This window comes from Vitis vinifera, chromosome 9 (genome assembly GCF_030704535.1).
Source record: "Vitis vinifera cultivar Pinot Noir 40024 chromosome 9, ASM3070453v1".
Lineage (NCBI taxonomy): Eukaryota > Viridiplantae > Streptophyta > Magnoliopsida > Vitales > Vitaceae > Vitis > Vitis vinifera.
The window spans coordinates 11,845,244-11,917,332 of record NC_081813.1 but is presented as its reverse complement, the minus strand read 5'-3'; the positions used below and the strand labels follow the sequence as shown (position 1 = coordinate 11,917,332).

The following is a 72,089-nucleotide window of genomic DNA, read 5'->3' as shown; positions in this document are numbered from 1 at the left end:
CTACCCACTTGTTCTTATCTTAAAAGCTCTCATTTCTTTATTAGTGCATTAAATCTTCACTTGCATATCTTTTAGTGCACCATTGTGAGTTATCTTAGCTTTGATTTGTATTTGAGCCATTATTGAGCTAGGTTGAGAGGAGATCATTCTTGTAAATTGAGTGTTAGAGCCTTCAAGTGAGTTGAATCTTGAAGAGATTGTATAAGAGCTCATTGGCGTCAGAATCCAAGTGTAAAGGAGATTAGAAGCTTGTTTGAAGCTCCAAGTTAGTGAAACCCTCACTCGGTTAAGAGATTGAGGAGAGTGGACGTAGACAAGGAAGTGTCGAACCACTATAAAATATGAGTTTGAATTCACTCTATCTCTTTATATTTATTTCTATTGTGCTTGAATTTGTTGTGTTGAAAAAGTTTTTGAAAAACCTAATTCACCCCTCTCTTGGGTGTTTTTCTCATTTAAGATTAGCTTTTATTTTCTCACTAAGGTAGTACTTAAAGGTTACTAAGGTAGTACCTAAAGGTTACTAAAGGTTCCAAAACTCCAACCTACATTTTTCTTTCTTGTCTACTTTCTTAGCAACCAAATGTAGCACTTCATCCTAAGAACACCCAATTAAAAGACAACTTCAATAGGCACAACTGTGATTCTGATTTTGCTATAGCAAAGTGTAACTGAACGAAAAGTTGAAATCCAAAATATTGGTTTCCTTAAAAAAAATATATCGTCTTCCTGTCATTCTGTTGCATTTTTCCCTAACCCCTACCTGAAATTTAAAAGTAATTAATTTTTATTTATTGCAACTAGGCTCCAAACTAATAATTTTTTACTTTTTCCTTGTTACCCTCTTTTAACATTAGCATTAGTAATATCAACATGAACAACAATTAGTAAATTAGTTCAACATCAGTGTTATTATTTGTGATGAAGAAATAAATAAAGTTACAACCCAATAAACTGACCAACATCATAGTAACGTCTTCCAATCTATGCTAACATTGTAAGAAGTTATGACTATGGTATGAATCTGTAAAGTCATTCACATAAAAAAGACAAAAAATTGAATGGAAAATTCATAAGGAATAGAAGCACTATAAGATTGTGAGATCAAGAACATAAGAGTTTTTTGATAGAATAAATGTGGACCGACAATATATTAAACATTGTCCAGGATTAAGCTATCTTTTAACATGCAATTTCTGATTTAATCTTGAGTATGGACCACCTAATGTGTAGAGCCCAATGCCATCACGGGCTTTAGATGATGGGCCTAAGGCCCGTGAGGCCCAATAACCAATGGGTATGGTCCCTAAGGCAGGAGGGTATAAAAGGCTTAGGCTTGTGTCTTTTGGATCTATTACATCCTTTTGAAAGAACAGAACCGCTCTCTCTTCCGCTCCCATTGCCTGAGAGAATCCAGAGAAAGGTGGTGCCCTCCATTAGTCTTAGAAGATCCGTACCGTCTTCAAATTCACACATGGATTCAGGTTGGTACAATTTTTAATAGTAATTATGACATAATTTCTTCATGTGATTCAACATACGATCCTGTATGATCATTGAATAGAATATGAAATCTTACAAATTAGTATCAGAGCCCAATGTTGAATCACTTAGAAATGGTATATTAGGGCAATAAAAATTGTACTGCCTTTGTTTTTCCTTTTGATTGGATTCAGCACCATTGGAAGTGCGTTTCACGCGCATTTGGAGGCACCAGAGAAGGCGTCAGTGCAGGCGCCACTCAGATGCCATTAAAGTGCCTCTTCAGCGCCGTAAAGGCGTTGTTATGCAGCGCCCTTCAGGGCGTCTCTCCGATGGCGTTAAGGTGCCAGTCAAGGCACAATTCAGGCGCCTTTTGGAGGCGTTGTTCACGTGCCTTGGAGGCACGATGCAGGCGCCATTGCAGGCGCACCATTCCAGCGCCTTCAGGAGCCATTTGGGTGCAGATTAGGCAGGCCATTGCAGGTGAGGTTTAAGGCCGCGGTTTAGGTGCGTTTCAAGAACACTACTGGCGCGTTTCAGGCGCGTCATTCCAGCGCCTTCAGGCGCGGTTTAGGGTGCTGCTTTAGGCGTTGTTTCTGACGCCGTTAAGGCACCAACGGTGACGCCGTTCAGGCGCCCTGGGAAGCGTTGTCCAAATGCCGTCTCAGGCAACGTCCAGGCGCCGTCAAAGTGCCATCTCCAACGCCGTTTTGGCGCACTTCGAGCGCCATTTATCTTGGGCCGCTGCAGACAACTTTTGCAGCGCCAATTCAGGTGCGGCTGGTGCGCGCTTCAGGGGCGGCCTCCAACGCCATGAATGGCGTTTTTGATATATAAAAAAAAAAGAAAAAAAGAAAATGGAAAAATGAGTAAGGCCACCAATGGGGCTCGAACCCACAACCACAAGGTTTTCAACCTTGTGCTTGACCAACTAGGCTATGAGACTCTTATGTTTATTTATGAATTTTGTACTATAATAAATTTATGGTTTTGATGAATTTCTGTATTCTTTTTTTTTATAGAATTTATTATTTCTTATTACGTTTATGTTTAACGTTTCAAAATGAATAGGTTATCTATATATTTGTTGCCAAAGTGACTTATATTATATAATTTTATTCATTTTGAAGTATGAAACATGTTATTATTATTATTTAAAATAATCGGCCCAAAGGAAGATTATTTTAATAGATAAAGTAGTCATAAATATGTGACATATAATGTTTATCTTGCATTGATATGTTAGTCCAAAGACAGACATATTGTGTTTGATTTTATTGTCAATATTTATGAATTAATTTTGTATAAGGATACCAATTACAAGTTAATATTTTTGTCCAAAGACTGAATATTAATGTTTGTGCTGGTATCTTGCATGATGTATATTTATTCATGTATGTATGATGCTTATGTGACTGATTGTGAGCTTTATTATTATGAATTCAGCATCTTCTATATCTGCAAATGTTAATAACATTCTTGTGCTTAATGGCACAAACTTCAAGAAATGGAAAGAGCACGTTATAATTGTGCTCGGGTGCATGGATTTAGACTTTGCATTAAGGGAGGATCGCCCTTCAGATCTTACTAGTGCCAACACTGTTGAGCAAAGGTCTACTATGGAAAAATGGGAGCGATCCAATCGCATGAGTCTAATGATTATGAAGCACTCAATTCCAGAAGCAATAAGGGGTGCAATACCTGAGGAAACCCAAGCTAAGGCATTCTTGGACCAGATAGCAAACTGATTCGCTGCAAACGAAAAGGTTGAGACAAGCACTATTCTTAGTAAGCTTGTCTCTATGCGGTATAAAGGGAAAAAGAATATCAGAGAGTACATTATGGAAATGTCTAATCTTGTGACGAGACTCAAGGCACTAAAGTTAGAGTTGTCGAAAGACATACTCGTGCACTTGGTCTTGATCTCTATGCCTACATAATTCAGTCCATTCAAAATCAGTTACAATACATAAAAGGAAAAATGGACTTTGAATGAACTTATTGCTTAATGTGTGCAAGAGGAAGAGAGATTGAAGCAAGAAAAGATAGAAAGTGCTCACTTGGCTTCCACATCTCAGGGATTTGGTACCAACAAGAAAAGAAAGAGGGACAATAAAGGAAAACAAACTGTAGTTTTTGGGACATCAAAGCAAAAGGAGCAAAAGAAACAAGATAAGGAGATCACTTGTTTCTTTTGTAAGAAGGCTGATCATATGAAGAAGACATGTACCAAATACGCTGAGTGGCATGAAAAGAAAGGTACACTTCTCAATTTTGTTTGTTCAAAAATTAATTTAGCTGTAGTGCCTACTGACACTTGGTTGATAGATACGGGTACAACTACTCACATTAGTGTCACTATGCAGGGTTGCCTAAGGAGCCGAATGCCAACTGATGGTGAAAGATACATCTATGTGGGAAATGGCAACAAGGCTGCAGTCAAGGCTATTGGTCTTTTCAGATTACAGTTAGACTCTAGATGTACATTGGATTTGGAAGAGATTTTTGTAGTACCGTCGTTTAGACGGAATTTAATTTATGTTTCATGTTTGGACAAATTTGGATATTGTTGTTCATTTGGAAATGGAATGGTTAGTCTTTATCTAAATTCAAATATTATTGGTACAGGTAGTCTAACAAACAAACTATATAAATTGAACATAAAGGCCACTAATGGAAATGAAACCTTGCATTCAAGTAATTATGCATTAAGCGAAAATTAATGAATGAGAATTCATCAATGTTATGGCACAAGCGTTTGGGTCATATTTCAAATCAACGAATACAAAGACTTGTGTCAGATGGAATTCTCGATCCACTTGATTTCTCAGACTTTCAAGTCTGTATAGAGTGCATTAAAGGAAAACAAACAAATATGAAGAAAAAGAATGCCAATAGGTGCAGTGACGTCTTGGAATTGATACATACAGACATTTGTGGTCCATTTCCTACCCCTTCATGGAATGGACAACAATATTTTATCACTTTCATTGACGATTACTCGCATTATAGCTATCTTTATTTGATTCATGAAAAGTCTCAGTCATTGGATGTGTTAAAGAATTTCAAAGCTGAAGTTGAGAACCAACTAAGCAAGAAAATAAAAGCTGTCAGATATGACCGTGGAGGTGAATATTATGGTAGATATGACGGATCCGGAGAACAACGTCCAGGGCCATTCGCCAAATATTTGATGAAGTGTGGTATCGAGCCAAAATGGTGTAGCAGAGAGGCGAAACCGTACTCTTAAGGATATGGTAAGAAGTATGATCAATCATTCCACCTTACCAGAATCACTTTGGGGCGAAGCCATTAAAACTGCAGTTTATATTTTGAATAGAGTACCAAGCAAAGCAGTAGCCAAAACCCCATATGAGTTATGGACTAGCAAGAAACCTAGTATTAGGCTGTGGACCCGCATTTTTCACGTGCGTCCCCATTCGATCGGCGAGACTCGCTTTTTATTTATTTGTGAAAATTTGATTTTTTGAAAAAAAGTTGGAGTCGCCACTTATTTTATTTTTATTTTTGAAGGGAAAATAAAACAAGAAATAAAACCCTAAAAAAATGACTCCATAATTTTTGGAAAAGCGTGTCTTTGAAAACCCAAGTCTTGGTCCGGGGATCAGGTTACTTATTGGGAAGGTACCTCTAGGAGGTAGCACCCCTCTAAGCCCTAAAGAGGTCTCTACTAATTAAGTTAAGGGGAATATGGCAATTAATCGGTTAATTATGGATACCTAAGTAGGCTAGGTGATTTCAAAAAATTTGCATGCTAAACAAGATCAAATTGCCATAAAAGAAAGGTTAGGATGCGTACCCGGACCGCTTCTCAAGCGCTATCATAAAACATCAGAGTTAGTATAGAAGTATAACACACAACATGTATTTAATCATAGTGAATCAAACATACATCTAAACACCTAAGGATTATCAAACATATGCATACTTCATAGTGACACGATTGTTTACAAAATTTAGAAAGTAGGCGATAGGGGGGCGTACCTGGATAGCATAAATAACTTACAATGCGCTCCCATAAGACATGAGGGATTAGATAATAATAAAATAAAGAAACCCTAGCATGCTTGTTATCTAATTAGCATAACAAAAATTATCAAAGTATATGAAAACATTAATTATCACACACATCTTATATACAATTCCTAAAAAAGATAGACATAATTTCAACAAGTGACAAAAATGGCAACAAAAATAATTTTTGAAAAGATTTTCTTATGTAGGGGTTTCACCAATTCCCCAATTGATATACACGAATTTAGCCCAGAATCATCCCATTATTTGGGACCACAAGCTTTGATTCGTGTTTTTGTTCAAAACCAAAATTTTTGTTGAAAACCGAGAAGGATGCAAACCGAACAAGATATGGTTGCATATTATTTTTAAATAATAATAAAAAAAAGATTTTGATCCTGAGGACTCTAAATGAGTTTTTGAAATAGATTTTTAAAATGATTTTTTTGAGAAAAGTATTTTATTTTAAAATAAAAGGAATTAATTTGGAAAAAATAAAATATAAGAAATAAAATACCCAACAAAACAAAAATGAAACCTCAAAGTAAAATTTTTTTAGTAATTAACAAAAATGATAATGGTGATGGTAGAGGCCAATCTTCATGATTTTCCAATGGCCTTTGAACAAAAAGGAAACTATCAAAGCAATAAATTATTAATATTTAGATCAAATAAGCTAATGAAATATCCATCAAGAATTAGCAACAAGGATTCAAGAAGCGCATAAATTGAGAATAACAATCCATAATTAACATAAGATTAACTAAACACATAAATGCCTCTAGACTAAAAAAATAAATTAAATCAAGATTAAACTTTATCTAACGGGATTAATTAAACTAATGTATTCAAATCACAAACACATACAAGTGAAGAACAAATTAAAACTAAATTAAATTGTAATTAAAAACATGAACTTTATTTAATAAGATTAATTAAACTACTAAATTACAATTACAAACACATCCAAATTAAAAATAAATAAAAGCTAAACTAAATCGGAATTTCAAATATGAACTTTATCTAACAAGATTATTTAAACTAATGAATTAAAATCACAAATATACTTAAACTAAAAGATAGGTTAAAACTGAACTAATTTAGAATTAAAAAAATATAAACTTTATCTAACATGATTATTTAAACTAATAAATTAAAATCACATACATATTTAAACTAACAAATAAATTAAAAATAAACTATTTTGGGATTAAAAACATGAACTTTATCTAACATAATTATTTAAACTTAAGAATTAAGATCAACTAATGCATTTAAACTAAAAACGAATTGAAATCAAACTAATTGAGATTAAAAACACAAACTTTATTTAACGTGATTATTTAAAGTAAAGAATTAAAATCAACAAAATACATTTAAACTAAAAAACAAATTAAAATCAAACTAATTGGGATTAAAAATACAAACTTTATTCGATATGATTATTTAAACTAAAGAATTAAGATCAACAAAATACATTTAAACTAAAAAACGAATTGAAATCAAATTAATTGGGATTAAAAATACAAACTTTATTTAACGTGATTATTTAAAACAAAGAATTAAGATCAACTAATGCATTTAAATTAAAAATGAATTGAAATCAAACTAATTGAGATTAAAAATACAAACTTTATTCAATACAATTATTTAAACTTAAGAATTAAAATCAACTAATGCATTTAGATTAAAAATGAATTGAAATCAAACTAATTGGGATTAAAAATACAAACTTTATTCAATACAATTATTTAAACTTAAGAATTAAAATCAACAAAATACATTTAAACTAAAAAACAAGTTAAAATCAAACTAATTGGGATTAAAAATACAAACTTTATTCGATATGATTATTTAAACTTAAGAATTAAGATCAATAAAATACATTTAAACTAAAAAACAAGTTAAAATCAAACTAATTGGGATTAAAAATACAAACTTTATTCGATATGATTATTTAAACTTAAGAATTAAGATCAATAAAATACATTTAAACTAAAAACGAATTGGAATCAAACTAATTGAGATTAAAAACATAAACTTTATTTAACGTGATTATTTAAAGTCAATAATTAAGATCAACAAAATACATTTAAACTAAAAAAAACAAATTAAAATCAAACTAATTGGGATTAAAAATACAAACTTTATTCGATATGATTATTTAAACTAAAGAATTAAGATCAACAAAATACATTTAAACTAAAAAACGAATTGAAATCGAATTAATTGGGATTAAAAATACAAACTTTATTTAACGTGATTATTTAAAACAAAGAATTAAGATCAACTAATGCATTTAAATTAAAAACGAATTGAAATCAAACTAATTGGGATTAAAAATACAAACTTTATTCAATATGATTATTTAAACTTAAGAATTAAAATCATTAACAAACTTAAACTAAAAGATAGATTAGAATTAAACTAATTGGGGATTTAAAAAGAAAAAATATAAACTTTAACACAAAGAATTAATCAAAAACTAAAATTTCCAAAAAAAAAAAAAAAAAAAAAATCTAGGCTAAATAAAAGTACTATATAGAAAACTAACCTTTGAAGTCAAAGAGAAAATCCTCTCTTGATGATTAAATGACAGCCCGATCTCCGTTCGAAGTCCCCTGCTTTTTTCCAAAATTTCGTGTGCTCTGCCCCCCAAGAAAAATCCCCTCATTCTTTTCCTTTTCTCACCTATATATATCACCCCTCAAGACCTAAATTTGTTTCCAAAAAGGAAAATTCTCCTCCTTCTTTTCTTCTTCTCTTCTTTTTTTAAATCCTCCAATCAAAAGCAATCTTCCCAATTTCAAATTCCCCTCCAAAACCTTCCAAGGAGAGTCCCATCTTCCTTAAACTCCAATGGTAAGTTTCCTTGCAAAAACATGAAATTTTTGAAGTTAAATAATTGCATGTATAGATAAATAAGTAAATAAATTAAAAAATGGTAAAAATAATAAATAAATAAATAAGTTAAGGAAAATAATATAAAGAGGAAGATAACCAATAAAAAGTGAATGATAATCATAAAATTAAAATTAAAAACAAAATAAATAAATAAATAAAATAAAATAAAATAAAATAAAAGTCTTCGTAGGCCTAGTGTGCCTAAACGGGTCTAAGGTGAGACTAAGTGGGCCTAGGGTAGTGCCTAATGGGCCAAGTGTATCTAAAAGCTATCCTAAAAAAACAAGAAAAGCCTAAGTCTAAGTTAGGGCTGCCAAGGGTCACAATAAGGGATCAAATAATCCCTCAACCAAAATCTCCGAGGTGACTCAGAAAAAGGTAAGTGGTATGAGTAGCCATGGGCCACCAAGGAACTATTGTGGAGCATGATTACTACTCAAAAAGTGCTATTTGATAGCCTTTAATTAATCCTTTTTAACACTTTTGAGTAGTAGTTTAGGCCTTTTAACTCAATTGGCATGTTAAGGATCCTTTAAAGCAATTTTGATCACTTTGTGTAAGTTTTGGTGTTTTTGTTAGTATTTTGATCACCAAAGCAAGTCAAGAATGAGGAGAGCTATGAGGAATCATGGGCAAAGCTTAGAATTCAATTACCAAAAGTGAATCCGGATTGCAAGGAGAAAAAGCAAAGAGAATCTGCCATAAAGCCTATTCTTGATGACAGTCGTAGCAGCCACTTTTGGAGCACTTTCTGAAGTCCAAATGATGCAAGCTATATACCATTTCAAAGCTCAGGAAGTCAACAATCCAATGCTTCAAACGGTGTGCAATTTGGAGTTGAAACGAAGAAGTTGCAGCCATTACAAGCCAGTCACTCTAAAGTGTTGCGGAATCAGCCTTTTGTTACGAGAATTTCGCAACACTTTTGTACAGTAAGGTGTTTCTCTTTCTAACGATGCACGAACCATGCCGCGAGAGGGAAGCTAGAAACTTCAAGATGGAAGCCAACTTTGCAGCCTGGTGAAGATAGCTCAGTCTTGCGAAATAATTTCGCAGCCCTCTTGGGTGTCTGCGAAATTTCGCAGGCACCACTTTTCTCCTGCGAAATGGCTCCGGAAGCCTCCCGAAGCTTGCTACCGACATTGGGAGATATTTTCCATTAGATTTTTGTTGTCTAAATCCCAAAATACTCCTTGTAAACCACCAATTACATGATTCCTTAGTTTTTAAGTTAGTAAAAAGACCAAATATCAGTGTAAGAATTAGTTTTTTATTGCTTTGATATAAATACCTCTCGGGAGCATGTTCTCAAAGAGGAGTTCCTTCTGTAACCATTTGGTAAGCAAGTAAAGTCTCTTTTCTTTCTACTGCCTTACCTTCTCACTTTGTATTTTCATTTTATTTCTAAGTTATGAATTCTCTAAGGAGTTTTCCCCAGAGAATGAGTAACTAAACCTCCAATTCCTTGGAGCTAAGGTTGCCAGGGAAGGTTCCAAGTGCAAGAATGCAAAGCTCTGTGGTTTTAGCTAGTAATGAAGAGGAAGTGAAATCCTTTAGTGATTTCAATGTTTTTAGTTAACTTAAAACTCCTTGGAGTCACCTAGGCCAACACTTGGTAAGGCAAGTGATTTCCAACCGTGGAAATGCACTAGTTTACCCCTTGCGAGCCTCTGTTAGGTGACTTCAAGGTAGGATTTTCTGGAATTACCAACACTTGGTAAGCTTTTGGACTCCTAGGAGACATCCATTAGTTATCTCTTGCGAGTTTGTGAAGGGAAGTCCAAGGTTAAAGATCACCTTGAATGGTAAGTGCTCGTGAGAGGCATGAACCATTGCAAGTTGTATCAGTGAGAGAATTAAAGTGAAATCTAATTGAAGGAGTCTCTGTACATCACCGGTTAGAGAATTGACTATAAGTTGAATCTCTAATGCGAGGAAATGAACCATCTGACCGGAGCTATGTCTTTTGCATGAGGAACCACCCCAGTGAACCTAAATCTCCAAGGAATGCTTTTCTTCCTAAATTATTCCAAACTTCTATTAAGTTAGTTAGTTTAAGTCTCAACCTTTACCAATCAAACTTTGTGTTTTACTTCTTAAGCTAACCGTGAAATGAAACAAGACCAATTCACTTGGAATTGGTATCCTTGATTGCTTGCAAATCATTCCCAGTGAACGATCCTTAGAGCCACTATACTATAGTAGCTTTGTATTTGCTACCCTAGTGTATGGTGTTATAGGTATAAATTTTGTTGATCACTTCCTCAATCAAGGAGCACCAGCTGAACACAAATCAGCTGAGACACCAATTGGGCATGAGTCAGAGCATTGAAAATGAATTTTAAAGACATGTGCTAAAGGGACAAAATTGAGGGTCTACATAGGCACTTGCATGTCTGGGGTTGTCCAGTTGAAGCTAGGCCTTACAAGCCAAATGAAAAGAAATTGGACTCCAGAACAGTAAGCTGCTACTTTGTAGGGTATTCTAAAAGGTCGAGAGGTTTCAAATTTTATGATCTCTCAACTAGATCTTTCTTTGAAACGGGCAATGCTAAGTTCATTAAGGATGTTGAGTTAAGTGGGAGAGAGCCATTAAGAAAGGTGGTCTTTGAAGAAAAATCTGTTAATATTCCTATTATTAATATTCATATTATTACGACTGGACATGGTTATATTATGTTTGATGACACTATTCAAAATGTACAATCGATAATAGGGATTCAAGAAACACCTGAGATTCCTCCTGCTCAAGTTATGGAACCGATTGAAGTTCATCAAGAGGTAACTCAACAACCTCAAGAACCTCAAGTACAAATGGACGTTAAAACTGCGTTTCTTAATGGCAACATTGATGAGACAATATACATGGTGCAACTGGAGAACTTTGAGTCTAATGATTCAAAGCAACTTGTATGCAGATTAAAAAGGTCCATATATGGCTTAAAGCAAGCATCCCGACAATGGTACCGAAAGTTTAATAAAGTGATTACTTCATTTGGTTTTAAGAAGAACACCGTTGATCAATGCATATACCTCAAGTTCAGTGGGAGCAAATTTATTATCTTGGTGTTATATGTTGATGATATTCTACTTGCAAGTAGTGATGTGGGACTTTTGCATGAAACCAAGCAATTTCTGTCTAGTAAATTTGACATGAAGGATCTTGGTAATGCATCTTTTGTGCTGGGTATACAGATCCATAGGGATCGTTCAAGAGGTATACTTGGGTTATCACAAAAGGCCTACATCGATAAGGTGTTGAGTAGATTTGGCATGAGCAATTGTGCACCAGGAGACACGCTTATAGCAAAAGGCGATAAGTTTAGTTTGCACCAATGTCTGAAAAATGAACTTGAAAAGAAAGATATGAAGAGATTTCCCTATGCCTCGGTAGTAGGAAGTCTCATGTATGCACAAGTTTGTACGCGTCCGGATATTGCGTACATTGTTGGAATGTTAGGCAGATATTTAAGTAACCCAGGTATGGATCATTGGAAAAAGGTAAAACGAGTTATGCGGTATTTACAAAGAACTAAAGATTACATGCTCACATACCGTAGATCAAGTCGTTTAGAAATCGTGGGATATTCGGACTCCGATTTCGCGGGATGTCTTGACAGTAGGAGATCCACTTCAGGCTACATCTTCATGTTGGCTGGAGGAGCAGTTTCATGGAAAAGTGTTAAACAAACACTTATTGCTTCTTCCACCATGGAGGCAGAATTCATAGCTTGCTACAAAGCATCAAACCATGGGATATGGCTGCGGAATTTTGTCACTCAGTTACGAATAGTTGATGAGATTGAGAAACCGTTGAGAATTAACTGTGATAATAAGGCCGCAGAATTATATTCTAAGAACAACCGAAGTTCGTCAAAGTCCAAACACATTGACATCAAGTTCTTGGTTGTGAAAGAGAGAGTTCAGAGTCTTCAAGTATCAATTGAATACATAAGTACAAACTCCATGATTGCGGATCTGCTCACTAAGGGTTTGCCACCCAAAGTATATCATGAGCACGTCACACATATGGGTGTTGTACACATTGATGATGTGTCAGAATAGTGGGAGTTTGTATCTAGATTTTGTGTTTATTCTCTTGATGTGATATTATGTTGTGTTATCTGTACAGATCTTGATTTTAAAGACTATTGTATTTGAACACTCTAAATTGAAATGATGACTTTCAAAAGCAGTTTAGCATCAAGTGTTGAAAGTGGTATTTGGCTATCTTTTAGTCATAAAGTAGGACCAATTGGAAATAGACATATTGAAGATCATATTCTATATAATTTCCATACTACACATCCATACTTGATCCATGTTGCTAATTTTGTTAATGTTGTGATTGATGATAGGTCAAGTTATAATTATGATTAACGAAGGCCGCTTTAATCCTATGTTAGCATAATTAGTAGACCGGATTGTTTAAGGATATTTTGAATAAGATAGCAAAGATGAGCTCAATAAAGTACTATCATGAACATTGTTTGTAATATATATGTGGTCCAAGTGGGAGATTGATAGAATAAATGTGGACCGACAATATATTAAACATTGTCCAGGATTAAGCTATCTTTTAACATGCAATTTCTGATTTAATCTTGAGTATGGACCACCTAAAGTGTAAAGCCCAATGCCATCACGGGCTTTAGATGATGGGCCTAAGGCCCATGAGGCCCAATAACCAATGGGTATGGTCCCTAAGATAGGAGGGTATAAAAGGCTTAGGCTTGTGTCTTTTGGATCTATCACATCCTTTTGAAAGAACAGAACCGCTCTCTCTTCCGCTCCCATTGCCTGAGAGAATCCAGAGAAAGGTGGTGCCCTCCATCAGCCTTAGAAGATCCGTACCGTCTTCAAATTCACACATGGATTCAGGTTGGTACAATTTTTAATAGTAATTATGACATAATTTCTTCACGTGATTCAACATACGATCCTGTATGATCATTGAATAGAATATGAAATCTAACATTTTTCACTGACCTGATACCCATGCCAAAAGTATAGATACGAGGACAAATTGTGCCTGTGTTTTTGAGTTGACCTTCCAGAACATTACAAATGTGTCTTCTATCTTCAACAACCTCATCAGTAATGAAAAAAAAAAATGAGAGGCATTAGAAAGTAACGAAGTAAAAAAAAAAAAAAAATCTCTAAATTTAATTAACCTCAAAATGAAAATATTATTAGTTTAAGTTTCACTAGGAAAGATTTCACCAAAGAGGTTCAGGCTTTGAACATTAAGAGAGGTAACATAGAGAGGTGGAAACATTGGATTTGGAGGCGGCAAGGGAAAATGTGGCAACGATAGTGAGGAAGAGGTGTTGCCTATGGTAGGTGTGATAGTGAGTAGGAAATAGACGATTTGAGGGGAATGCTCGAGTTTCTTTCATTGAATTGACTATCTTAGGTTGGGGTTAGGGCAAAATGAGAGGAAGACGAGAAATCTTGTTTCAAAAATAGGAAAATTTCAAATGACACTTTGTTCGGGTGATGAGGGAATAAAAAAAAGAGAGAAATGTTGTTTGGGAAATTTCAGATTGCAATAATGCAACGTGGATGCTGATATGGAGATTATGTAAGGGCAAAGTGGGTATAAAAAGACCACTTAGCATCGAGTTCACAAAAATCATATATTTTTCCATATTAATGGGGGAATCTTGGATTTCTAATTTTTAGGTTCTGAAAACCTTATTATCACCAAATGGGCGGCCCAAAACACAAGTTTTTCTAAAAGGTTTGTCCACAAACCATTCAGCCACCCTAGGAAGGGATGATACCCTTTGTTGTAGATCCAAACAGTTATTTACAAAGGGTAGGTAAAAAAACTTATCAAACCCATGTGCCAAGGCCAATAATCTCACTTACTAGTCAATACAGCTATAATGAGCACTGAGCAGTACAAAAAGTCAATTGCATGAGTCTTTTCACTCTTTTCCCCCATGTGCATTCATGTTTATATGTTTAGAGTTTTGCCAAAATGCTTTGGAGGGTTTTGGCTTTTGAAATATTCTAATTTCTCCTTCCCCAATTATTATTGATATTCAAATTTTCTAGTGGCAAAACTAATGCTTATATATATATATATATTATAGAAACCATTCCCGTATTCCCATAATACACATAGACTTGAGTTGAATATAGAATTTAAATTGAGGATACATACAATTTTCTTTTTATTTAAATGTAAAACTCTATAAATTACAACTACTACCCATCTTTTGCCCTTTTGTTACAATTAGGGATCATAATTGGGTGGGTTTGACACGAGTCATCTCCATTCCATCATCAACACGTTTATTTATATCCATTCCTATCCCCACTTAAAAAACAAATTAAAATGTGATGAAGTAGGGTGGGACCAGTATAGGAAATTCTCATATCCATCTCACTTCGTCTTATTTAACTTTTTTACTTTTGTTCAATTTTTTTTAGTGTTTTTTTTTTACTTATAAAATTTTAAATAATATTAAAAATAAATATAATTTATAAATTAATAAATATTATAATTTATTTTTATAAAAGCAATATTTTACATATGTTAAAAAATGAAAAATGAAGAAAAAATCAATTAAAATTAATTTTTATTTAATATTATATATAATCGGGATGTGATTGGATGGGATAAAGTCAAATCCAAATCCATCCTAAACACGTCCTGAGTTCTAATTTTTTTTTATTTTTTATAAACATATGCTAAAACCATTGACATATTTCTCAAACCCATCCTATTAGGAACAAGTATCTGAAAAAAAAAAAAAAAAAAAAAAACCGTCTTATTGTTATTTTTAGCCACAACATGCTTTGTTTTAGCCTTTCTATGAAAACAAATTGTTTGTCTTTTTTTATTATTTGATTAATTCAAAATGTTTTATATGGATAAAAACATCTTAATGTCAAATATTTCTTTAGAAAGAAGTCCAATTTAAAAGCCCTAGTTTTTGGTGGGTCGCCGATTTTAATCTCATAGCTCGTCATTTTCTCTCAAGTCCTTATATGGAATACTCCAACAACATAAATAATGATTAATTGTGGGATTAATTTAAAGAAAAAACAATGCACAACTTTTTAAAATAATTAAAAGGTGCATGGTTTGAATATTATAGAACTCATGCTCCAACAGAGAGAATTTTTTTAAATTGGTTGACCACTACTTTTGACAAAGGAAAAGTAGTTGAAACTTATCAAGAAAAAGATTTGTTGAGTGAGGATTTTAAAAGTTCAAAAGGCAAAGGTTAGGTAAAAACTTATCAAACCCATGTTCCAATGCCAATATATAATCTCACAGGGAATCAATTTGGTGGGTCTTGATGGTCCATGTGAATTCATTTTTATATGATTGGAGTTTTGTCTAAATATTTTTGGAGGGTCTTGGCCTTCGAAATAATCTAGTTTCTCCTTTACCAATTATTTTCTATATTAAATTTTTCTTGTGGCAGAATTAATTCTTTTGTAAATAACAAATGAGCACATGCATCAGTCAATTCAATAGAAGAATTGGCATCATAAAATAATACACACATACTTATTCATCGAGTGTTACAAAATAACAGGGATAGGCAATAAGAAAAAAAAAAAAGAATGAGAACACACAAATTTAAGTGGAAAACCTTAGATTGGAAAAACCACCGATAGAGGAGAAGAAAATCTACTACATAAAAAATTGGTACAAAAAAATGAGGGATAGATAAAAACATAAACATAAACAATTAGTTTAATACTCTCCCTTAAGATGGAGAATGAATGTTATGAATTCTCATCTTGTTAAGAAGATAAGCCAAATGATTTAGATGGAGAGGTTTAGTTAGCAAGGTTGCAATCTGATATTGTGAAGAGACATGTAGGATCTTCAGGTGAACAACTTGTACTTTCTCTCTCACTAGATGCATGACTGTCAATCTTAATGTATTTAGTATGTTCATGAAACACATGATTAGCTGCTTGTTTCTTCTTGAATAACCAAAGAAAAGACTTTTGACACAAAAGGCAAAGGAGTCATCATCAAAATTTGAGCACAGGTTTGAGCATAGGACTCAGTGAACCCCATGAGGAATTTCAAAGCATACTTCTATTATTGAAAATCTATCCACAATTTTATTCTTCCACAATAGAAAATAGGCACAGGTTGACATTCTTTGAATTCATCCCAAAGAATTTTCAATTTGGTGAAGTAGCTATGACATCAAGAGATCCTTGGTTAAGGGCAATAAGCTGCTTTTTGATTTGGAAAATTTGAGGACCATTGCTTTGGTGAAAATGATCACAAAGATAAACATCCAGGTTTCAAAAGCACATTGTCTATGTATAATAGACTATCTCTTATTTCTCTAGACATAACATTAAGAATTCATGAAATTACCATGCTATTGCAACGAGTCCAAACGTTGAAGAGAAGATGTTCATAGATTGGTCGAGTGATACTTCCATCAACGAAACCGACTTTGTTCTTTATAGTAAGAGCCATGAACATCGAACGACTCCAAGTGTTGTAATTAGATCCAATTAAATGGTATGAAACCAAAACTAGACCTAGATAGTCACAATTGTGTAGATAAAAAGGACTTCCATAATCTTCCATTAATGACATATTTGATGAATGCACAAACTGACAACTGTCATTGTTGACATTTTGGTTGCCTCCTCAAGCCATTAGATAAGAGAAAAGAGAAAAAAGGGAAGAAACAAAGATAGCGGAGTAGAGAATAACTCTTATATATATATATAAATAAAAAGGACTGCAAGAAGAACTTTCTCAAATTTTTAAAAACAAGAAAGCTATATATCAGGAGCATGGTGATGGGTTGTAACTTGTAACTAGCTTATAACAAATTTCCAACTCAGATATTAGCATATCATAGGAAAAACAGAAACAGAAACAACCAATTTAATACTGATCGATGTTTAAATGGTTATTTAGAATTATATGAACAACCCATAATTTCAACACCTTTCCCTTTTCGGAGGTAAGATGGCATTATTCTTGGACCCTTGTTGCTGTCTGAATGATTAGTGTAATCCTGATTCAGATTTTTTCAGTCTTTGGTCATTTCCTTGTCAGGACAATGATGACCCTTAAAGCTGGCATAGCCTCACAAACTCTTCTTGTCAGTTCTTCGTTAAGGTTATCATGTCTTCTAGAGCTTCACCCAATTAAGGCAAATTTTAAATTTATTGAATTTGAAACATGAAATTAATCGACTTTTGTTTTATTTACTTATTTTTAACTTTAAATATGTTGTTTATTTTATTTTTTATTTTTTTTAATTTCTTTCTATTTTATTTACTTTGCATTTTCTATCAAATTTTCTAGGAAGCAAATATAGCTTAGGGCTTTACCATTATCATACACAATCCTTTAAACTTTATTATGTGTTAGCAACAAAAATTCATCTTTCTAGCACAAGAACAATTTCTCCACACAAAAAAGGCTGATATAGGGACGTACATGTCATCAAGGGGGGATCATAGGAGCCCGGACGTCTGATGTTGAGGAGAGAGCGCCGGAAAGATGGAACCACAGATAATGGCTTGCACTGGGTCATCTCAGCCCATGAAATTAACTAGGAACATACTAGCAGAATATGCGTCCGCTATCTGATGATGGAATGTATAGCCCACCACGACTCCACCACATTTGAGCTCAATCACCTGTCATTTTCCTTCATTTGTTTTATCACATAGAGTAATAATGCCACGACAATATATGATGTGTCAGAGAGAGAGAGAGAGAGAGAGAGAGAACAACCTGCACACAGAGGGCACCACACTGCTTCTTAGGGACAAGCTTGCCTTCAATGCTGTTGTTAGGGTTATACAAGCTGAGGTCTTGTAGTTTTGCATTTGCATAAGCCTCCATGAAATCTACCCCTGGGTTATTGCATAGAAGTTCAGGCTCACCCACTGAGTTACGCACAACTTCCCCTGCAAAACCATGGTAGGGGACCAGTGCTTAGACCATGGCTTTCTTCATAACCCCAACCATGGACTCAAAGGTAAGTCATCACCTCCGTTAACACTCTGATGGGGTTTTTTGTAACAGAAAAACACACTCACATCTACAGGAGGAAAAATCAAATCAAGGTTACATAGGGGCTTCCATAACCTCTTTCCTGGTCATAATTACAGTGAAGTCTCCTCCACCACCCATGGTTTTCAGCTAAGAGAGATAGAGTGAAACGGAAAAATGGGGATGGATTGTAGAGGGGATGAGAAGGAGTGGTGGATTTATAGGTGACTAGGCAGCTACCAAAGAGATCTCTATGCGTAGATCCCACTTTGGCTTGTGATGGAAAGACTTTGGTGACTGAGAGCGAAGTCTTCTGTGTCCTTGGCATCAGTCATTGCCCATTGCTAGACGTGTTTCCTATTTTGATGTTGTCATAACTTGCAAGCCTTGTGGAAAGATTGTGTTGTCTACAGATTATTATTTTCTTCGATAAAATAATTTCAAAATATCTATTATTACTTTTATCATTTCTTAGAATTTTTGCCAAACTCAACTCTAGTGCAATGGAGATGATCATCCTTAATGAGAATCTACATGAGTTAATTAATTTGTAATGATTAAAATTTAATCATCATCATGTAACATCTGCACACATATGCATCAAGTTGTAGTTGCCAATGGGATAGCGGTAAGGTGTTGTAAATCGATATAAAAGGGTAGGCCTGATAAGGCTACTAGCTAGCTTATTATGGAAAATAAGAGAGGAAAATATCAATTCCATATAATAGTAAATTGTTTTCATAATATTATATAATGAATCAAATTAATTTAGTTAAGTTAGCAAGGAATATGACACGTAAAATAACTGATAGATCAATTCCATAGTTAAAAACAACCACACACCTTAGGTACCTGGCATCCTTAATTCATCAACCTTATTATTTCATCAAATCAATTTAGAGTCTTTAGTATGACAAGATTCAATTTAAATCCATTTATGTAAGCCAGGATTTTGTTTAACATGACTTATGTTTTGAAAGTCTTTTAATGACTCTCCTTCTATAATGGGGATATTTTCCTTCTTGGAAGTGATGATTTCATGTTTGGCTCAAGGGTTTAGTTGACAATTTAGACTTACAACAAGAGTTTTCTATTGGGTGTTGTGATACCCAAAATGTCGTATATTGAACTAAAAATTAGATGTTTCATAAGAAGACCAAATATATTGATGTTAGATTGCATTTTATCAAGGATGGGATTGCATAGGGTGTTACTATAGTGAAAAAGATTCTTACAATGGATAATCCATCAAATATGATATGACTATACTCCTTTCTACATTTAATTAAGTTCAGACATTGCTTAAACTCAATGGGTGTTGATAGATTTCAAGGTCCCTTAGGGGTACTGTGAAAGTGAAGTAACGTAAGACTTCCGAGTTTATTCAAAGCTTACGAATTTGAGGCAATGTGAACAATATAGAAAAATGTCTCAAATTCTAATTTGAGTCAATTGATAAGTTTTCGATATTTTCTTTATAGGATACATTCATGTAAGGGAGTTTCCTATTGTCATAAAGGAAATATCATATAGTGATATATTCTTTTAGAAATAAATACTTTTGATAGTTATATAATTAGTTTTCTATATGAAATATTACTATGAAATTAGGAATATATATAGAAAGAAATTTTGGCCGAGAGAAAGTCTCTTTTTTGGGATTAGAGGAACTCAAGAGTTGTCATATCTTTTAATAATAATGGAAGTTCTTCTTTCCTTTCACCTATAAATATAAGTTTTAGGCTAAATCATGTAAATCATTGATATTTTCTGTTTTCATCATCTTATTTTTATATCCCTATTATCATTCTTGTTTTTCACAAGAGAATAACTAGCTGGTTTACCACATTCCCACCATAGAGAAATAAGATAGTACGAACATAGGAATAACCGAATCACAACAACATGTGGAATAGTGCCCAGTCATTCAAACAGTTAAACCATGAAAAATGCTAATTCTTTCAACAAACTCAGCAATTTATTGGGCGTTCATGTGTCAAAAAAATGTTTCCCACCAAGCCAGTCCTGTTTGAATGTAAATTTAATGTGGATAAATTGTTGGGGGAGAAATTAAATAATATTTGAAAGGCCAAAACCCTTCAAATTAATTAAGATGTGTTTAGAGAACATTGTAGTGTTTGTTGTTTCATTTAAGAACTTAAGATATGCCAAGGATTTTCTTTTGTGAAGCTCCTAACTATTGGTTGCCCATCATTTCAAAGATGTGACAAGAGCTAAAACAAACGATTTTCCAAATTACTTTTAAAAATAAACAATCCAACATTTTCAAGAAAGGCATGGATGCCTTTCTTATACAAGAGAGATGCATAGAAATATCTACGCTATAAGTCATTGTCATACTTCCAATAATACGAAAATCTCAATTACCAAACCTTGGTAAGTGCCATAAAATCAATTCCATTGTCGTGAAGGAAGAAAGAGTGACCTAATCCCATGCATGGACTAGAGTTGTACACCACCACACCACCTTTGTAATTATCAGTCTCACATGGCCCATGCATGCGTTCTTTGGTAGGATCACTGCAATTAAAAGGCCAGCAGATGCGAGTCTTAATTTGAGAGGAAAAGTGATCACGGTTTTAGGTTGTATTTAGGTCTGTACCCTTGTATTTAGGTACAAGGGGGCCCAAAATTCAATCGATCAATTAAATAAGTAAAATGGTGAAGTGTCTCTTTCTCATGTCATGCAGGGGTGTTTTCCAGGGATTTTCTGTCTTCGAACTCGTCTCTTTCCAGAGATTTCCAGAGATCAATTAAATATATATACCCTCATGTCTAGTATAGGTATATATATTATGCTGTGTAATTTTGCAGAGATTTTCTGTCTTTGAACTCTTCTCTTTCAACCACAAATAGGAAGTGAAACCCGTCATGGAGTATGTAATGGTGTTGAAGTTATCAATCATTTGATTGATCAAAGAATTATCTACAGATATTTCCAAGAAAATTCCCAACTTCTAAAATAACCCCATCGATCATTTTCAGGAAATTAAGACAAATGAAAAATGGCATCGCTTTGAAATTTCACTTTCATTCAGTTTGTCGTCACTGAATTGATGAGCTATCCAACCAAAATATGTACCACAATTAGAAGACATCTAACCTCTCATGACCAAAGAGAAGCCACAAATTTATTAGCTACTTTTCCAAGGATACCCTAGGTATGGAAATTAATGTATATCAGATCTTTTCTGCAGCCTTCTATTTATTTATTTTTCCATTTCAAGGAGTCCCCCTTGGGGTTTATGTAACAGTATATACAACCTGTATCAATTCATTATTTCTCATCCACAACAGAATTAAGACAAATATTTTCATTCCTTCGTACCACTCTTGGTCTTTGTAGTCATTCTCATATCCATCATTCAAACTTTCGAACTTTCTTATCAATATCTGAAAAAATGTCAGTGGGGACTTGGGACAAGTACTGCCCTGTGCTATAAAATCCATGTTTCTTGCTGCTATTTTTCACTCAGACGCACGCTTACAAGTCTGCTTCTCTTCCATCCCTCACTCTGGCATACAAAGACACTTAGAATTAATTAGGATTCATGGGTGGTGGAGATTTCACAGTAACAGTGAGCAGAAAGGAAGTAGTGGCAGCTGTACTGCCTGTGCAGGAGTACTGGCTGCCAACGTCTAACCTGGACTTGCTTTTGCCTCCAGTAGATGTGGGCGTGTTTTTCTGTTACAAGAAGCCACATGATTTAACATTTGGGTCCATGATTGGCGTTCTGAAGGAGGCCCTGGCCCAAGCACTGGTGTCCTATTATCCATTTGCAGGGGAAGTTTTGAGTAACTCAGCGGGTGAGCCCGAGCTCCTTTGCAACAACCGTGGGGTTGATTTCATGGAAGCTTATGCGGATGTACAACTACAAAACCTCAACTTGTATAACCCTGATGAAAGCATTGAAAGCAAGCTTGTCCCTAAGAAGAAACATGGCGTTCTGTCAGTCCAGGTAACTCTCTCTCTCTGTGATATGCTAATCCTAATTAGTTGTAATCGTGACATGCTTATTGTTATGTAAATGAACTAATGACAGGTGACTGAGCTCAAATGTGGCGGAGTTGTGGTGGCCTGTACATTCGATCATAGGATAGCAGACGCATATTCTGCCAATATGTTTCTAGTTTCATGGGCTGAAATGGCTCAGTCCAAGCCATTATCCGTACTACCATCTTTCCGGCGCTCTCTCCTCAACCCTCGACGTCCGGGCTCCTATGATCCTTCCCTTGACAACATGTACGTCCCCATGTCAGCCTTACCTCCTCCCAAAGCTCCACAGCCTGGTGATGATCTTCTCATAAACCGCCTTTACTATGTCACAGGCGAGCAGCTCAGTCTACTCCAATCACTAGCCACCAGCAAGAGTAACTCCTGCAAGAGGACCAAACTAGAGTCTCTCAGTGCTTTTCTGTGGAAGATGGTGGCCAAAAGTGCAGTCACGGAAAACGCAAACCAAAAAGTATGCAGGATGGGCACCGTGGTGGATGGAAGAAAGAGACTGAGCAGTGGAGACGAGGTTAAAGCAGCAATGTTGGCCTCTTACTTCGGAAATGTACTGTCCATACCCTTTGGTAAGAAGACAATAAATGAACTGAAAGAGAAACCATTGAGCTGGGTGGCAGATGCAATTCGTGAGTACCTGGAAGGAGCAGTAACAAAGGAGCATTTCCTGGGGCTGATAGATTGGGTGGAGGCTCACCGTCCGGAGCCAGCTTTAGCGAAGATATACAACAGTGGCAGTCGCGATGGACCAGCATTCGTGGTGTCATCAGGGCAGAGATTCCCAGTGTCAAGGGTGGATTTCGGGTGGGGTATGCCGGCTCTGGGGTCATACCATTTTCCATGGGGTGGGGAAGCTGGGTACGTGATGCCAATGCCGAGTCCTGTCAGAGATGGAGACTGGGTGGTGTACATGCACCTCTCCGTGGGGCAGATAGAGTGGATTGAGACTCAGGCTGCTCACATCTTTAGACCTTTAAATTCTGAATATCTCAACTTGAGCAACTCAGATTAGCTTACATTCATCACTTCCTATTTGTTCACTGTCTCCCACAATATTTGTTATTGTCTCAATCTCTATTTCCATCTCTATTTGCTGATTGTCATCGGCTTAATGTTAAATATCCGTTTAAGAAGAAGCCCGCCTGATTTAGAAGCCCCGATTTTTTGTGCCTTGTCTATTCCAGTTTTCCTCCTTTGTACAAAATTCTCTATGAACTTAAATCATACATTAATTGTGGGATTAGTTTTGACAAATAGGAAGTAGTTGAAATTTATGGAGTTGGGTCTGACTAATGAAAAAGGTGTAACCCAATTAAGCGGAATTTTTAAAGACAATGACACTTTTTAAACTTCTAAGATTCATAATGAACAACTTATCATCAAATTTCTAATACCAATATTATTCATATTTTTAATTATTTCTTAAAATACTTTACAAAAAACATTTTAATAATATCTTAATTTTTTTTTTAAAAAAAATTGTTATTAATAAAAAATTTACTAAATCTTTAAAGAATATAACTATTTCCATGTAACAAGTCTTTTTTATATGCTTAGAAAATGAGACAAATATGAACCTAATAAAGTACTATTTAAAAAAAAATTAAACAAAAATTTTTAAACAATGTGAAAATTTAAAATAAAAAAAAAATGAGAATGGGAGTATTCAATTGGGAAAATTTTTCATTTTTTAGATTGCAAAATGAGTGTAGGTTTTTGCAATTGCTGCATTCTAGTTGATGTGTGATAAAAGGTTGGGAAACTTGTATTTTGGGCCGCCCATTCGGAGATAATAGGGTTTTCAAAACCCAAAAATTGGGAATGATTCCCCTATTAATATGGAAAAATATATGATTTTTATGCACCCTGTGCTGAGTGGTCTTTTTCTACCCACTTTGCCCTTACCCAATCTCCATATCAGCATCCATGTTGCATTATTGCAGTTTGAAATTTCCCAAACAACATTTCTCTCTTTCTTTGACTTCTTCATCACTCGAACAGAATGTCATTTGAAATTTCCCTACTTCTGAAACAAGATTTTTGTCTTCCTCTCATTTTGCCCTACTTCACCACATTTCCATTGCCATCTTTAGATCCAACGCTTCCACCTTTCTCTATTACCTCTCTCAACGTTTAGAGCCTAAACCTCTTTGGTGAAATCTTTGATAGTGAAACTGAAACTAATAATATTTTCATTTTAAGAATAAATTTAGATTTTTTTTTTCCTTTGTTACTATCTAATGCCTCTCATTTTCGTCATTACTGATGGGGTTATTGAAGATGGAAGACACATTTGTAATGTTCTGGAAGGTCAACTCAGAAACAGAGGCTCAATTTGTCCTCATATCTATACTTTTTGACATGGGTATCAGGTTAGTGAAAAACTCTTATGTTCTTGATCTCACAATCTTGTAGTGTTTCTATTCCTTATGAATTTTCCATTCATTTTTTTTTTCCTTTTTATGTGAATGACTTTACGGGTTCATATTGTAGTCATAACTTCTTATAAATGATAGCACATATTGGAAGAGGTTACTATGATGCTGGTCAGTTATATTGGTTTGTAACTTTTATTTATTTCTTTATCACAAATAATAGCACTAATGTTGAACTAATTCACTAATTCTTGTTCATGTTGATAGTACTAATGCTAATGTTGAAAGAGGGCAACAAGAAAAAAGTAAAAAATTATTAGTTTGGAGCCTAGTTGCATGAATCCCTTTGCTAATATTTATATAAATAAGGTCAATTCTTTATCTTAATACAATGTTTATAACAACATATTGCTATAGTTTCTAACTCAAGGTCTTCTTTTGGTTTTAAGGCGAAAATATGCAACATACTGCTTCTTAATTGCATCTTGATATGCTCTTCCTCCCTTCAACCATCCAAATCCTGCTCCTGTAAAGAGTGAAGGTAGAAATGAGAGACTAAGGATTTGGTACCTATTGATGTTATAAATGAATTATTTCATTTCATTGTTTCTATATCTTATAATTATTTTTCTACCTTTGCAGATACTTAAGCGGTGACTTTAGTAATCACCCCCTATCATACCTCATGGCCTTTGTATTTGGCGTGCACAACAAAGAAAATGTTAAGGTTTGTTGCTAGTGAACAATTCGACATTCCCAATCTAAGAACCTTATCTCACTTGCCATATGCATTAGAATGTAAAAACTTCTTTTTTTCCTGTCATTTTTGTGTGCTAGGTGTTCTATTATGCCTTCAGTCCAAATGATTCAACTGAATAGAGACATCGTATTCAGTCAGAAGTTGAGCACTTTTAGATGTTTTTGCCATGTCATCTGATATGATTGCCAAACTGATCAATGAAGACAAGATACAGATCTTTATAAACCTCAATGCTTATACCAAGGTATATAGTTTTAATATAATTTAATTGCTTTTTGTTAATAGTGTAAATAATTACATATCATCTTAGTTTTTGGCTTAGTATGTTACTCTTTATTTATTTTGTTGGGGCATATAGTTATGGTATCCGTTACTACACATGTTTAAAGTTGAATGCTCTTACTAAGTTTAGTTTGTGAAATCTATTTATAATGTTTACCATTTAGTCCCTCTAGCTTTGCTATGAGTTTGGTGAGACTGGTGGGAAGGCCCTAGTATATAGGGCCCATTAGCTCAGAAACTGTTGTCATTCTTAAAACACTAAAAGGTTCCTCTGGAAAAGAACTCAAAACTCAAGTCCCGTGCCATGGCTGTTTTTGTTATGGTTGATTACTCTTCCCCTCACCCCTAAATGGATTATTAAAGATGACCATTCTGCACACACTGTAAATACTATAATATAGAATTCACTAACCTTTTTGAATGCTCTCATGGCCTAAAATTTTGTTGTTTTTGTTTATGAGGTGAATTCTTAACTCATTTGTAAGTGTTATGTATTATTATTACTATTTCTCTTTTTTACTTTTGTTTAGAGGCTTATAGTTTGATTGTATATCTATTTATTTCATTATGTGGTTTTGGGTCTCAAAAAAGGAACTGATTTTTGCTTTAAAAATAGAAATCACAAAATAGATATATTTAAATGGAGTAATCTTGCAAACTATGGCTTAACCTTTTTTTTCCTATGAAAATAGAACTTATTTTTAAGAAAAAAAAATTCAAATATTACTTTTTACATTTTCAAAGATGCCAACCTTCAAAAATTGATAATTCTTAGAAAAATAAGAATTTTTTTTTAGATTGTTTTATTTTTTTCTTTTTCGTTTTCAAAATTCCTATCTTTCTTCCACAGACAAACTCCTCTGCAATATAATAGGTTTCATAGAGGAGTAAGAAGCTCTTGTGATGAAGTCTTGGAATTCAATGAAGAAGAATGTTGGAGAGTTGGGTCTTAAATTCTTCTTGAAGTGATTACTACTCAAAAAGTGCTATTTTATAGCTTGTAATTAACTCTTTTAAACACTCTTGAGTAGTAATTATTACCTTTTAACTCAATTGACATGTTAAAGACCCTTGCAATCGTTTCTAATCAAATTGTGTTAAGTTTTGGTGTTTTTAATAGCTTTTAGCTACACCAAAGCAATCCAAGAATGAGGGAGAGCTGTATATAGTTCATGACAAAGCTTTTGGAAGCTCAAATTCATGAAGAACCAAGCTTTGGAGCTCCATAGCACTTTGCCAAAGTCGTTCAAAGTATGCAAGGAAAGAACAACGGAGAGAGGAAAAACAGAGTGAAGAAAATAGAGGACAACAGCTGCAGTCTTCTTTCACACTTTTGGAGCACTTCCCAAAGTCCATTTTCTACATGCTATATACCATTTCAAAGCTCAGGAAGTCAAGAATCTAACGCTTCAAACGGTGTATGAATTGGATTTGAAATGAGGAAGATATGGCCTTCGCAAGACAACTGCATCCAGCTGAAGGACAAATTCGCATCTTGCGAATTTGGAACTCCAACGTACGAAATTAAAGCCTACCTTGCGAAATGGAAATGGAATACAGCCGCACAGTCACAGAGAAGCCCAACTTGCAAAAGTGATTTTGCAACTTGCGAACTTGGAGCTCAACGTGCGAAAATAGATTCCAAGTTGCGAAATCAACTTGCGAGATTTTCGCAAGTCACCATGCAACGTGCGAAATCTACATGCGAACTGGGATATTTGTGCACCAACTCTTTTAGATCTTTTCTTTAGATATTTGTGTATAAATTTCCATTCTTCTCCTTGTAATCCACCAACCATAAGATTTCTTAGTTAGGAAGGTTGGAAAAACTTCTCTATATATATTCTCTTGCATCCATTGTAAAAAATATAGATATATAAGTATGTAGAATCGATCAATATATAGAATATACAGAGCCTTGCTCTATTTTTCCTTCTCTTTCATTTTCATTTTCTTGCTAACCAAACATTCTCTGAGATGTTTTCTCAGAGGATGAGTGGCTAGGCTTTTTGTTTCTTGGGTGAAAGAAGCTAAGTAAGGTTCCGACTACATAAGTGTGAGATTTTGTTGTTTCCTTTTTTAATGAAGAGAAAGTGTGATCCGTTTTTGGTTTTTATATTTTTAGTTAACTAGGATTACCATGAATAGCCAATACTTGGTAAGCTTTCGGATTCCATGGATTCTTATTGCTTGCAATCTTGCTCCATGGAGGTCTAATTGTTATCTCTTGTTCGCTTGTGAAGGATGATCCGATGGTAAGGATCACCTTGAATGGCAAATACTAGGTGAGAGGTACAAGCCATTGCAAGGTGTATCAGTGAGAGGGATTTAGCATTGAAACCATTAATGGCAAGCATCTGTATCACACCGGTTCGGGAAATAACTATAGGTTAAATTCTGAATGCGAGGAAAAGATTCAAGTGACCGGAATCTCCCTCTTTGTAGTTGGCACCTGATCCTAGTAATCTGAAATCCCAAGAAACACCTTTCTTTCTAATTTCTTTCTAGTTAATTTTAGTTACTTTATGTTAGGTTAGCTTAATACCATCCGTTTTCATTCAAACTTATGTCTTCTTTTAAAGCTAACAAAGAAAAGAAAAAGCACCAATTCAGTTTTTGAACTAATATCAATTGCGAAGTGAAAACCCATCTTTGTGGACGATCCTAGAGCCACTATACTATGCTAGCTAAATGCTACCCTGGTATATGGTGAAATAGGTTTATAAATTTTGTTGATTACTCCCGTCTGAGGATTGAGATCAAAGCACATCAATTGAGTTGAATCAATTGGAACACCAATCGGGCATGAATCATGAAGTAAATCAAATTTTCTTTATTCTTCTCTACATGTTGATAATTACCTAATTTCTTGATGATATATAAAAATTGAATAAAGCTTTGGTTTCTGATTGGGAAGTGTTGGATTCAATTTTTATAGAATATTTGAGATTGCTCCATCATATCAGAAATGGTTCTCATTCCTGAAAAACTCAAAGGTTCCTCTAGAGAAGAACCCAAAGCTCAAGTCCCATGCCATGGCTATTTTTGTTATGGTAGGTTACTCTTCCCCCCCACCCTCAAATGGGTTATTAAAGATGACCATATACAAAATTTGAGGATTATGAACATTACAATAATTAGAAAGAAAAAAAAAAAACCCTTATTCCAATCATCTATAGATGTGAATTCTACCTCTTTATAGCTCATAATATAGGTGGACTTTTCAACCAAACCCCACCAAGATAGAATATGTCAACTTTGAAAAGCCAACAAAGTGACAGCGAGAGACTCAACCTTGAAGAAATTAGGTGTTGTTCACTACAAATCTGGTGTCCTTGATGAACACTATCAGGTAACATAAAGTGTATGAAATTTTCAAGATGCTGCAACTCTTTCAATCTAATGATGTACACACAATTTTTGAACCTGAAAAATTAATTATTCTGATCATATAGGCTACAAAGTTTGCATTGTTAGAAATAATAAAGGAAGCAGTTCCTGAAATGTGATCACCAAAAATGAAGAATGCATGGGCAGAAGCTTATGATTAGTTGGTTGTTGTTATCAAATCAGAGATGAAGTCATCGTCTTAGATGTCTGCGATCGAATAAATGTATTGATACACAGGAGCTTGTTTGTTTTGCTTGTGTTTTTGGTTTATTCATTAGGTGTGTGTTGGAATAATTTTTTAAAAAAAGTCTTAGTATTTGTTCATAGTTTTGAGAAGATAGCTATTTTTTCTGTTATGTTTTGTTTGGTTGAAGGAAAGAAAATTTAAAGATTTTGTTCCATCTTTTTGGGAACAAATAACCCCATTTTATGAGGAATGAGATTTCATTTCTTGCAAAACAAACAAGATTTCTTGAAGATTTTTTTCTTTTGGTTTAGACTTGTTCTTTGTCCATCATCCATGGTAAGGTTCACCAACTATCAAGACAATCTATTTTTTCTTATTCAATCATGTTCTGTAACTTTTTGGACATAATATGCTACCTACTGCCGTCTTTGACACATACATAGGATGAAAACTAAAAAGCATATAATTCTAGAAACTAATAAAAAAGTTTGAAGTAAACTATTGGTGCTATTGCATGGATTCCCTTGCAAACCGATTGAATCTTACTATACTTGCAATTTGGACGGGTTATTCAGCTATCAATGTGTCTAATCCAAGAGTGGGTTAGGAATTCTTGACATATGCCAAGTGGGGTTATAAAAAAAAATAATTCTTTTAGAGTGTGTGTTATAGAAACCAATCTGCTACACATTAATTTTAACCCATGAGTGTTTCTTGCATTTGCACTAATCATTTCCCTTTGATGAACTCGAATTACGATAATAAGAATAAAGCAATTAAGATATATCCACTATTCTAACTTGTTATGAAATTTTTGTTTCTGTTGTGTGAACCAATACATAAGCTTATCGGAACAATCCATTGTCCCTCAACAAACGAACTAGATGAAAAAACCTAGGACAACACAACCTAAGCAATACATCAAATTTAGCAATTTATAAGTATATATAATGGAAAAACCTATAACAGAAGCATGTTTGAATTTTGCAAAAATAATATGATATCATTTTTGCTTTGTCTAGGTGTTAATCATTAAGTTCACTTGAACACTAAGTTCTTCTAAAAGAACACTCCACAAATCTTCTGTCTTTGAATTTTTGCCAGCACATCTCTTCATGTAAGTGCTCATGGACCTTTACGTCAAAAAGCAGCTAAAAGGTAAAAAATGAACAAAAAAAAAAAATGTTATCTATCAATCATCACAAAATAAAATAGTCTAATTCAGGAAGTGTGGATCAGGATGACTATAGAGTAAATGACATACTCCTTATGGCTAACAATATTGTGTCATAGAGGAATGCACCATAGATGTAAGTGATATAGGGAAATAAACATTTTTGAACATTTCATTAGTTCCTACTTTAAGGGGAAGACATAAGTTTGCATACCACCATGACCAAACATTCTAGAAGTTTTTTCCCAATAATATGACCATTTCAATGACTAACATGCAACTACAGGGTATGAAAATGAAATTTTTATAAAATTTTCTATTGACTCCAAGAAAAAACATCATCTACTTCAACATGAATGCAAACAAGACTATAAACATTTGAATGACATCATGTGGTAAACAAGACCATAAACATAATGCTAGAGGGCAGTGAAGAACAATATCTTTAAGATAATTAAAAACTAAGCAAATGATAAATTATAAGCGAGTAGAAATCAAGCATAGTAGCCAGTTTACAACAAAAAAACAAGGTTCAATAAGGTTGACAAAGGAACTTCCTAATGTTCACAAATGAAGTAACTAAGGTTCACAAATGAAGTTTTGAAGATTCACTAAGGTAGTACATAAGGTTCACTAAGGTAGTACCTAAGGTTGATTAAGGTAGTACGCAAGGTTCAGTAACCACTATACCTAAGGTGAACCAACTAACCACCCTAATAAAACATAATGTCATACTAAATTCTATGTGCAATTAAAGACGTTGTAAGTTCCATCTTGATTGAATACAACTTGTCAATCCTATGGTTGACAAAGATAGTACCTAATGTTGATAAAGAAACTTCCTAATGTTCACAAACAAAGTAGGTCCACAAATGAAGTTTTGAGGCTTTACACAGGTAGTACCCAAGTCTAACTAAGGTAGTGCTAAATTCAGTTAAGGTAGTACCTAAGGTACAGTCACAATTATATCAAAGGTGCACATAATATCATGCTCTAATGTTTAAAAATCAAGTAAGTAATGTCCACAAATGAAGTTTCAAGGCTTCACACAAGTAGTACCCAAGTCTAACTAAGGTAGTACCTAAGGTTGGGTAAGGTAGTACCTAAGGTAGATTAAGATAGTTCCTAAGGGCTACTAAGGTAGTACCTAAGGTACAGTTACGACTATATCAAAGGTGCACATAATGTCATGCTCTAATGTTCACAAATCAAGTAATGTCCACAAATGAAGTTTCAAGGCTTCACACAGGTAGTATCCAAGTCTAGCTAAGGTAGTACCTAAGGTCGGTTAAAGTAGTACCCATGGATTGAAAAAATGGATTTTATCGGCAATATTTCGCCAATATATCGGATATCAGGCAGCCTCGAAATGAAATTCAACACTGATTATCGAATGGGAGGAATATCAACAAAAAATCAGCAAAATCGACAAAATCGGCAAAATATTGACGATATATCGATTTGGAACCGATAAATCGACGAAAAAAATCAAGCATGAAGTGACACACGAAGTAGCGGAGGAAGCCTGTCAAAATATCGGAGATATATCGATGATATATTGGATATATCGGCAAATATATCGGATATATCAATGAAAATATCGGATATATCGGGGAAATATCGAAGATTTTTTTGAAAGCTTTCTTTTAAAAAAAAAAATATTTATCTTTTGTTATTTTTTCATTATTCATTTTTATTTTATTTTTTATTTTAAATCTATATTATCATTTTATTTTTTAACACTTTTTATATTTATCTCATTTATACATGGCATGTTCGTACTTACAATCAATATTATCAAAACTCCATATCCTAGTATGAATATTGTCTTCAACAAGATGGGCTCTCTTCATCTAACAATATGATGGAACCACATCGATCTTCATTTTAGTATTAAGGACTATTTAAATGTTATATGTATTATGTTTATGTGTAAATTGTTTTCATTTAATAAAATCAAATATTTCTTAACTCAATTCTAACTTTCTTAGTGTACAATTCCAAAATTCATATTTTATATTCTTAAAATTCAAGTATCATAAACTATTTACCAGTATTTTTTTCTTTTGACCATATTTATGTCAATTACACTTATAAATAACTTTAACATGTATATTCTTGCTTATTTTATCATTCTTTGGATTTTTCTAAGCACTCCCATCAATTTTGGATAATTTTTGTCTCACCAATATTTGTGTAAAAATATCCACCGATATTTCTCTAATATTTCTAATATATCCATAAAATCCAAGTACCGATATATTCGTGTTTACCGATATTTCAATCCATGGTAGTACCTAAGGTAGATTAAGGTAGTACATAAGGTACAACCACAGCTATATCAAAGGTGCACATAATGTCATGCTCTAATGTTCACAAATCAAGTAAGTAATTTCCACAACTAAAGTTTCGAGGCTTCACACAGGTAGTACCCAAGTCTAACTTTGTGTTCACTTGAAACTTAATCCCAATTAACCCCTTAGGTGTAAAGCACCCTACTAAGCAATGTGGAATGCTCACCCCTTCTTTCTTATATTTGTTTAAATGTAGATGTGACAACTGAGGGTCCATAAATGGGGCAGGGAGGGCTTCAGGATGCCCTAGGAGATTTTGGAGCAACATAGTAGATTGTAGTGTATTTGTTATGCTAGTTTATTTTGAAATTTATATTAGCAAACTTTGAAACTATATATATTTGTAATAAGACTTTATTCTGATTAATTTGCTCAACTATGAACTCCTATTTCTAGACTTTAATGATAATATTATATTTTGTTGCTCTTGAGTACTGGTTGGTATATTGATAAATTGGATTGTTAGTTGGAGGGAGCTCTAGTGTGATTTATGTGTAGAAAAAAAAAATTCAAAGCATTTTGGTTGACTGCCAACGTGGATTAGGAGGAACCCTTAGGGTTAAACTTTTGACTTAGGGTCATTGGCTAAATTTTTGGTCACCCAGAATTTGGGTTGTGACAACGTGGTATCAAAGCCAAGGTTGCAATAATACATTGGGGTCAGTGTTTGTGTATGTTCATGTGTATTGCTATGTTTTTTATTTTCTATATGTATTTAGTTAATGAGTTGATTATTAATTAAATTATTTAATTGCTTATTCCTGATGTTTGAAAAAACTTGTTGTGGTGTTTGTTGATGATAGTAAGAAGTGTTATGGTTTTAATTATGTTGAAAAATTTATTATAATTGTATGAAAGTGAAGTTTTTAGTAGTTGTTAAAGTTGTTAATTGGTTATATGTGAATTTATTTTGCTCACCTTGGAAGTGTGGTTAGATTAGGGCTCATTGGGATTGAAATGGCAGGAAGGCCAAGAAAAGGAAGAACTAAAAGAGATGAGGAGTTAGAGTTGGTAAGGGAAGAACTTTGGAAAGTAAGAAGGGAATTATGGAAGACCGCTCAGTTAATGAGAGGCCAAGGATCCAAAAAGTCATGAGGTACACAAGGCCAGGAGGATTCAGACCACTCCCAAAGCATGAGTCACTTTATAAGGCCAGTAATGAGCCAAATGGAGGCAATGAAGAGGTTTATGGTGATGCAACCTCCATCTTTTAATGGAGAGCCCAATGCTGAAGCAGCGGAACATTGGTTGAGGAGAATGAAGAGAATGCTAGTGGGATTGGACATACCTGAGGAAATGAGGGTAAGTTAAGCGGCATATATGCTAGTAGACAAAGTAGATTTTTTGGTGGGAATCAATGAAGAGAGTATACGACATTGAGGTGATGACTTGGGAGGAATTTGAAAGAATCTTTATGGGCAAATATTTAGGAGAGGTGGCTAAGCATGCCAAGAGGATGGAATTTGAGCACTTTATCCAATGAACTATGTCAGTGTTGGAATATGAATCTCGCTTTTCAGAGTTGTCTAAATTTGCCTTGGGGATGATTAGTGAGGAAGGAGAGAAGGCCAAGAGATTCTAGTAGGGGTTGAGGCCTACTATTAGAAAGAGATTGGTCTCATTGGCTATAAGGGACTATTCTGAATTGGTCAAGAGAGCTTTATTGGTGGAACAAGACATAGAGGAAACCAATCAAATTTGGGAACAAATGGGAGACAGAAAAGGAAAACAAAAAATGGCAGAAAGTTCCTAGAGGAGATCCTAGAGCCAGCATTAGAGGCAGAAATGTCAACAATTTGAGGGACATTCTTCATTCTATGTAGAAGGTGAGCAGAGTGCTTAGAGGGCAGCTACTACTAGAGTATGTTATGGTTGTGGGGTGAAAGATCACTTATGGAGGGCTTGCCCATTAATGGGCACACAACCGACTCAATTTCAGCCTCAATGAGGCCTTCAATAGCAATTAGCAGTGCCTTTCTAGCCCCCTCAGGTTCACATACCTTACTACTAGATGTCGTAGTTACCCCCAACAGTGCAAGGAGCCCGGACAACCACTATGAGTAGTCAGACTCAATCTTCTTAGAGGTCGAGTGCTAGAGGTAGGAGAAGGCAGGCGATAGGTAGAGTTTTTGCTTTAACCCCAACAGAGCTAGATGATGACGCCCTTTTGGTGGAAGGTATGATTTTGGTCTATAGTACTTGGGTGTGTGTTTTGTTTGATACTGGTACAACTTATTCTTTCATTTCTGCATCTTGTGCTAATGCATTGGGGTTGAAAACGGAAAGTGTAGAAAATCTATTACTTATCGAGTCCCCTATGGGTACAAATTCTAGAGTTGATAGAATATGTAAGGGGTGCGTTATTACCTTGGTAGATAGAGCACTTAAGGTGGATTTGAGGATTTTGGATATGATTGGATATGATGTTATCTTGGGAATGGATTGGCTGATAGTGTATAGAGCGCTTATTGATTGTCATTGCCGTAGGATAATATTTTGTCTGCTAGATGGATTTGAGGTTTGATTCGTTGAGGGGAAGTATGTTAGTTTGCCTTTTTCGCAATTTGATATGTGCTATCAATATGTGTTGAGGAATGGATTAATAAATTTCTTAGCTTGCCTTCGTGGTAAGGAGAAAGCCCAAAAGGACATTATAGAAATTCGAGTGGTAAAAAAGTTTCAGGATGTATTTCTAGATGAGCTACCAAGTTTACCACCACATGGAGAGTTTGATTTCTCTATTGAAGTATATCCAGGAACGGATCTTATTTCAGTATCCCCCTATAGGATGGCCCCTCTTGAGTTGAAGGAATTGAAAACTCAGTTTGAGGAATTGTTGAGTAACGGTTTTATTCGTCCAAGTACATTGCCATGGGGAGCCCAAGTGTTGTTTGTGAAGAAGAAAGATGGCACATTAATATTGTGTATTAACTATAGGAAGTTACATAGAGTTAATGTGAAGAATAAGTATCCTCTTCTAAGGATAGATGACTTGTTTGATCAGTTGAAGGGTGCGAAGTATTTAGTAAGATTGACTTGAGAACTAGGTATCATCAATTGAGGGTTAGAGAAGATGCCCCTAAAACCTCTTTTAGAACGTGATAAGGGCATTATGAATTCTTAGTCATGCCTTTTAGGTTAACTAATGCCCCTGTTGCTTTTATGGATTTAAAGAATAGAATATTTTGTGCTTACTTGGATCAGTTTGTGATTGTCTTTGTGGATGACATCTTGATTTACTCAAGGAGTTTAGAGAAGCATAAGCAATATATGGTGACCACCCTTAGAACTTTAAGAGGACATCAATTGTATGTAAAGTTGGATAAAAGTGAGTTTTGGCTTACTGAAGTGAATTTCTTAGGCCATGTGGTTTCTGAGGTAGGAATAGTAGAGGACCATTCCAAAGTGGAAGCTGTGCAGGAGTGGCAAATGTCTTCTAATGTATTTGAGGTTAGAAGTTTCTTGGGGCTGGCTAGATATTATAGGAGGTTTGTGGAAGACTTCTCTAGAATTGCAGCACCGATGACTCAATTGACTAGAAAATGAGTGAAGTTTGAATAATATAAGGAGTATGAGAATGCTTTTTAGGAGTTGAAGCGAAATTAACCACTACTCCAGTGTTAACTACTCCTATTAGTGGAAAGTTGTTTACGGTTTATTGTGATGCTTCTACAGTGGGGCTAGGGTGTGTGCTAATGCAGCAAGACAAGGTGATAGCTTATGCCTCAAGGCAATTAAAATCGCATGAGCGGAACTATCCAACATATGATTTGGAGCTTGTAGCAATGGTGTTTGCCCTTAAGACTTGTAGACACTATTTGTATGGAGAGAAGTTTGAGATGTACTTTGATTACAAGAGTTTGAAATACATTTTCACTCAAAATGATCAAAACTCTAGGCAAAGAAAATGGGTGGAGACATTGGAAGATTATGATTTTGCTCCTCATACCATATTAGAAAGGCGAATGTTGTAGCAGATGCCTTGAATAGGAAAAGTTATGGTCAGTTACCTAGCTTATGGTTGAGAGAGTTTGAGATGCATACAGTTATTGAGGATTTTAAGCTATGTCTTGGTTAGGAATGATATAGTCCATGCTTGTACAGTATATCGGCTAGACCAATAATTATCCAAAGAATAGTGGAGACCCAAGTTCATGATGAGTTTTTAGAAAAAGTTAAAGCCTAGTTGGTAGAAGGTGAAGTAGATGAAAATTGGTCTATGTATGTAAATGGGAGAGTGAGATTTAAAGGAAGATTATGTGTGCTAAGGGATGTGGAGTTGAGGAATGAACTTCTAGAAAATGCTCATAGGGCAAAGTATACCATCCACCCTGGGAGTACCAAAATGTATCAAGACTTAAAGAGACAATTCTGGTGGAGTGGGATGAAGAGAGACATTGCTCAGTATGTAGCCAACTATCAAACTTGTCAACAAGTGAAGGCTAAACACCAGAGGCCTGCAAGGTTGTTGCAACCTTTACCTATACCTGAGTGGAAGTGGGATCATATCACTATGGACTTTGTGATAGGGTTGCCAAGAACTAGAAGCAAGAAAAATGGAGTTAGGGTGATTGTGGACCATCTTACTAAGTCAACTCATTTTCTAGCCATGAAGACTACTGACTCCATGAACTCTCTGGCTAAGTTGTATATACAGGAGGTTGTGAGATTGCATGGGATACCTTTGTCTATAGTGTCTGACAGAGACCCTAAGTTTATTTCTCAGTTTTGGCAAAGTTTACAAAGGGCTTTGGGCACCTAATTGAATTTTAGCACTGTTTTTCACCCTCAAATAGATGGTCAATCAGAAAGAGTGATCCAAATCTTAGAAGACATGTTAAGGGTTTGTGTTTTGGACTTTGGAGGGAATTGGGCAGACTACTAACCTTTGGCAGAGTTTGCTTATAACAATAGTTACCAATCTAGTATTGGAATGGCACCATATGAAGCACTCTATGGGAGACCTTGTAGATCGCCCTTGTGTTGGATAGATTTGGGTGAGAGTCGTTTGTTAAGACCTGAGATTGTCCAAGATATTACAGAAAAGATACAACTCATCAAGGAAAAGCTTAAGACTACTCAAGATAGATAGAAAAGCTATGTAGACCAAAGGAGAAGGCCCTTGGAGTTTGAGGAAAGGGATTGGGTGTTTGTAAAAGTGTATCCTTGAAGAGGCATATTTCGATTTAGGAAAAAATGGGAAGTTAGCCTCTAGATTTGTGGGACCGTTTTAAATCGATAAGAGAGTTGGCCCAGTGGCATACAAGTTAATCTTGCCTCAATAGTTATCCCACCTACATGATGTCTTCCATGTGTCGATGCTAAGAAAGTGTACTCCAGATCCAACTTGGGTAGTTGACATGCAAAATGTTCGAATTTGCGAAGATACTTCTTATGTGGAGGAACCTTTGCAAATTCTGGAAGTTGGAGAGCATAGATTCAGAAACAAGGTGATTCCCACAATCAAAATGTGGTGGCAAAACCATGGGATGGAAGAAAACACTGAGGAACCTAAGGAAGAAATGAGATGACACTATCCACAACTCTTCTATAATTTTTTAGGTAAGCTCGTTTTAATTTTGGGATAAAAATTCTTTAAGGGAGATAGGATGTAATGACCATATATTTTAGGCCACGTTAGAATTTCTAGTTTGAAAAGTCTTCTATTGAACAATGGTTGAAAAGTAAAAAAAAAAAAAATGATTGGAGAACACGTGTCAAATTTGAATTGCTGGAATTCGAAATATTTTTTTAGTCAATTAATTGAGTTGAATTTTTTGTTTCATGTCAGCTTTAGGGTAGAAAATTTCTTAGGATTGTAGAAATTGAAAATTTCTGAAAACAAAAAGCAAAAACGAAAAATTAAATAATTAAAATTAACTAGAACTAATTAAGTAAAAATTAAATTAAATTGCTTAATAATAAATTTGAGAAAAATAAATTTTTGGGTTGGTGTTTAATAATTTATTTTTTGTGTTGTTTTAAAAAATGAAAATGAAATGAAATGAAAAATGAATTAAGAAAAGAAAGTGAAATGAATTGAAAAAAAAAAAACAAAAGAAATCAAATAATATTAAGGCTTTTGAATGGTGTTGGGTCGTGGGCCACTTGGTGGTTGCGAGGTTTAAAAGCAAAAAAAATAAGAAATAGAAAAGAAAAAAGAAGAATAAAAAGAAAGGGCTTTGTAGTGGCTATCGAGGTGCAAGGGCAGAGTCACAGTATTGCTACCTTTGGCCGTCTGTTTGGACTACCGAATGTCGTCCTTTTTGAGTGAAATTTTGAGGAAAAGTTCTACTCGACGCAAGGAACATTTCTACGATGGCTGATTTCATTTTCAACTGTTAGATTGTTAGATATGTGGTAGGAAAACTTAACCTTAAAACTTTTATTTAATGCACTTTTCTTTTTAAAAAAAATTATAAATCTTGTTATTGGAAGGTAAATAAGTAATATTTATGATGTAAGAAATTTTATTGGGTGATTTAGGAATTTTCCTTGGGATTTTTGGTGTGATAATGGAAGTGTTTAATTATGGAAAATAATTGTGTTTGACTTTTGGAATTATTGGGATTGTTGAGAAATAATGGAATGTTGGTGGAAATTATGCTTAATTGAGATATGAATTATTGAAAATTTATTTGGTTGTTTTTTGTAATTTTATTGTAGAGAAAATAATTATATTTAACTATTGGAATTATTGGGTTTGTGGAAAAATTATGAAATTTTGGTAGAGATTATGTTTAATTGAGATTTGAATTATTGGAAATTTATTTGATTATTTTGGGTAATTTTATTGTGAAGAAAATAATTACATTTGGTTATTGGAATTATAGGGGTTGTGGGAAAATTATGGAATTTTAGTATAATTGTAATTTCAATGATATTTGAACTAGTTGGAATTTTATTTGATATTTGTGATATTTGTGAAAAAGTATAATTAACCTTATTGCATTTCATTTACATCATGGTTGAGTGAAAGAAAAATAAAAACTGTGAAAAGTTCATGAAATGGAAAAAGAAAAAAAAAATTGTAATGAAAAGTAAAGGCCCGTGTGAGACAAATTAAGAAGGGAGTAAGATCCCTAGGGTAAAAGACCCAAAAATCTACCTCAGGAAGACTCCGAATGGGGAGTGTATTTAGGTACGGACCCCGAGAATGACGGTGCATTGTATGATTGTGTGTCACATATCCACATGTATTTTATTTAATTGTGGAAAATTATTAAATTGTTATAATCATAAAATTAAAATATGTTTGTTGATTAATGCTAATGGAATGTTTCTTTTGTGTTCACTTGAAACTTAATAATCCCAATCAACCCTTTGGGTGTAAGGCACCCTACTGAGCAATATGGAATGCTCACCCCTTTCTTCTTATATTTTTTTAGATGCAAATGTGACACCTAAGGATCCACAGATGGGGCAGGGAGGGCTTCAAGATGCCTTAGGAGATTTTGGAGCAACATAGTAGATTGTAGTGTATTTGTTATGTTGGTTTATTTTGGAATTTATATTAGCAAACTTTGAAACTATATATATAGAGACTTTATTCTAATTAATTGGCTCAACTGTGAACTCCTATTTCTAAACTTTAATGATAATTATTATATCTTGTTGCTCTTAAGTAGTGGTTGGTATATTGATAAATTGGATTGTTAGTTGGAGGGAGCTCTAGTGTTATTTATGTGTAGAAAAAAAAAATCAGAGTATTTTGGTTGACTGCCAACATAGATTAGGAGGAACCCTTAGGGTCAAACCTTTAACCTGGGGTCATGGGCCAAATTCTGGGTTGCTTGGAATTTGGGTCGTGACATAGCTTCTCTAATTTGTGAACTTCAATCAGAAGCTTGCATTGTGCTTCTTGATGACATAAACACAGGTATTTTATATTCCATGAGCCTTGACCTTCGTGAATCCCATCTGAGAGATATCTATACAATCTCCTTTTGGACCCCGTTTTATGGAGCTCAATCCCACAATGAAATGAATCAATCTCAGCTTTGGCCGACAAAAAAAAAATAAAAAAAATATGACCACTCATTTCATGCCCTCCATCTATAGCATTGACTATATTTCCACCCATTTATTTGATACAGAATCACGAATTTCACAAGAACCATTAAACTAAGGGAGAGCATTCAACAATCTCCTTGTTTCAAAAGGTGAAGTCTCAGACAAGAATAAAAATATCGGTAATCACAAATATATCGGTAGTTCGATTTTATGGATATATCGACGGATATTTGACACAAAATATCGATTAGCCTAAAATTGATCAAAACTTATGAAAATATAAAACAAAGCTCTTATAAATGAAATTAGAAGTATAATAGTCATTTTAAAGTTGTTTTGTTGAATATATATATATATATATATAAGTCTACATTGATTATTAAATTACATCAAATATTATTCAATAATAATATTATGATATTTGATTATAATATGTTTAATTTTAAAATATATTTAATATTAAAATTATGATATATTTAATTTAATTGTATTAAATGATAATAAATGTATAATTTTTAATATTTAATTAATATATTAATGATATAAAAAACTTTTTGCTACTTAATTAAATGAAAAAAAAAATATTTACTTATAAAATAATTATAATTAATTCATTGTTTAAAGGATTGTTTTAATATTTTGTGTATATGAACACTTTTAATATATATATGTGTGTGTGTGTGTGTGTGTGTGGTGCATGGTAATTAACAAAGGGCAAATTTGCCCTAATGGTTGATGGATGTTGGCCCCAACCTTTTGGTTGAGGGATCGAGTCCTGGGAACAGCAAAATTCTCTCATTTTTTAGCTGCTTTGACTTAGTCAACACTCTACGTTGACCAACGATATTTCGGTTGAAAATATCATATCCATATGTACCAACACACTGATATTTCGGCGAAATATCCCGATATTTTAATCACTAGTCTCATATAACAAATCAGAATCCCAAATCCACCCAGAAGTCACTCCGACATCATCAATCGTTGAGGCACATATTCATGCATGCCATAAAAATTACCAATAATAGGGGAAGACAAAAGTAGGAAGGAAACCATGGAAACAAAGCAAAAAAACAAATAAAGAAAACACCAAATGAAGCCCCTTTTCATGGGTCATCAATGAGCTAGATAACTGGTGGGAAAGACCAAAATGGACTTTAAATATAAATAGTTGGATGAATGAATAGATAAATGAAAACATGGTTGCAAGCATCTTATTGTAAAACTAGAACAAAGCTTTAATCAATCTCAACAAATCCAAATGAAAATGAAACATGAACACCCTATAGCTCGACCCAAACAGTCTAAAGATCAATAAAATGATCAAATGCATAACATGACACCCATACCTAAAATTAATAGCAAGCATATAGGCCTTTGATGGCCATGTCAAAGTATCCAACAAGCCTTAACAATTGCAAATGAAAGAAATGCATAAAGGAGCAGATATTTTACAATGAAGAACTTACCTCCCAGAGCATGCAAGCTAATGAATCCCCCCCCCCTTCTTTACTCTCTCCTTCGACCTCTTCTTGCTAAGGACATTGCCCAGCTCACCATCCTCTGCAGTTCCCTGTTCAAGCCATCTCTCTCTACCTTTTGCTCCAATCCATCAGCTCTCTTTTCTCTCTCTACTGCTCAGCTCCAAATCCACCACTCTAACTCACTCTCTAAAACCCAACAAAAATAGTAGGCTCACCTTCTCTCTTCCCTATTCCCATCTCTCACTCAAACCCCTGAATCTCATAAAACACATCTACCATACTCAACTCCTCTTTTTTTTTCTCTCTCTCTCATCTCCAACCCTCATTCATAGTTCTCCCTAAAATCCTTTTTCTTTCTCCTCAAGCTACTCTCCTCACCTACAGTCCTTCCTTCTCTCTCTATGAAACTTCCCAAAAACATTTCTCTCTTCCTAAGCCCTAATGGCCTGGAAAATCCCCTTTCCACATGTCACCCTCTTTATGGCTTACCTTTTCTCTCTCCCTAACCAACCCAAAAAGAGAAAAACCACCTTTTGTAGAATATCCGTCCAATTGTTGGTCTATCATTCCTCTCCATAGAGAATATCTTTACTCTCCGATCTAAAAGAGGGGTCTACACATAATCAATTCATATTCAAAAGAATTTCACAAACAAACATTTTACTTTGGTCCACTAATACTATGACTAAATATTGGGACTTGCACTAGGTGGTTAACCTTAAAATGTTCCTTTTACTAGTGGACATATCAATTTCCAATCAATGGTATACCAAAGGCTAATAACACCATTATTGGCCAGGATTGCACTGTATCACTCTCCCTACCAAGGGCAATGAAGGTCAACAACTTAGCCTCTATTAATTAGGGCCATTGATATCTAGAGTTTCCAAAATCATTTAATTAATTAAGAAAAGTAAAATTGCCTTTCGTAACAATCAAACAAATCATATGATATTCCCAAATCAAAACATAGATACGTTTTAAAGTCATGAGACCCTTTGGGTCCAAAGTGGATAATATCTATACGGTTGTGAACAGATTGTTACAAATGGTATCAAAGTTGATCCTTGACCCAGATGTGAGAGCTTTGTTTAACCCCTTGAGTTTTGTTTGTCTATTTGGCCCTATAATCCCATGGGACATAATAAGAACGTTATGTTTGTATGGGGGGTTAGTTATTGTGATGCCCCACATCAGACAAGGAAAAAAGTTCTTCGAACTATGTAAGTATGAACTCTTCTTAACTAAGTATATGTGTTTTAAAGCCATGAGGGTCCTTTGGGCTCAGAGCAGATAATATCTACACAATTTGGAGTGATTAGTTAAAATAGCATCAGAGTTGATTCCTAACCCCAGTCTGGGAGTTTGTTTGGCGAGGAGTGTTTGTCTATTTGGCTCTACAATCTCATAGGGCACTATAAGGACGTAGGGGGTGACTGATATCTCACATCAAATATGGGAGGAAGTTCCTAGTGTTATATAAGTATGGACTCTTTTTAACCATGTAAACACATTTTAAAGAGGTGAGGACCCCTTAGGTTCAAAGCAAATAATATCTACATAGTTGGAAGCAGGTCAATACAAGAAGTTGAGCATACTTACGGTTGTTTTTTCCCTTGTGTGGGTACTTGTCCTCTTGAAGGCCACCTATGATGATTTGGAACCAATAAACCAAGCATATGGCATTAAGGTGGCAGCAACCCCTTTAGTACATTATGTTGGCTTACCCACTTTTATGGTGGTGGATTGAGATCCATGTTGTGCATGTGTCGGGGCTCTCCTTTGAACATTTAAACTTTAATCATACATAGAGGTAGGTCACTATCAGTTCCTACAGCCTATTCATAGTGGAATATTAATCATTGAAAAAAAATATCAAATAGGGCCAATAGGAGGTGATACTAAGGGAAGGGTCACTCATTTTGATAAGTTGTGGAGGATAAGAAAAAATTGCAAAAATTACTCTATAGGCCATGAAGAAAATAATGGTCCAAAGTGTTAAAAAGCTTCATAAAAATATATATTGGTGATATGGAAGCTAATAAAACATTATTGAAACCCTTCATCTAAGTTTGCATTAAAACAATTTCATATTGTTCCGATCTTATGATACTTTTCTTGAAGCATTAGATAAATTATTATCATCTCATTTGAAACTTAGAGGTAAGTGAGGAGTCTTCCTCACACATCCATGGTGATTGAAGCATTAGATAAATTGATTTCTTGTTGGATTTATTGAACATGACTAAAGCCCTTTGCTTATGCTTGAATAAACCCAACAAAGTTAGAATAGGGTTATTTTGTTCATATTTTTCCTTTTTTTTTTTTTTTTTGGATGTGTTGTTTGAAATTTAAATAAAAATGTTTTTCTATTGTAAGGAATGTGGTGTTGGTGTATTTTAAATAAACACATCCAATGATCTTGGGTTTGGTTTTTATTTTAGAGATTGGAAATCAGGTTTTTTTTTTTTTTTTTTACAACAATCTTAGTTTTTGAAAAATAAAGGAAAACAAAAAGAAAAAAAAGAAAAAAAAACAACAATTTAAGGAAAATGTATTTTCAAATAATTATTTTTTTATAATGAAATAATTCAAAATTTGTATAATTTTTTATTTTCATATTTGATTTTTTTTTCATTTGTATGACATGTATTTTGCTTGACATTGATTTTTTTTTCCCCTATTTTTCATATTTTGATACATCAAGTGGACAATGCTAATACATTGATATAATGTGTTGGCAAAAGGCATCTTTGACAATTAGTTTTGTTTAAATTATAAGAATGACACAATTGTACTACATAAATTTACAACATAAATATACTAACATTACAATATATTACAATAACACCTAATACCAAAAATTTGGAATTGTTTGACAAGACTAATGGTTTATGTGATTGTCATATATATCATAGCATGCCTTTTGTCATAAACCAACCTTAAAAACCAAATAAAATATTAATTTCAATTCACAAAGTTTGAAGGATTTTTTTATAAAAATCATTAAACAATTTCAAAAGCTTAATAGGCATCGCTAAAGCTATTACTTTTAGCATAAAATATAGGTACAATGTTGTTATCCCAAGGGTTCTCCTAATCGGGTTTTGATGATAACAAACCCTGGTTAAGTGACTAACTGGTTTAAATGTTTAAGAATCTCAGGTATAAACTTGAAACTTCATCAAAGGACCAAATGGATAAAAGATTGAGATGCTTAGAAGACTTGTGATAATAGGAAACTAATGTAAGATGAATGCATGAGTGCACTTAGGATTTTCACACGTTTCATGCATCTTTGAAAACTCGGTTTATTCTTTAAAACGTCGATTTCATTAAAACCCGAGTTTTTAACTAATGTACCTTAGGCAAAATGTTTCAAAATTGGCTTAATAATTTACCTAAAGTCCTTGCCTAAGTGTTAGAAAAGAAAGGAATCAAAAAATAGGTTTTTGGGTCCAAAAAGGTTTAACCGGTTGAGGCTAGGCCCAACCGGCTCAACCGATTGAGGAACCGGTCGACTGGTTGTGGTCGTCCCATCGAGGAAGGTCAAAAACCTTTTCTCTCTCCCAGTAGCCTTCTTTTCCTAGTTGAGGTGTTTCTCTTACCGGTCGAGGTCTGGTTGAGGCAACGGTAACCTGTCATGCATTAAATGCTCCAACGGCTAGTGAACTAGTCGACCCCTAGCTCGACCGGACGAGGTTACCTTTTGCTGTTTTTGACTCCCGAGCTTAGAACCCTATAAATTGAGAGCTCCACTTCATTTATTGACAAGAGAACACTTGTATTCAATAGCCTACCTACCTGTTCTTGATCAAAAAGCTCTCATTTCCTTCATAGTGCATTAAATCACTACTTGCATATCCTTTAGTGCACTCTTGTGTGTCATCCTAGCTTTGTCTTGTATTTGAGCCATCCTTAAGCTAGGTTGAGTGATTATATCTTGTAACAATCTGAGTGTTAAAACCTTCAAGAGGGTTGAATCTTGAAGAGGTTGTATAAGAGCACATTGGAGCCAGAATCTAAGTGTAAGAAGATTGGAAGCTTGGTTGAAGCTTCAAGTTAGTGGAACCCTCACTCGGTTAGGAGGTTGAGGAGAGTGGACGTAGGCAAGGAAGTGCCGAACCACTATAAACCCGAGTTTGAATTCTCTAAACTCTCTCTTTACTTTGCTTATATTGTGTTTGAATTTTTTGTGATTGAAAAGATTTTAAAAACCCAATTCACCCCCCCCCCCCCTTCTTTTGGGTGTTTTTCTTAACTAAGCATAGCCTTTATTTTCTCAAATGCAAATTTACTACACTTACAATATAAATCATTAAACAATTTCAAAAGCATTGAGAGGACAACGCTAACTTACTGATATATTGTGTTAATACCAAATGCCAATATGATGTTAATAAACATCTCTAAAAATATTGGTACAATACAAATGCACTATACTTAAAATAAATATACTAACATTATGATATATTAAGATATAACTTAATTTAGAAAATTTCTAACTTTTTTATGAATTAATAGTCGTGGGTTATCTTGTTATACTCTCTAGCATGCCTTATGTACAACAAATACTTTTTATAGCAATAGATGACTATCATGCATTTCTTATAATAATAGAATTCATGTGTTAATGCACAGGATTAATGTGTTAATACAAAGGACTAGATGTATAAATAGACATTTCTAAGACTATTTTTTTCCTAAAAAAATTTAAGTATGACATAGATTCACTACACTTACAATACAAATATTATTTTCACATTATGATTCATTATAATAAGACCTAATTTAGATTTTTTTTTTTTTTGAACTTTTTTTTACTAAACTAGTAGTTGTGAATTATCACATGCTATATCTCTAGTATGTTTAATGTCATAAATCAACCTTGGAAGCTAAATGAAGTAACAATATAAATTCACAACAGTTTTAGGGTTTTTTTTTTTTTTTTTTTTATAGAAAACGGTTAGTAATTTCAAAGCATCAAGTTGTTAATGTTATCATCTACCATCCAATTAGACTTATCATCAGGGAAACAATTGAACTCATCGACCTAGGATCAAAGGAACAACTTATATAGCTCACGACTATGACTTCATTGTCTCATGATAAAAAAGTAAAGTTTTACCCATCTATCATGATTCTTCCTTGACTTTGTAGCCCTATAACCTATCTACCTATTATGATTCTAAATTGTTGTTTCAGTATTTTGGCCTATTTAGTACAATACCACCTACCTTGTTGTTGTTACACAGTCCTACATATTATCCATTTGAGCCTTATAGTAATTGTCCATTTATAGCCCTAAAATCTATTTATTTGAGCTATGTATAGTACTCCCTAACTTGTTAGTCTGGTCAAGTTGGATTGAGAAGATTGAACCCAACGTAATGCCTATAACATGAGTGGTGACTTAGATTCCATGGAGATTTTTTGAGATGTTTGAGTGCAATGAGTGTCAAATCTTTGTTCCTTGCAAAGGGTTTTGGATGGATTTTCATATAATTAAGAGGGTGGTTTGAGAGTCTTAATACAATTAACGGATTTAGGTGAGACTTGTTTTCAAAGAAAACTATTGTGGTTTAGCTGAGAACACTATGTTTGAAGTTATGGTCAGAGGACTAAACTATTGTGGTTTAGTCCATTATTGAGATTCACCTTTTCAGTTGACTCTAGTGGACCACTCGTTTACTTCTTTTCTTGTTGTTTCCTAGAAAGAATGCCCTATTCTTCCTTTTCTCCCTCCATCTCTGTTACATAGATTAACGAAACATTGCCTATAAATCCACTACTCATCTCCTCTACAAACAGCCATTCCCTATTCTCCCTCCATCTCTGTTTCCTACTCACACATATACACAAATACAATTCATATCTAGAAATCATGGGTGGTGGAGTAGACTTCACTGTGACTCTGACCAAGAAAGAAGTAGTCGAAGCAATGCTACCGATGCAGGAGCATTGCCTGCTTATTCTTTCCAAGAGTGGGAAGCCACATGTTTCACGTTGTGATAATGTTGACTCTAGTGGACCACTTGTTTACTTCTTTTCTTGTTGTTTCCTAGAAAGAATGCCCTATTCTTCCTTTTCTCCCTCCATCTCTGTTACATAGATTAACGAAACATTGCCTATAAATCCACTACTCATCTCCTCTACAAACAGTCATTCCCTATTCTTCATTTTCTCACTTCATCTCTGTTCCCTACTCAGACATATACACAAATACAATTCATATCTAGAAATCATGGGTGGTGGAGGAGACGTCACTGTGACTCTGACCAAGAAAGAAGTAGTGGAAGCAATGCTACCGATGCAGGAGCATTGCCTGCTTATTCTTTCCAAGAGTGGGAAGCCACATGTTTCACGTTGTGATAATGTTGACTCTAGTGGACCACTCGTTTACTTCTTTTCTTGTTGTTTCCTAGAAAGAATGCCCTATTCTTCCTTTTCTCCCTCCATCTCTGTTACATAGATTAACGAAACATTGCCTATAAATCCACTACTCATCTCCTCTACAAACAGCCATTCCCTATTCTTCCTTTTCTCCCTCCATCTCTGTTTCCTACTCACATATACACAAATACAATTCATATCTAGAAATCATGGGTGGTGGAGGAGACTTCACTGTGACTCTGACCAAGAAAGAAGTAGTGGAAGCAATGCTACCGATGCAGGAGCATTGCCTGCTTATTCTTTCCAAGAGTGGGAAGCCACATGTTTCACGTTGTGATAATGTTGACTCTAGTGGACCACTCGTTTACTTCTTTTCTTGTTGTTTCCTAGAAAGAATGCCCTATTCTTCCTTTTCTCCCTCCATCTCTGTTTCACAGATTAACGAAACATTGCCTATAAATCCACTACTCATCTCCTCTACAAACAGTCATTCACTATTCTTCCTTTTCTCCCTCCATCTCTGTTTCCTACTCACACATATACACAAATACAATTCATATCTAGAAATCACGGGTGGTGGAGGAGACTTCACTGTGACTCTGACCAAGAAAGAAGTAGTGGAAGCAATGCTACCGATGCAGGAGCATTGGCTGCCACTGTCCAACCTCGACTTGCTTTTGCCTCCAGTAGATGTGAGTGTGTTTTTCTGTTATAAGAATCCACATGATCAGAGTGTTAATGGACGTCATGGCTTCAGTTTTGGGTCCATGGTTGGGGCTCTGAAAATAGCCATGTCCCAAGCACTGGTGTCCTATTACGCATTTTCTGGGGAAGTTGTGAGTAACTCAGCGGGTGAGCCTGAGCTTCTATGCAACAACCGTGGGGTAGATTTCATGGAGGCTCATGCGGATGTACGACTGGAAAACCTCAACTTGTATAACCCTGATGTCAGCATTGAAGGCAAGCTTGTCCCTAAGAAGGAGAATGGCGTCCTCTCAGTACAGGTAGTTATCTCTCACTCTCTCTCTCTCTGCATGTGTTAATCCTAATTAATTGTAATTCTAATAGGCTAATTGTGACAAATTAACTAACATTGAGACAATGACAGGTGACGGAGCTCAAATGTAGTGGGGTTGTGGTGGCCTGTACATTTGATCATCGGATAGCAGATGCATATTCTGCCAATATGTTCCTAGTTTCGTGGGCTGAGATGGCTCAGTCCAAGCCACTATCTGTAACACCAGCCTTCCGGCGCTCTCTCCTCAACACTCGACGTCCAGGCTCCTACGATCCATCCTTTGACAACATGTACGTCCCCATCTCAGCCTTACCTCCTTCCAAAGCTCCACAGCCCAGTGCTGATCCTCTTATGAGCAGGCTTTACTATGTCACGGCCGAACAGCTCAGTCTACTCCAAATGCTAGCCACCAGCAAGAGTAGCTCCTGCAAGAGGACTAAACTAGAGTCTCTCAGTGCTTTCTTGTGGAAGATGGTTGCCAAAAGTGCAGACTTGGACGATGATAACAAAAAGATATGCAAGATGGGGATCGTGGTAGATGGAAGAAGGCGATTAAGCAGTGGGGATGAGGATAAAGCTGCTGCGATGGCCAATTACTTTGGTAATGTGCTGTCCGTTCCCTTTGGCGAGAAGATAATAGATGAGCTGAAAGAGAAACCATTGAGTTGGGTGGGAGATGCCGTTCATGAGTATCTGGAAGGGGCAGTGACGAGGGAGCATTTCTTGGGGCTCATAGACTGGGTGGAGGCTCACCGTCCAGAGCCAGCTGTAGCAAAGATATATTGCAGTGGAAGCAATGATGGACCGGCATTCGTGGTGTCATCAGGACAGAGATTCCCAGTATCAAAGGTGAATTTCGGGTGGGGAAGGCCGGCTCTGGGGTCATACCATTTTCCATGGGGTGGGGAAGCTGGGTATGTGATGCCGATGCCAAGCCCGGTGAGAGATGGTGACTGGGTGGTGTACGTACATCTCTTGAAAGGCCAAATAGAGTTGATTGAGACGGAGGCTGCTCACGTCTTCAGGCCCTTAACACCGGAGTATCTTAAATTAGCTTAATTCATTATGATTATTTAAGAAAGTTAAAGCTGGATTAAGAAAACAAAGGGCACAAAGTGCACATTTTCTTTGGACTGAAAATATACTATTATCATTTGGAAAAAAGAAGGCGCTGTATTTGCTAAGTTGTGGCTTCTTTAGAAACATATGTAACATTACTTTTTGGTTATACAACCTCAGCATACTTTTCGGCTATCCTTTCATGAGTTTTCTCTCTCAAAGCTACCATGTTTATACATGAACCCACTTGACAGAGACTGGTGATAAACCCCCTGAACTGGAGAACAGGCAGGCCATATGTGAATTGGAGGAGAACTGGTGGTCAAAATAACAGAGGACTTTGGCCTTTGGCATAAGCGTAGGGTGTTCATACTCCTTTAAGCTGGCAGGGTTTAGAAAATACTACGACTCATTTTGGGCCACCTTTTTAAAATAAAAATTGCTAACAGTAAGGAAATAACGACTTTTTAGAAAGTAAGTGGTGGTTAGAATGGTGTGAAACTCCTTCTCCAATCATACAATGATACAACGGACGTATTATTATGTAGTTAAGTTAATAGCCCCAATTTAGTGTTCCTTCTCAAAAAAACAAAGGCAAGTTAAAAAATTTTGAACTTCTTAATTAAAAATTTCTAACCACACACCCATGGTCCAGCATCCTTCCCATTTGTAATCTTCCATGGCATCTTCATAGCGTCTCAATGCCTCAATTCATTGATTGAATCAATTATAAATCATCCTCTATTTAATGATCCACTCAATCCTCATTCTTTAATAATAATCATTTATAGAATATCAATAATTTAATCTTTCAAAATTAATTTTAATTATTAATTTTTCATATTTAATATTAATTTGTATCATATTGCTTTGTATCAGTGTCTTTTTTGCTTTTTAAATATAAATTTTAAAATATCATTTTTTTATTAATAATTACTACTGCATTGGAAAACCAAGCCAAGGAATTAAGTAAAGATTATTCACTTTTAGAAGGTAATTGGGGCTTGTGAAAATTTGATATTCTTGTTTTAAATACATGAAATTTTTGTGAATTATTTTTTACCATAAAATTTTTTAATTATATATATATATTGTAAAATAAAACAATGAGAAAAAAAGAAGAGAGATAATAAACAGAAATCCTCAAAGAAAAGTATAGTAGAAAAAAAATGAATGAATTTTCATTAGAGGTCTCCCCTTTTATATAGAGTCACAAAGAAATATATATTATTACGAATGATCATCCACAAGGTACCATAATGCTATAAAATCTCATATTTTATAGCACTCCCCCTTGAATGATTATAAAAAAAGGGTTCATTAAAACCTTAGTAGGAAAAACCCTATTGAAGAAAAAAGAGTAAAATATTCTTTTGGACTACTACAATTGTCTCATTAAAAATCTTGCCAATAAAACTCAATGGAACAAAACTTGGACAAATGGAAAAAGAGTACTGTGTAGTGATAATTTTATTAGTTAGCTCTCTTTCATGTTCATATGATTATAATTTTTTTAGTAGTTTATCATGGAGATTTTTTAGTCAACATATTCTAATGAGCTTCTTGAGTATTGCAATTGACAATACCTTTGTGAATAGATATGCTAAATTGTCACTTGATCTTACTCATTGAACAACAATTTCATCACTTTTCTAGAGTTGATAAATGTAAAAGAACTTGGGTGATATATGCTTAATTTTATCACACTTAATGCGTCCTTCTTTAATTTGTGCAATGCATGCAACATTATCTTCTTATAAATTGGTAGCATTACCTCTAATGGAGGGCAGTCCACATGTTTCCATTATTTGTTTGATTGATCTTCATGATATTGTCATACCATCATAAGTAAATATATACCTCATTTGAGATCGAGCTTTGTGGGAGTTTCAAAGATAGTTAGCATCTACATATTTAAACAATTGAGATTTTGATCCTTCCAAATAAAATAGATTTATGCCATTATAATACATGTTTAACTCTATTCCAATGTCTCTAAGTTAGTGTAGAGCGATATCTTGCAAGCAAGTTAACAAGGAATGCAATATCTAGTCGTGTATAATTTGCAAGATACATCAGTGCACCAATAACACTATAATATGGTACTCCGGACCAAGTAGTTTTTTATTATCTTCTTTAAGAGGGAAATGATTTTTTTTTCACTTTAAGTGAACAAATTATCATTAGAAAACTTAATGGATGTAATTTACCTATATGAAAGTGATTCAAGACTTTCATTGTATATGTTGACTAATAAACTAATATTTCGTTTGAAAAGTTCTTGATCTGCAGGTCAAGGAAAAAATTTTATTTTCCATGATTTTTCATTTCAAATTTACTTTTCAAATAGTCAACTATTCTTGTAAGCTCTTCAAGAGTTTCAACAAAATTCAAATATTTCACATATACTATAACAATTGCAAATATTCCGCATAATGAATAAGCATAAGCAAATAAGGTAATGCACATATACTTATCATTTCAAATATTCTCTAAGGACATATGCCTTTGGATTGCTTAATTGATACAAGGATCTTTGTAGCTTAATTGAGTATATGTTACAATGTTTTGAATTAGTTGCTTCAAGCATTTGAAATCCTTCAGGGACATGCATTAACGTCATATATATGTCATTATCTAAAAATCCGTATAAACATGCACTAAGGACATCCATGAGATGCATATCTAGTCCTTCTGAGGTTGTTAAACAAATTAGATATCTAAAAGTGGTTGTGAACATCATAGGAGAATATGTTTCCTTGCAATCAATACCGGTCTCTATAAGAAACCTTGAGTTATGAGTCACATACGCTTTATATCTCGTGATTTCATTTCTCTCATTGCATTTTCTTATAAATACTCATTTATATCCAACAATCTTAACAAATTTAGGCATCTGGACTACATGCCCAAATACTTCTCATTTTTCTAATGAGTCTAATTTTTTTGAGATATATTCTTTCCATTTTGGCTAATGTTTTCTATGTTGGCATTCTTCCACACTCTATGATTCATGGTCATTATCATTTCTTATTATGTCAATAACAAGAGTATTTCAATCCCATTTTTTTCCATATGTAAGTAAATAATTGAGATCTCATCATTATCAGGTACTTGTACCTCTTTAAGAGCTAACTGTATAAAATATGCCTCTTCTGGCGCTACTTGAGATTGATCAGTCATTTCAATAACTCATTTTATATGCAACTTCTTCAAGAGTGTCACATTTCATATATCTTTCATTGTGTTTTCCTCTTCTAGGGAATGTGTTTGCCTCTTTAGGGTCTACCACACTTCAAGCATGCCTTAGACTCATTATTTAATTGTCCTTCAAGAAGATCAATTCATACTAGAATATTCTTGATTAATGAAAACGATTGATTACTACCAAAAAGTGCTATTTTGTAGACCTAATAATAATGGTTTTAAGCACCTTTGAGTAGTAATCATATTCATTTAACCCAATTAATTCATTAAGGTCCTTAGTAATTGGTTTTAACCATTTTGTGGCAAGTTTACATGTTTTTATCAACTTATGAACCAATTCAAGCATGCCAATTGATGGAAGAGCTATTTGGGCGAGTTAAGCAAGGATTTTGGATGATTACAGGCTTGAATTTCAAGTGGAAACACGAGCACAAGCAATGGAGAAGAGGAAAACAGAGTGAAGAAAACAGCTGCAGTCTTCTTTCGCAATTTTGAAGCACTTTCTGAAGTCCATTTTTTGCATACTATATACCATTTGAAAGCTTAGGAAGTCAAGAATCCAACGCTTCAAACCGTGTATGATTTGGAGCTGAAATGAGGAAGATATGACCTTTGGAAGACAACTGCATCATGTCAAATGACCAATTTCGCAAGGAGATTTTCTTCATGGTGCGAAATTTGGCCACTTCGCACCATGAAGAACCCCCTTGCGAAAATTTTGCAAGGTGGATTTAGGCACATTGCAAAATTCCTTTGAATCCTCTGTTTCTCCACGCACGCACCAGACTTCCCAAATATTTTTAGCTTGATATTTTCTCGTGTAAATTCCTTTTGTAACCTTGTATTCAGCCGACATAAAGCTTTATCTTGTAATTTTGCTATATATAGAGGTGCACAACACCTCCAAAAGATATGGGATGATTGGGGGATCGATCCTCTATACATTAACTTAGGAATATATATAAAGCTTTGTTTTTCTCTCTTCTCCTGTTCTTCCCCATTTCTATTTTCTTAGTAGCCAAACAGCCTCTGAGGGCTTTTCCTCAGAGGATGATTGGCTAAAACTTTTAGTTTCTCAAAGTATGGATGTTATGTGATGGCTTGGATGCAATCCCATGGAAATTTCTCGCAGCTGGAAGGTAAGGTAGTCGTTTTTCATTAATGGTTCATTAATGCAAAGTTTGGTTTTTATTTCCTTTGGACAACTTCCAACGGCCAATACTTGATAAGCTTTTGGATTTCTATCCATTAGTTATCTCCTACGAGCTATTGGAAGGTGAGGTTTTCAATTCCAAGTTTTGCATTAATCCGTTAGAACCAATTTCAATGGCCATTGAAAGGTGAGTTTATCACCTAGAATGACTTTGAGTTGCCAATATTTGGTAAGCTTTTGGCTTTAGACCATTAGTTATCTCTTACGAGCCATTCAAAGGAAGTCTAAGGTGAATAACCATTGATGAAATTCACTACCATCTGTTTTGCCATTTTAAAGGATTAAAACTTGATTTGCTAAATCCATACCGGTTCGGGAAGCAAGCATCACCATAGTTGCAACCCCAACGCGAGGAGCCTATCCTGAGATTTCCAATTTGCATAAGAGCCAGAGCATAGCTATCCTATCTTTGAGAAACTTGTTTTTACACCCTTTTTGTAGACCTAATAATAATGGTTTTAAGCACCTTTGAGTAGTAATCACACCCCCCAACCGACTCATTGCTAGTCCCTTAGCAATGGAGGAGATAAAAACTAAGTAAACTATAATAATATACATAAAAGGGATCATGCAAATCACTCCAAAAAATGATATGAGTGGCATGATGGACATCCATGGATCAATAAAGATGTGAAACTCAACCTATAATAAGAGTTGTCAAAGCATTCACTTGATCATAGAGTACAAAGAATGGATATTATGCAAGTTTTAAGCATAAAAAGAATTTCCACTCTCAAAAGATCCAAATCAAATTCTTCCACTAAAAGCTAAGTGTTAATGTGATTAGCTTTCGAGTATAGTATGGATAACTATCATCTCCCCCCAACCTAAGTCTTTCTTTAAGCTTTAGCAAAATTAACCATCTCTTGATAGGCTAGGAACGCACCTCTTATTCACAATTCTTTTCACTTACTAAACTTAACCAATTCACCCATGTAACAAGCAGAGGATCGGTGACTCCCAACCAATAAAGGCTTAGGGCACCAGGCTTTAAAGGCTTTCGCCACCCCTTCGGACCATGCTCAGGTTTCAAGGCAAGTAAAGAAGTTTATTTTATATTTTCTTTTTCTTTTTCTTTTTCGTTTTCTTTTTTCTATTTTTTCAAAGACTCATTGGTCTTTATGAGGTGTCCCAACACTATTAAAGAGAGGTTAAAGGTGTCAAATTATGATTTCTCAAGCTTAGAGGGTGAGATAGTTTCACATCTTATAACCGGAATCTAATGTATGTGTGTGCGAATAGCTTAAGGTGGAAGAGATAAGTTTGCATGCAATGGGAGTTTCAACTATTCATCAACTTTTAGAAGAGCATAATACAAACTCTAAGACTCATGTAATCAAGTTGAAACTCGACTTCTCTCATTTAATTTTGAGAGTTAATCCTTAATATCCATGGAGTTTAAAGCAAAAATTTTAAAATTTAAACAAAAAGTAGCTAATTTAACTAAGTATGATAAAAATTTAAACTAATACTTACTTCCTCATCTCTGGCACCTTCCCCGGCAACGACGCCATTGTGATTACTACCAAAAAGTGCTATTTTTTAGACCTAATAATAATGGTTTTAAGCACCTTTGAGTAGTAATCATATTCATTTAACCCAATTAATTCATTAAGGTCCTTAGTAATTGGTTTTAACCATTTTGTGGCAAGTTTACATGTTTTTATCAACTTATGAACCAATTCAAGCATGCTAATTGATGGAGGAGCTATTTGGGCGAGTTAAGCAAGGATTTTGGATGATTACAGGCTTGAATTTCAAGTGGAAACACGAGCACAAGCAATGGAGAAGAGGAAAACAGAGTGAAGAAAACAACTGCAGTCTTCTTTCGCACTTTTGAAGCACTTCCTGAAGTCCATTTCATACTATATACCATTTGAAAGCTTAGGAAGTCAAGAATCCAACGCTTCAAACCGTGTATGATTTGGAGCTGAAATGAGGAAGATATGGCCTTCGGAAGACACCTGCATCATGTCAAATGACCAATTTCGCAAGGTGAATTTCTCCTTGCGAAAATTTCGCAAGGAGATTTTCTTCATGGTGCGAAATTTGGCCACTTCGCACCATGAAGAACCCCCTTGCGAAAATTTCGCAAGGTGGATTTAGGCACATTGTGAAATTCCTTTGAATCCTCTGTTTCTCCACGCACGCACCACCGACTTCCCAAATATTTTTAGCTTGATATTTTCTCGTGTAAATTCCTTTTGTAACCTTGTATTCAACCGACATAAAGCTTTATCTTGTAATTTTGCTATATATAGAGGTGCACAACACCTCCAAAAGATATGGGATGATTGGGGGATCGATCCTCTATACATTAACTTAGGAATATATATAAAGCTCTGTTTTTCTCTCTTCTCCTGTTCTTTCCCATTTCTATTTTCTTAGTAGCCAAACAGCCTCTGAGGGCTTTTCCTCAGAGGATGATTGGCTAAAACTTTTAGTTTCTCAAAGTATGGATGTTATGTGATGGCTTGGATGCAATCCCATGGAAATTTCTCGCAACTGGAAGGTAAGGTAGTCGTTTTTCATTAACGGTTCATTAATGCAAAGTTTGGTTTTTATTTCCTTTGGACAACTTCCAACGGCCAATACTTGATAAGCTTTTGGATTTCTATCCATTAGTTATCTCCTACGAGCTATTAGAAGGTGAGGTTTTCAATTCCAAGTTTTGCATTAATCCGTTAGAACCAATTTCAATGGCCATTGAAAGGTGAGTTTATCACCTGGAATGACTTTGAGTTTCGGTAAGCTTTTGGCTTTAGACCATTAGTTATCTCTTACGAGCCATTGAAAGGAAGTCTAAGGTGAATAACCATTGATGAAATTCTCTACCATCTGTTTTGCCATTTTAAAGGATTAAAACTTGATTTGTTAAATCCATACCGGTTCGGGAAGCAAGCATCACCATAGTTGCAACCCCAACGCGAGGAGCCTATCCTGAGATTTCCAATTTGCATAAGAGCCAGAGCATAGCTATCCTATCTTTGAGAAACTTGTTTTTACACCCTTTCATTTTAGTCTTTAATGTTAGCTAATTTAAATCTTTCTAAAACATTTACATCTTCTTTTAAAGCTAGCATCCATAAGAAAATCACCTATTTTCCTAATTTGAATATCACTAGTGTTTGCGAAAACCCTTCCCAGTGAACGATCCTAGAACCACTATGCTATAGTAGCTTGGCTACTTTAGTAATAGTATTTAAGGTATAAATTTTGTTGATACGCCTTTAAAGCTAAGCTACCATGAGTCGCATCAACGATTCATCACTTTCTTTGAATCAATGAAAGCATTTGGTAGTTGATTTACAAGTCCTTGCAAAAGAATAATCTTTTGAACTTTCAGTCCACATTGATTAGTACAAGGATCAAGATGAGTCAAAGTCAATGCATTCCAAATAATTTCACATCATTCTTCTGGAATTGGCTCTTCTCCCCCTAACGGTGGGAAAATTATCTCATTAAAATGATAATTTGCACAACATGCCATTATACCTTTCAAGTGTATAGGTAGACTAGTCACTAGATAAAAACTTCTAGTTTTATAATGTACGTCCATACGACTTTACAAAAATTAATACATTATCTTTTATTCCGGGGGACTAAGTTGGTCTTACAAGATTCTCCTAGATCTAGCATAGTATAAAGTGACATTCACATAGAATTAAATACTACTAGTGACATAGTATAAGCTCTTTTGGAGACTTTAATTAGGTTTTTATCACTTGATATAGTATTAACATTGTTTGTCATCAATGACTCTAAACACCTAAGCTAAGGAAAGTGGCTTTGAAAGCCTAAGCTAAAGGAAGGTGACTCTGAAAGCCTAAGCTAAAGGAAGGTGGCTCTGAACACCTAAACTGAGCAAGAGGTGGCTCTAAACACCTAAACTGAGCAAGGTGGCTCTGAATGCCTAAACTAAGTAAGGTGGCTCTAAATGCCTAAACTAAGAAAGGTGGCTTTGAATGCCTAATTGAAAAAGATGGCTTTGAATGCCTAAACTGAACAAGATGGCTCTGAACATCTAAACTAAAGAAGGTGGCTTTGAACGCCTGAACTACATAAGCTAGCTCTGAATGCCTAACTGATGAAGGTGGCTCTAAACACCTAAACTAAACAAGGTGGCTCTAAATGCCTAAACTAAGAAAGGTGGATCTGAATGCCTAAAATTGTGGCTCTAAACGCCTAAATTGAAAAAGATGGCTCTGAATGCCTAAAACTGAAATTGGATGGCTTTGAATGCTTGAATTGAAAGAGGTGGCTCTAAACACCTAAACCTACGACTTCAAATGCCTAAAAATGAAAGATAGTGGCTTTGAACACCTAAAATAGTGGCTCTGAATGCTTAAAACTACGACTTTAAATGGCTAAACTAAAAAAAGATAACTGTGAACTCCTAAAACTAAAAATTAAAAATAAATAAAAATAAAAATAAGTGGTTTTGAATGCCTAAACTAAAAGAAAGTGGTATTGAAGGCATAAAACTACAGCTCTAAATGGCTTAACTGAAAAAGATGGCTCTGAATGCCTAAAACTGAAAAATGGTGGCTCTAAACTCTTGAACTGAAAAAGATGGCTCTGAACGCCTAAAACTAAAAAAGGGTGGCTCTAAATACCTGAACTGAAATAAGTGGCTCTAAACGCTAATGGCTATAAAAGAAAGCTCTACATGCCTAAAACTAGGACTCTGAACACCTAAACTAATAAAGGTGACTATGAAAGCCTAATTAAGGAATGTGGCTATGAATGTTTAAATTGAGCAAGGTAGCTTTGAACGCCTAAAATGAGTAAGGTGGCTCTGAACACCTAAACTAAAAGAGGTGTCTCTGAATGCCTAAAGTTGTGGCTCTGAATGCCTAAACTGAAAAAAATTGGCTTTGAATGCCTAAAACTAAAATAGGGTTTCTCTGAATTCCTAAACTTGTGGATTTGAATGTCTAAATTGAAAAAGGTGGCTTTGAACACCTAAAATTGTGGCTTTGAATGTCTAAACTACAACTTTGAATGCCTACACTAAAAGAGGTAGCTCTAAATGCCTAAAGGACTCAAGAGAATGAGCAACTAAGATAATGAACTCAATGAAAAGGGGATAAGCCCTAGTAAAAGAGCTCTAGAAGGGGGGATGTCCCAAAGGATAACTTATAAGGATCAAGAACCTAGAGAAGGGTATGCCTCAGTGTAATGACTCACAAGTATTAGCAAATGGGTCGAGCAGCTATGAAGTCAACAGAAGATTTGATGAACTTGAAGAGGGATATGCCTTAGTGTAAGATAATGACCAACATAAGACATAGAATGTCACCATACAAGGCACTCTAGGATATGCTCAATGACAATGCAATAAAGACATATATATAACCTTAACAACCAAATACTTAAACAATATCATGCATAATCAAAACTATGTTGACAAGCAAAACTAAATTAATGCACCAAACAAATGTTGACTAAGACTCTAAGTCTAAAATGTAAGTAAGTCAAGACACAATATGTCAACTATTAATGTCAAAATATCATCACAAATACATCAACAATCTACTAGGCCCTTCCATCATGGATGATGTTGAACCTAATGTCCAAAGGCATGTGAAAACTTCACCAGAAAGCTCAAGACTAATCTTTATCCTTCTCTAATCAAAAGAATGGGATAAGGTCATGTAGGATGAAAAAATAGGTAGGTTTAATATCGATCAGGCTCTGACAAGACGGATGCAAGTATAATGGTGTCAAATGTAGGATGTCTAGATGTTCAACAAAGGAAAGTGGGTATCCAAGTTGAGCCAAGTATGTTGAGAAGACTAAACCTAGGGTGTCAATAACTCTATGATCCATTGAAAATAACAATCATGAATAGAAGGTTCAGTCTCAATGTCAATGGTTATACCCTAATATGAATGCATCCTCTCGGAATGGGTAAGCCCTTAATGCAAAATAATCTCTAAAAAGTATGTGTCTAGCATAAACTGTCATCTCACAAAATCTATCACCAATGAGTGGGTTATGCCCCAGTGTAAGCATCTCAAAATCAAACATGGATAAGAGGAATACAACCAATCATACATCATATGATCAAAATGAATCTCCACTCCTCAAAGTCATCATGGTAATGTGAAGAGAATATTTAACTTCCTCTAAAGAAAAGCATGTCCCAATGTGAAAATATCAAGCAAAGTGGTATGCATCAAATAAATGCACTATGACATGGTCATGTCCCAATGTAAGTCGGTATCTCCAAGGTCATTAGCCAATGAAATGGTTATGACCCAATGTAAAGCAATCTATGAAATGACTAAAATCCACAATAAGCTCTCAAGAATATTTGTGTCCTAATCCAATCATTTAAAAACTTCATCAATACCAATGAGAGGGCCATGCTCCCAAAAAAAAAAAAAAAAAATCTATCATCATTTGAGATAGGTATGCCCCTATGTATGAACATCAAATGAAATATCTTATCCATGCCTCACACTCCAATGTAAAAAGAATCTAATCACCTCCAATGAACAACTATGCCTCAAAAACCATCATTGATTGAGAGAGGTATGCCCCTGTATAATCATCAAGAACCAATCAACATCAATGAGGAGGTATGTCCCGACATAGTGATATCAAATGAAATTACCTAGTCATCCCACACACTAATATGAAGGGGGTGTCTAATCTCCTCTAAAGAATGAGCATGTCTCGGTGTAAACTGTCATCTCAAGAATCCATAACTAGTTGAAAAGGGTATGCCCAAGTTTGCATATCCAACAAACTCTTTGAGATGGCTATGCCCTAGTGTGGGGTTTGTAAACCCTTCTTTTTGTCCTACTAGCACATGTCCTATTACTTGTTTGTTTGATACTTTACAATAATTCCTTGGTGACCCATTAAGCACCACCTTAGGCCCACTTTGGCACCTTAGGCTCATTTAGATGCACTCGGCCCATTAGGTACACTCCTAGTTCACCTTGACACTTTCCACTTAGGCACTTTTTCACCTAGGTCACTTAGATGTTTTGTTTAGGCTTAATTCCCTTAGATTGATTTCTTGATTGCTTGATTTTTTGGGATTAGGTGAGTATTTGGCTTGATTTTGATTTTTTGATTACTTGAGATGAATTTTTTATATTTAATTGTGTCAGTTTGATGTTTTGTTTTTTTTTTTCATTTTCTTTATTGTGTTTTAGTTTAATATTTATATTCTTGATTATATGCATTTAATATTCATTTATTTTCTTGTTTTATTTATTTATTCATCTACTTTTTTATTTTTAGAAAATTATATGAGATTGGTGACTTTATTTTTAATTTACAATGAAATATTTTCTTTTTTAAAAATTTTCATGATTTCCATTTATTTTATTTTATTTTATTATGTTACAAGTTTCTACCTCGTATTTCTTAGATTTTTTTATATGAGATTTTTTCAACAAGTGGGCTCAAGGAACTTTAGTGGGCTCAGACGCCTTTCTTAAAAATGATAAAAGGTAGAGGTATGGGCAGGCTTTAGGCAGAGGAAGTGGGATTTTTTTCTGGACCATTAGATTCCCCTGTTCTTTGTAGGGATGTTGTGATTACACCAGGAGAGAGTCTAGATTTTATTTTTTTTAGAATTAAAGGGTTTTTGTGGGAATTTGAGTGGCATCATGGGAACCAGGACTGCATGGAAAAAGGGAGCTTTGAAGAGAATAAAGGCTGGGGGGTTTTCCAAAGGAAAAAGGGGTTGTGGGAAAATGGAGCCATGTGGGGGAGTCTTAAAGGAAGAAGAAAAAGATCGATTGAAAAAGAAAGGTTCCCGAGGGGTTTTCTCGGCATGAAGAAGAGATGGAGACGGGAACGCATATTCAAAGTGGGATTGGAGGGGATGTGAAGAGTGGTGAGGTTTCGATGAAGAAAAACCAACTTTTGGGTAGAAGAGCTTGAGGCCCTTGAGGTACTAATGAATGAAGATTCTAGTGAGGTTGTCTGATCTTGTTGCTACTGTTGGGTGGTGGTGAAACTAAAGCTTAAACTCGTGAGAAGTGGAGGTCAGAGTAGAGAGAGAGAGAAGAAGAAGGGAGAAGAAGAAAAAACAAAGAGAGGGTCGTTGGAAAAAATAAGAAAGACAGAGGTTTTGAGAGAAGGGATTCTCAGAGAGAGCGTTTCATAGAGGAAAGGAAGAGAAGAAGATGATATAGCGGCTTGGGGTGATTCCTTCGCTCACTACATCATCATCGTTGACGTCAAGTCATAACAACTGGAGGAGTTTCCCCCCAGAGGCAAAAGTCGATAGGCAAACTCCAGCTTGGAAAATTACTGGGGAAATGATCGGTGTTCCGATTCCTAGGAAAGCTCGTTCAGCTATCAGGGTCTATGTGTCAGGTCACGAAGCTGCCGGCAGATGAAGATGTGGACGAGAATTCGAGTTCCAGTTCTTCTCGCAAGGGTTTGACTTTTCTTAACGTTGTTGCTCTTGGAAATGTCAGTGCTGGTAAATCTGCAGTTTTGAACAATTTGATTGGACATCCTATTTTGCCTATTGAAGAAAATGGTGCTACTTAGGCTCCAATATGTATTGATTTACAAAAAGATGGTTCCCTAAGCAGCAAGTCGATCATCTTACAAATTGACGACAAATCTCAACAAGTTTCTGCAAGTGCTCTTCGACATTCTCTCTATGACAGGTTGGGTAGTGTCTCAGGCAAGAGCCGAGATGAAATATATTTGAAGCTACAGACTAGTACAACACCTCCTCTGAAACTGGTTGATTTGCTTGGATTGGATCAATGGATGAGACATTGGTGAGTGACTATGCTCAGCACAATGATGCCATTTTTCCGGTTATTGTACCTACTGCCCAGGCACCCGAAATTGCTTCATCTCGAGCTCTCAAAATTGCTAAGAAATATGATGGAGGTGGTATAGAACATGGACGAAGTTCATATTGTTATGGGCAGTGTACTCTTTATTTTTCACACCCATGGAATTTTGATTCTTTAGAGGATTGCCAAAGGACCTGGTTTTCCTGGACATTGCTAGCCAGATTGTTTTTCTTATCGACATTGTGATCCAATTTTTCCTCACTTATAGAGATACCCACGCTTACCACATGGTCTGCAAGTGCACATCTATTGCACTTAGGTATTTGAAATCTAGTTTTGTCATTGATTTAATTTATTGTTTGTCTTGGGATATTATTTACAAGGCTTGTGGGAGAAAGGAAAAAGTGAGGTACCTCTTATGGATTAGGTTGATTAGGGTGCGGAAAGTCACAGATTTTTTCTAAAAGATGGAAAAGAACACACGAATCAATTATATATATGCTTACCAAGATTGTGAAACTTATTGTTGTTGAACTCTATTGCACGCATACAACAGCTTGTGTCTTTTACTATTTGGTTACAACACTTCCCTAATCTAAAGAGGGGTACACATGGATTAGAAATTCAAAGTGCTGGGAGGATTTTTTAGAAAATAGATCGCACACACAGAGGGTGGTCCTCTCTCCATTTTTTAGAATGACAATCAGAATTTCTAGAGTGGTGGATGTTCATAATTTTTTTTTACGAGACAACAATCAGAATTTTTTGGAAATGAAGATACAGCAAAAGAGCCATCATCCTAGCGCGCACCACCAGAATTGTAGAACCAACACACCATCGACAACCTCTCTCCATCTTCATGCATGGGTTGATCACTTGGTCATTGGGACGCACTCTCTACCGGAAAACCAACAGAATCAGTTGTCATCTTCACATAAAATAAGGCTGCCACATTGAGGGGCTGCCACTTTGAAACCATTGTTGGCATCTCTCCATCACAAAGGAGCTTCGGCATGCACCGCTTCATGGGAACACACATAGGTGAGTTTTGTTTTTTTTAATATAATATAGAGTCATGAATGTATGGATGCTAATGGCCAACCATGAGATGTTTCAAGTATGTTAGTGGTTTGTTTCATTGAATCAAAAATTAAAATGAATGTGGTGGGTCATGGTGTCATTGGTTTACATTGTTAAAATAAAATTCAAAGTGAGATTGATGTATATACATATGGCCGGCCATGAGATGTCTCAAGTATGTTAGTGGTTTGTTTCATTGAATTAAAAATTAAAGTGAATGTGGTGGATCATGGTGTTACTGGTTTACATTGTTATAAATTTAAAATGAAAGAAATGAAAACTAATATCCATGTAGCTTTATAATATTCATGAAATTTTGTTTGTTTATTTTTTTCTTCATTTTCATAAAATCATTTGTTGTTAATTTTAAATATCTATGTTAATTTATATTGCTCCTTAAATTTTTATTTTTATTTTTGGTCGATCCACGTTAATTTGCTTTGTCATTAAAATTATTAATTGTTATTTTGGATGATCCATGTTAATTCTTTGTGGTCCTTTGAATTTTTAGTTTTTAATTTGATGACCTATGATAATTTGTAAATACCTGGGAGTTTTTAATTGTTGATTTTAATAACCTATGTTAGTATATATTGCTTCTTGAATTTTTCGTTTTTTATTTTGGTTGATACATGTTGATTTATATTGCTCTTTGACTAATTAATTAGTATTTTGTTTGATCCATGTTGTTCAATAGTTTTCTTTAAATCTTAAGGTTTTAGTTTTTATTTACCTCTTATTAGTTTGGGATTTAAATATCCTTAGATGTTAGTTTTTATTATTTTCCAATTATTCCTTCTTATTGAACCTAAATTAGTTCATGTTTTTATCATCTCTAACATTAGTTTGGTTGTTCCTCATTAATTTAGGTTTTTAATATCCCTAGTTGTCGATTTTTTTTTAAATGTTTCATGTTAATATATGTTCTTAATGATTTTAGGTTTAGTTTCCATTAATTTATTTTCTCACGTTTTGATATTCTAGATGTCAGATTTTCAACATTTCATGTTAGTACTTGTTCTTAATATTTTAAGGACTAGTTTTCACTGATTTAATATCTCATGTTTCAATATTTCCTAGTTACTAGTTTTCAATATTTGATTGTAAGTGCATGTTCCTAACATCTCTAGGCTTCGATGCCATTAATCTTGCTATTCCATGATTCTTAAGATTTATTGTTAGTAGTTTGGTTTTAGGTTGATTTTATGTTAAATAAGTTTTCTAGAATGTCAAATATTTAGCTTCCTGATAATAACCTTTCTTGAATGTCAGTATGTTTCATAGTGGTGGAAAGATGCATTGTGAAAATTATAAGTTAAGTGGAATCTTGGAATTTTTTTTAATATGAATAGTGCCAGGTCAACTCACCACCAACACCCTGTGCCCCACTTTTGCATGGCCATGCATGGTCACCCTCCAATGAACCACTCAAAGACCACATTTCATCCTATTTTTTAGTCTTCATCTTTGATATCAAAACTTAATTTTCCAAAATTTCAATTTTTTTTTCTTAAATTTAATTTTCCAACACTTCCTTCTCGAAATTCCAATTTTCCACAATTTCATTTTTTAAAAGTTAATTTTCCGAAATTCTATTTTCAAAATAATTTTTCCAAAATTCCAATTTTTTTAATTTAATTTTCCAAAATTCTACTCAAAATTCCCATTTTCCAAAATTCAAAATTTATTTATTTATTTATTATTTTATTTTATTTTTGTTTATGTATTTATTTACTCTTTTTTTTTTTTTTTTGAAATACCATTCTCAGATAGATTTCCAAATTTTCCAAACTTATTTTTAAAATTCCACTTCTAAAATTTCCAAAATTCCAAATTTAATTTTTTTAAAAAAATCCATTTCCAAAATTTCAAATTTAATTTTCAAAACTCCCATTTTCATTTTTTTTAAATATAAAAATGAATAAGTTTTCATAATTCCAAAATGATGGAATTTATGAGAATTAATCTATAGCAAAAATAAATTGACTTTTGGTGGGGGCCCAACATTCATAACATTTCTTTCGAAAATAATTCAAGTTGTGCGCTCGATTTTGTTTGATTTTGATTTGGTTTTGTATGAGATTTTTTACACTTATCATTATACACTAACCTTGTTTTCATTACAACTCTTTATTACCTGCTACTAAGGTACACTCTCACTCTCATTTTGTTTATTATTTTGTTATCATGACTTATTTTTTAACTATGATCATTTTGGTATCCATTAATCTCCTAATTAATTGTCATGTCTGCTTCACCTTATTTAGTAGAGGCCCATTTTTTAGGGGCTTAGAGGGGTGATACGGTCTTTATCATACCTTCCCAATAAGTAACCTGATCCCTAGACCCAGACTCAGGTTTTTCGTAGATAGCTTTTCCAAAAAAATCAGGAGTCTATTTAGGGGTTTTTTTCTTACTTTTTTTCCCCTTTAAAAATAAATAAAAGTAAGTGGCGACTCCAAGTCTTTTCTAAAAATCATATTTTTCACCAAATAAACGAAAAGCGAGTCTCGCGAATCGAGTGGGAACGCATCATTAAAAATGTGGGGTCCATAGTGTCATACCACAACTCCTGAACAATCATAATCAAAATGCTCACTGATTGATCTCAAGTATCGCCCATGTGAGAGCAATCAAAACATAATGTGTGATATCATGGCCTCATGGTGGTCTTAAGACCTAGGATGTAACATAGGATAAGGTAATAGAGTAAAGAATGAAAGGAAACTAGGCTCAATAATCCCAATGATAAAATCTCATATCCTCATGTATAAAATGTAATATGTTAAAAAAATCTTAGAATTCATGGACTGAGGATGTTTGATATGAATGTATCGATGAGGAAGAAAGAATCCAAAATGAATATATCGGTAGTGAAAAAAAAAATATATCGAATTGATGATAAGATGTATAATAGTGATGTGTGGAAAATATCGAACATAGAATGTAATGATATATGAACAAATAACAATATAAGTAAGACGAATGAGATACCATGAGAAAAACAAATAGATCAAAAGAAGACAAATGAGCACTGATCATCTCAAATCAATTCATAGAGAATAGTCAAATCATCGATATTTTTAATGATGGAGAAGACAATAATTTAGAGTCCCTAGGAAACGGTCATCTGTCTCTCACACATAAAATACATAAACAAGATAAGCACAAGGAGATGAGGGTATCTGAAAGTTCACATACAAACTCTTATAGCCAACTGGCTAAAAAAATGGCTCTCAATGGCTAATCTACACACTCAATGGAGAAAGATATTGTATACATGCATAAATACATGTGCTTATTCTTTTTTTTTTTCTTTCTTTTTACTTGCGCATACTCTGAATATCAACAAATGAGCTCCACTAAGAATACATAATCAAATGGATATACTCTCAAACAATGATGTAGACGAACTATCTCTAACAAGATGTCCCTCTTAACTAAGGATCTCTGAACCAATGTCCATAAGATAGGAGTGGAAGGGGATATGACCATCCTCCATGCACTAAAATGTGAAAGATCATTACTCATGGCATAAAAAATAAAAAATAAAAAATAAATAAAATAAATAAATAAAACGATGAAAATGACAAATGGTGGAACAATGGATATAAACAATGAGGTATAATGAAGAATAATGGTAAGATGAAAAATAATAATAATAATGAAGAAGGTGAGTCAATAAGTCTATGAATCATGAAACTCTTGAATAAAGCATATATACACAAAAGGGCCCCTATCTTGGGGTAAAAGGTGAGCAAGGCTATAAGAAAAAATGTATAAATAAATAAAGTTATGATGCTCATGCGAGGCTCAAAGGGCTAGCAAATGTACAAATGTCAATAAAGGTAATAGGTTGTGAACTAACTAAAATGATAGCCACCCATTCTATGGCCACAATCTCAAACATCATGCTCTCAAACCCTCAAATTATCAATACTAAAGATCAATGTCCACATGATATAACCACGTCAACGCTTTGAAATCGTGCGCCAAACACTACTCCAAATGCTCTGTAATATTCTCAAAGATGATCATCTCAAAGCAAAATAAATGATGATCTCATCAAGCACAACTGCTTATCACAAGTCAACTTTCATCATGCAAGATCAATCTCTATACTCATGGAAAAATAAATAACAATCCCATCAGGTGATTAACCAATCCTCACATCATAAACCAGCCAAAGATCATAAGTCATCCATCGCCATGTAAAATCAACCCTGAGCTCAAACTCCTCACACTCTACCTAGTCAGATCGGAGAAGGAATGTGCAAAGGTAGAATAGCAAGTGATGGAAAGGACATGTAATGGTGTCAAGGATGATACTGTGTAAAGCTCAAAATAGGTAGATGTAGGTTGAAACAAAGACCAAGTGTGGGAGCGAGTAAGGTATTGCTTTGATTGAAAGAAGATGGGTCATAGTCTCAAACTCCCTAAGTCAAGTCTCTGATCTTAGGCTAATAGGCTCAATATCCTCCTTGATGGGTCAAGTCCCAAGATCACAATGTGCATGTGAATAAATGCCTCAAATGAAAAAAAAAAACACATCATATGATATATGGTCCTATGATGGCAATCTAAAACTAGATATATGACAACAACACTAAGGTCATAAAGGTGTCCACTATGAGATGGCTACAAATGTAACTAAAGAATTTCTATCAATAATCCAAAAAATGAAGGAGGTGTGAAGAACGTCACTATCACGAGATTACTACTCCATCTCTAGATAAATATCTCCCAACTCTACTTTCAACTTGAGCTTTAAAAAGAAAAATGATAAGGAGATAAAGGTGAACCTCGAAAAAATGGTGTGAATGTGAAATCATGCTTTTCACCTTTCTGTAATGAAAATATCAAGTTGAAAATAGAATCAGACGAATCGACCAAAGAATGAAGTATTAAGCCCATGATAGATGAAAAATGTAAAAGGGTGAGCATGATCAAGGAGCATATCCCAAAATGTCAAGCATAGTGACAATCAATCGAAATAATTCTAACTCAAGAAATGAAACATGTCTAAAGCCCTAAGGAGAAAGTGTGCTAGACTCAACAAGCAACAAGAAGAAGTCAACACTAAATGAAAAATGGTGGTCCAACTGATACTCAAACTCACACTAATCTCTAAGCGCTCTCAACAGAAGACCAAAAAAAGAGTACCAAGTCCAAATTGTGACTAAAGCATCCCCAAAGGCTCTCAGATGCACCCACGTATAGGAAAAGAATCCTAATAAAAAGATCTAAGGCTCAACCTACGAGGCCAAGGCGACTTTAAAAACAAAAAATTGTGATCTTTAAAGGATCCCTAGCAGAGAAAAAACGATCATACCCTCCGAAGGTATACAAACTCTTACACACCTTCAAGAGATGGGGTGCTTCCATGCAAGGTGATCGTCACCTCCACACATGCATTACCTCGCATCCTAGGGGGTTTCTTGATTGTGAAGGCTCTCACATCTCTTAACACTTAGTATTAATCTAAGGTGTATAGTGAATGGTGTGGGTGCATCTGAAAATCCTATCAAACTAAGAGGAAAGAAAACACACAGGTCACATAAATATCCTAAAATCTAGCTCTAGGCCATACAAGTCTTCAAAGATTGGACTCTAATCATCATCAATGCATTGGCCTCCTCCAGAATGCTCCTAAACATAAATATAACACATCACTAAACCTTATTTCAAATCACTAGCTTAGTCGGAGAACAAACAAAGTAACAAGCCTCATAAATACAATATCAAGGAAAACAAAGTCGACCAAGACTAGGGAATTGGAGATAAGGGGATAAATGTGTCCCACACAAATAAGTAATACATGCATCACACAAAAGAAGAGCAATCATGCAAGAAGCAATCATACAACGAATAGGCATATCACTCATATATACACACATGCTAGGTAGGAATAGGATAAGCAAGATAAGTACATAAGAAGAATAAACAATATGTTAAGACAAATAAGATAATATATGATAAAGAGAATAAATCATGCTAAGATGAATTAGATATACAAAAATAAGAATATACCTAATAAGGAGAGCAAAATAATCATATAACAAGAAGAGTTGCTATGTTAAAGCAGACAAAAGAATCAATCAACGTAATCAACATGTCAATATTGCAACTGAATATAACAACAAAACGTGCATTATAAAGAAAATGGGTAATCATGCAACACATAATCATACAAAATATATATATATATATATAAACATAAGCAATATATACAAACACACATGATAATAAGAGTCAATATATAGTAAGGCACATGCAACATATATATAAAATAATCAACATGTCAATGCTTATGTGCCCTCAAACGTGCAAATATATTATAAAGGCACCATGACAGAGTATCCATTAATCAATTAATTAAATGCCACATTTCCCTCAACTCAACTTTTCATTCCCATTCAGCTCTGGATTATCCTCACCTTCAGCCTCGGAACCCCAACTCATTTAGCTCCCCCCTTTCCCAAGGTGGGCAGTTGCCCTTCATAACTCCATAATTCCTTACCCTCTAAGAATCCACATGGATTCAAGGTGGGTTACAATCCACCTGCAAAATGACCCAAATCGGACCTAAAACCACTCTCCAAACCTGTCTAGAGCACCAAGGCTTGAACCAACTAGAAAAAGTGCACCAAAAATGCCAAAAACAAAGCCGTTTGCAAGCAGTATCATCAACCACCTGAAAAAAAAAAAAAAAAAAAAAAACTTGTCGAACCAGTTAAGCCGATTGCCCATCCGATCGATTGGTTGAGAAAAATTCTCAAATTTTAATAGAATGTTCCTTCAGGAACAAAGAATCCAACAAAAAAATGGTGAGCAATTCCGAGCTTGGATGA

The 72,089-nt window shown here is 34.6% G+C and overlaps 2 protein-coding genes and 1 long non-coding RNA gene across 3 annotated transcripts; 2 read left to right on the top strand and 1 right to left on the bottom strand.

The window, feature by feature from the left end:
- Positions 1–17,765: 17,765 nt before the first annotated feature.
- Positions 17,766–18,777, bottom strand: LOC109123097 (uncharacterized). Its single transcript, XR_002030756.2, has 2 exons — positions 18,173–18,777; positions 17,766–18,075 (listed from the first exon to the last, which is right to left on the bottom strand). It is a non-coding gene; the product is annotated as an uncharacterized LOC109123097 (long non-coding RNA).
- Positions 18,778–21,340: 2,563 nt separating this feature from the next.
- On the top strand, positions 21,341–23,611 carry LOC100243003 (coniferyl alcohol acyltransferase). Its single transcript, XM_002270216.4, has 2 exons — positions 21,341–22,413; positions 22,498–23,611. The coding sequence occupies exons 1-2, from the start codon at positions 22,006–22,008 to the stop codon at positions 23,473–23,475; spliced, it is 1,386 nt and encodes a 461-aa protein (XP_002270252.1). The 5' UTR covers positions 21,341–22,005; the 3' UTR covers positions 23,476–23,611.
- Positions 23,612–48,508: 24,897 nt separating this feature from the next.
- LOC100260092 (coniferyl alcohol acyltransferase) lies at positions 48,509–51,147 on the top strand. Its single transcript, XM_019222106.2, has 2 exons — positions 48,509–49,879; positions 49,984–51,147. The coding sequence occupies exons 1-2, from the start codon at positions 49,085–49,087 to the stop codon at positions 50,950–50,952; spliced, it is 1,764 nt and encodes a 587-aa protein (XP_019077651.1). The 5' UTR covers positions 48,509–49,084; the 3' UTR covers positions 50,953–51,147.
- Positions 51,148–72,089: the final 20,942 nt, after the last annotated feature.

Bases quoted from the DNA above. Each gene is read 5' to 3' on its own strand.
- LOC100243003 (XM_002270216.4), top strand. From the start codon at position 22,006: ATGGGTGGTGGAGATTTCACAGTAACAGTGAGCAGAAAGGAAGTAGTG. The intron at 22,414-22,497 runs GTAACTCTCTCT...AACTAATGACAG, and splicing joins ATGGCGTTCTGTCAGTCCAG to GTGACTGAGCTCAAATGTGG.
- LOC100260092 (XM_019222106.2), top strand. From the start codon at position 49,085: ATGGGTGGTGGAGGAGACTTCACTGTGACTCTGACCAAGAAAGAAGTA. The intron at 49,880-49,983 runs GTAGTTATCTCT...AGACAATGACAG, and splicing joins ATGGCGTCCTCTCAGTACAG to GTGACGGAGCTCAAATGTAG.